This window comes from Pinus tabuliformis, chromosome 4_2 (genome assembly GCF_031772625.1).
Source record: "Pinus tabuliformis cultivar Carrire ecotype Pingquan chromosome 4_2, CPIR1, whole genome shotgun sequence".
In the NCBI taxonomy this organism is placed as follows: Eukaryota; Viridiplantae; Streptophyta; class Pinopsida; order Pinales; family Pinaceae; genus Pinus; species Pinus tabuliformis.
Genome location: NC_142304.1, coordinates 304,637,174 through 304,709,262, shown reverse-complemented (window position 1 = coordinate 304,709,262; position 72,089 = coordinate 304,637,174).

The following is a 72,089-nucleotide window of genomic DNA, read 5'->3' as shown; positions in this document are numbered from 1 at the left end:
TTAGCCTTATGACAAGTTCTCCTCTTGACTACATTTTTAACACTCTGTTTACAAATCATTATCTATTTCTCTCCTGTCTCTCTATCTCTATTTAATGCGCAAGTTCATCATGTATATATATATATATATATATATATATATATAAGGAAACATTGGATTGGATCACTGTGAAGGATCTGATCACATCCCTTCCTGAAAACTCTCAACTAATTTCATACATGGCAGACTACATTTAATTTAAGTCTTCTAGAGACTTTATTCATTCCATCATTTACTCTATTTTAAACATATTTGTCCCTTGTTCAGCTCGATGGTCCATGCCCTCTTGTTCTCCACTTTGGATTCCTTTTTTGATTAAGGGAGGTCAGATGCTCCTGCACTAGACTCTCGAGGCACAAAAAGTTTTGACCTCCTCGTCATATGCTTCTCCATATCCTTAGCAATTCTACCCAATTCTCAGTGGAACTGCCTTCATGATATTCTGTGAGCTACAACCAACCTTTGCAGTAATAGTATTCCTCTGCTACACGATACCTCACCAAGCTTTCTCCTCTGAGCTTAGTCTTTTAGCATCCCTCTTATTCTCTCCTCTGGAACCAATTTAGCACTCCTCGCTCTAGGCTTCTACAAGTCTTCTCACATTCCACTGCTGCTATCTGCATGACCATAAACTCTCCATCTTTATCAACCATACCTCCTTCTCTTTCTGCTTGCACTCTTTCTTCCTTCTTGTAGGAAAACTTTTCCCTGCTCTGATACCAAATGATGAAAGAAGATTTCGGGGGTAAACTAGTTTCCCCTTTCTGTATAAATTTCAATCCTGAGCCCTGTGGGTTATGGCCCACAAACCTATCAGAATCATTTAAATAACGCTTTGGCCTTAAATTCGGGACCATACACTTATTCGGAACCACAGGAAAACATGGAATACATGGGGAAACACACCCCAAACACAAAAGATGGATCTTGAAAACTATCTTCCTGCATCCATAATTAGTGTCGGGTCCATTCTCAGCCTGTTGAGGGCCCCGAAGTCGGGTCAACAACAAGGGGGATACCCACCCGGTCCGGAACTTGGTTGGCAGCTCCTTGCCCGTTTGGAGTAGCGGGTCCGACTGGGGGTAATGGGACCAGTTTCCCAATGTGATGGGGGTGTGTGTGTGCATAGAGTCTGATGATATTAATCTAGAGGTTTTTCTAAACTAGTCTTGATTTTAACTGCTAAACTAACTCTATGCTAATGTAATCTAATGAAGAGAAATACATCTGATCTATGCTAACCCGGGGTGTTTTTCTTTTGTTTATGCGATCTAGAAAGATTTCTAACAGCAGCTGGTAATAAAGATCATTCAACTGATATCAGAATATAAACCAATAAAGATAAATTGTTCTGCATAAGAAGTTAGGCAGAGTAGTTGTGAAAAGCATATCGCATAATCAGTTTTCTATATGTTAAGCATGATTAAATGATCCCACCGTACAGAAGTGCCAAATGGTAATGCAGACATTCATACAATAACATATAAAGAACTCAACTACATATCACTTTAGGGATACTAGCAGAATCTAGTCAAGAGATAAAAGTACCATTTATGACTAACTTCACCAATAAACTTCAAGTAATAATGATTTATTTCTACTTGTTCTAACATCTGCTAAGAGTATAGAAGTACAACATCAGTAACAGATATTAAAATGCAAACATAAATAAATCTTGATCCATCTATTCATCAAAAACCTCCTCTGAGGGTGCAGAAGTGCATGTTCTGAGGATAAGTTTTTTGACAGATTTCCGGACCCTTCTCCAAAAACCATGAGAAGGGTTAAATACTACTAGCTAATTGATATTAATTACACGAATCTAGGGAATCGACTTCAAATGACCGCCCTTTACTAAAAGAAAATTTATTTCTAAAACTTTAAATCTAATTTCTGACCGTTTCTGTATATTCTCTTTAGTGTTGTCAACAGCGCAACGTTTTCCTGGGAAGAGTCGGCTGACTGCCTTCTTCTTTTGCTCGGGAGATAAAAGTGGAAATAACAGGAGCTGGCACTTCCTTCTGACAGACCGGAAGATATTTTCGAAAACCTTTCTCTAGTTGGGTGTATTCGCCGCGTGTATACTTAGCACAACCCAGGTTCTTCTCGAACTGATTTTGCTGTTGCTGTTTTGGTTTCCGGTTGTGCGAATGACTAAGTGGGTTAGGAGTCGTGCTGTATGGACATCCCCCTATTTTAAGAATTGTTTCCGTTCTTTGTTCCAGGTTTTCCTGAAGCATCTTCCTTCTCATGCGCTTCTTTCTATGCTTTACCAAGTCTGAGCTTCAGGATCTTTTCTGAACATGCTGCTTTTGTGCGCCTTTGACTCTGAGTCCTGGATAGTCTAATTTCATCAGTGTCGGTTGTCTGATAGTCTGGAATCCGCGGTCCTGCTGCATGCGGCATTCGTTTGTGGAGGCATCTTCTCTCTGCTGTTTGATTGGCGCTTTCCCCTTTCTCTCAGATGTTTCCTGCATATAGATTTATATCAGTTGCGTGTCTTGCAGTCTACGCAAAGAAGCAGGGAAATGAAAAGATTGACATGAAAGCATTAAACTCTAATGAATGCGTAATCCTGACATGCATCATGACTTGACTCTTCGATAAATGCGATGCAATCATTCTTTGATACTCAAGCATGAGGTCATTAAATTCCTTCAAGGCACGCACTTAATCCTGGGCTTGTCGTGTGATAAGTCTTTTCAGATCGCAGATCGCGAATCGCAGATATCGCAGATCGCGAATCGCAGATCGCAAATCGCTGCCATCGCAGATCGCGAATCGCAGATATCGCAAATCGCAAATCGCAGATATCGCAAATTTTGTTTAATGGTTATGCCGTATAGCGTGATGCTTGCGATTGGCGATTTCGCATATCGGCGGTCGGCGTTTTTCGAAGGTCTTCTTTTAAAGGGGCGCGTGTGATGTATGCGACGCGATGAACTTCGCATCGCTCATTCGCGGTCTTGCTTTTCGCGCTCGAGCCAAGCTTCGGCCTTTCTTTGCGATGCGATTTAAGCCTTAGGGAGAGAAATATAAAAACTTTAGAAAAATATTTTTTTGGAATTTTTTGTTCAGGGTCCCCTCTTTGCTTGACGTTATTGCTAATGTCAAGTGAAGAAGGGGGGTTGTTGGTGACCACAACAATGGCGATTCACTGTGAAGAACCAGTTATCTCTGCTTGTTCTATTGCATTTTCACTTCCAAAACAGAAAAGTTTTCTTACGCCTAAATTTTGTTATGGACAGATAGAGTATTACCCCTTATCCTGTCAATGATGTTTCGTCACAACTTTTTATTTCATTCCGATTGTTTGCTTCCTCTGGGCTATTTCTTGTATTTACACCTAGACATTACTTAGTCTTTTCAAAGACAAAATAAGGTCTTCTCTGCATATTGGCTTTGTAAAGTATGCTCATTTGTCGTAGGTAGAGCCTCTGCTGCCCGCAAGCGTCCATAGCCTCGACAGGGTTACCATATTATCCAACAATGATCCTTTTTCCTGCTTGAGGTTATTTACAACATTCCAGAGAAAAACCCTTTTGACACTTTTTCTTTCCTTTTTAATTTTTTTCTTATTCTCTAAAGAACAATGTCTTGGTTTGGTGGCCAAATTATGACACAGTCATTCACTTGATTTACACTTTTGCTGAACAAGCTGGCTCGCGATGAGACCCCTTGTCTTTTGATTGCAACAATCTTGAGTCGTTGCCCTGTTTTGATAGACAGTAGTGGCAAAGTCAGCAAGTTATAATATCTGTGATCATGATAAGCCGGCTCGTGATGAGACCTCTTATTCTTTGAGATATAGTGTTCTCTTGGATTGTTTCTCTGGATGCTGTGATTTTCCTTAACAGGGAGGAAATCATTGTTTTTCCTTAAGAAAGCTCTGGACGACAATAATAGAGTTTAAGAACAGTAGTTTTGCAGAGAATACTTATTTTTCTATTGATGATACTTTTCATTGCGTTGGCATAGAACAATTTTTTGCCAAAAGTTACCTTCATCCCAGATTTCTTTGTAAAGTTGAAACTAACATCACATTCAGGCTAAAGTTAACTCTACCTGTCAATAATAAAAGTCAGATTTTTCGAAAAGTTTTACTATTTATACAAGTGAAATCAAAATCTGATAGAGAAATGGTATATACTTCATAAATACAATTTATGATCACTCACAACCAACCTTATTTATATTTAAAAAATAAAACTAAAATAAAACTAAAATTATCCTACAAAAATTAGAAGGATAACCTTCTATGGAAAATACATTTTGAGGATTTGTCCGTTTACAGGCAGAGAATCTCTCCTGCCTGTCAAGTCCTGCAACACAAAAGTCGATGGGCCTATGACTTCTACGATTTGAAAAGGACCAAGCCATAGCTTCTGGAATTTCGTATGTTTCCCTTCTCTTCGTGAGCCTTATCCCACTTCAAAACTAGGTCTCCCATCTGAAATTTTTTTCTGGTCATTATGTTCGAATCAAAAGAGGATTTTATCAGCGCTTGGTGGTGAGCGTGGGTTTTCTTGGCCTGTTCTCGTTGTTCTTCTAGCTTGATTATTTCCGTTTGCCTTAGTTGTAAGGGAGAAGTGGATACTTCATCAATGTATTGTACTAAGGACAAGGAGGGAATGACTAAGTGAGTAGGAAGAACTACGTCTCTCCCGTAAACTAAATTAAAGGGAGAAGTGTCGATAGAGGCTTTCTTTGTAATTCTGTCTGCCCATAGGGCGTTTACTAGCGCTTTATGCCAATTCTTTTGGCTTTGGTCGACTGTCTTTTTGATAATCCTAATTAGGTTCTTGTTCGTTGATTCAGCCAACCCATTACCTTGCGGATAGTAGTTGGCAGAATACTTTAGTTTGAACCCTCTTTTGAGTGCGAACTCAGTCATGGTATTTCCAGAAAAATATGAAGCATTATCGAATATTAAGGCCATTGGCAATCCAAACCTAGTAATGATAAACTGATCTATGAATTCAATAATATTTTCAGAATTAGCTGTCTTGAGAGGAACTGCCTCTACCCATTTAGTAAAATAGTCAGTTGCAGTGAGGATATACCTATGCTGTTTAGAGGAGTGAGGAACGATCTCACCTATTATGTCCAGGCCCCATTGGCTGAACGGCTGTTCGATGTTAACCGGCTGTAGTGGCATGGATGACTTCTTTTGTTTCCCTGCAGCCGTTTGGTAGACTTGGCATTTTCTTACGTGATTGTACGAGTCTTTGAACAGCGTGGGCCAGTAGTATCCTGCACGTAAGATTTTGTGTGCGGTGGCTTCTCCAGCATAGTGTCCACCTGCTGGTCCATCGTGGAGTTCCTGCAAAAACTTTTCGGCTTCAGTTTTCTCAAGACATCTAAGAAGCACAAAATCATAGTTTCTTTTAAATAAGACATCATCTACGAGCTGATATTGTTTGGCTTTTAACCTCAGCGCTCTCTTTTTGATGTGATCCAGGTGAAATGGAGCATATCCGTTTTTCAGGAAATAAATGATGTCAGCATAAAATGATTCTGCGTCGTTTAGGCTTACCTCATACGTGTGTACCTCTTCAGGCGATTCTTCGGGGATTTGCGATGCTCCAGCTAACATCTTGCAGAAGCCTTGGCCTCTTACGATGTGTGCCGGCTTGATTTCCAGGTCGTATTCTTGCAAGGCGGTGATCCAATTCGCTCTCTTCTCGCCCACGTCTTTCTGAATCAGGAGGTTTCTTACCGCTGGGAATGGTACTATGACCTTGGTATGGGCCTTTAGCAAGAAGGGTCTGAAATATTTGACCGCTTTGAAAACGGCATACGCCTGTTTCTCTACGTCCGAATATTTCAGCTCAGCACCTTGTAAGTTTGAGCTAAAGAATGTGATTGGGACTTCTGCCTTTTCTTGGTTTGCCTGGGTCAAGATCGCAGCATAAGAATTTTCTGAGGCAAACGTGTATAAGATGAATGGTTCTGAAAAATTTGGGGTTGCTAGGGATGGAGCGTTGATGATGGCTTGTTTGATTAAGTTAAACGCTTCGTGCTCGTCTAGACCCCATTTAAAGCTTGAATTCTTTTTTATCATTTTTTGTAAAGGAGAAATAATGCGTGAAAAATCTGGGACAAATCTTTTCACAAAATTGATCTGTCCTAGGAAAGATTGCATGGTCTTTTTGTTATGGGGCATGGATATCTCGGAAATTTCTCTGATTCTGTTAGGTTCAATGTGGATGCCCGATTTGGACACTATGAACCCTAGCAATTTTCCTTCACTCAACGCGAAAAAAGATTTCTTCGGGTTAAGCGAAATTCCATACCTTAAACATCTTTGAAAGATTTGCTTCAAATCTTTGAGATGGTTGCTTCGGTTCTTGGAGTACACAGTTATATCATCCAGGTAAATCACTACTGATTTATTGACTAACCCTTTGAACGCAATGTCCATAGCCCTTTGAAAAGTAGCGCCGGCGTTGATCAGACCGAACGGCATCTTCCGATACGCGTAGGTACCCCATTTAGTTCGGAAGGTGGTTTTTAGTTGATCGTCTGGGTGTACCAGCACTTGATTATATCCTGAAAATCCATCCAGGAAAGACATCAATTCTGAGCCCGCTACAACCTGTAGTATTTGCTCCATAGGTGGGAGGGGAAAATTGTCTTTCTGACAGGCTTTGTTGAGATTCCAGAAGTCGATGCAGATTCTAATATCTCCATTTTTCTTCCTAATAGGTACCATATTGGATACCCATTTGGAATGTCTGACAGGGAAAATTATTCTGGCTCTCAACTTATTCAGCTCAGTTTTTATCTGACTTTCCAGGTTGGGGTGGATTTTCCTGAGCTTCTGTTGGACGGGTTTCTCGTTGTCAATCATAGGGATAGTGTGCTGAATGATAGAAGTGTTATAAGTTTTCAGCTCATCGTAGTTCCAGGCAAAGACGTTTTTGTACTGTCGTAGAAGACGGATGTATGCAGACTTTTCTTCAGGAGCTAGGCCTTGGCCTAGATTAACGTTTTGGGGTTTCTCTTCGATTCCTAAGTTCACTGATTCGTAGTTCAGAGTTGAACTGTAAAGTTTGGCGTTAGCTGATCTTTTGAACCGACCTTTTAAGTCATACAAATCTTCTAATTTGACCACTGATTTGGGTATAGCATTATCCGTGCCATTTTGTTGTATTTGGTGGTCATGACAGTCCTCGTCGATTATCTGGTTTGAGTAGGATCCTTCAGAGGTAAGGAAACTTATGATGTCTGGGCCGTCGTTGAACACTCTCCAGTTGGTGATGTTGTCTGGGATAGACGGCTTAAAAATTAACTCTATGGAAAACCTATCTGGACTAAAGTCTTCGGAGGGGATGAGTCTGGAGGCTACGTTTTCTAGCAGGTCTGCGCTTGCATTGTGAAGTCTTGGGATTGATGAAATATTGAATGCTGTAAAATGCACAGTGAGATCTTGCACTAAAGACTGATAGTGCTTTAAATGACTAGACAGGCAGTGTATGGTGTTACGTACCTGTTTGACGACGATCTCGGAATCTCCAAAGACTTGAAGATATTTGACGTTGCAGCCGATTGCTTTGTATAGGCCTTGCACCAAGGCTTCGTATTCCGCTGTGTTGTTCGTGCAATCGAACTCCAGCCTGCATGTGAGCATGGTCTTATTTCCATCGGGGCTAATCAAGACGCATCCTGCTCCCGCTCCCTCATTGGACTTAGAGCCATCAAAATATAATTTCCAAAATAAAAAAGTATTTACAGGGTTATCTAAGAAACTAACACATTTTGAATCATCAGTCTGGGAAAAGTTTTCTACTTGGGACACGACTGAATTTTCTAAATATGGTGATATGTGAGCATTGAAATTTCCAAGGAAAGAGTCTACCGAGTAGTTGCCTATGATGCTGTTGTTGTATGCTATGGCTTCGTTCTCTCCCTCCAAATTCGTCACTATGTACTTTTGGTGCAGTTCTCATTCAACCTTTATTTGATTTGGCTTCCCGTTGAAGGGTAACCACATGTGTGACCAGTCAGTCGAAAAATATCCGTGGAGCTTCTCGGACCAATCCCTGCTAAGAATTAGACCATAAAATTCAGGGATGTCAGCAACTAGAATATCGATGACCTGGCATACCTTGGGGTTGGACGACAGTCTTATGTTCACTTGATTAAGTTCGCCTATCACTTCGACTTGTGATCGATCAAGTTGAACTATGCGCACTGCGGATTTTTGTGGTTGAACATTAAGTTTGGCACATATTGACTTGGGTAAAATATTGGTTGAAGCACCAGAATCAACCAAGCAGTTATGCACGTTTCTGTTAAAGATCTCATAAGTGAGGAGGAAAGGAGGAGTGTGAGATCTAGACCTCCCTCCAATCAAAGCGATGTCATTTGGATCGATTTTATAGATCGCGTTGATTGGGGGTCTTCCTATATTATGGGAAGCTATAGCTGTAGGTAGAGGCGCAGTAGGTACGGCGTGTAACTCTTTCATCATGATCTTCTGTTGGTGTTTCAATTTGCTCAACTCGTACAGGGTGATATTAGCCCTAGTCTTCTTCATGTTGTCGATGATGTTATACTCCATTTCATCCGACACTATTAGTGTCTTTGATGGAGGCGATTGCTCTGATTGGACTGGACTAGATGAGGTCGCTTTAGAGGTTGTCTTCTTTGTTGTGACCTTTTCTTTCGCTGGAGGGCTTGCGCCCTTCTGTTTTGGGGTAGTCTGGGGAGGATCAAGTTGATTTCTGCTTCGTGTGCTAATCGGAAGTGCTTCTTGATCTTCCTCTTGTGGGAGGATGAAATCCCACATTCCTTGCAGTTCCACCACTTCTTCGTCGTCGGTCTGTGTTTCGATGGTGCTCTCTTCTTCTTCTTCTTCAGATTCCACATTTGAGACCACGTTGGGTGGCTTCGTCTCCATAGGGGGATTTCTTTTGAAATTCCTAAAAGGCTTTCTTGGGGACGATTCTGCTACTTGCTTTCTTATGTCAATCATCTCATTAGACATGGCTTTCAAGACCTTTTGTAATCCTTCCATGTCGAAAGGATCCTTCGTTTGCTTCTTCTTGGTTTCTTCTTTGAAAGAGATTTTCTTAGATTTACACTCTTCAATTGTAGATCTCTTTTCTAGGGCTACTACGCGTCTTTCGACTGCCAATGCCTCAGCCAAGTTTTCGACTAAGGTTGTCTTGCTTGCCCTATCTACGAAGATGGCCAAGTTTGAAGGTAAGGTCGTGATGTACCATTCGCATCTTACTTCCTCGCTGGGCTGGGAAGCAGCGGGGATTTTATTGAGGATCTTGTTGAACCGTAAGTTAAAATCTTTAATGGGTTCCCTAGCCTCAGCTTTAATATTGGACAGATCATTGATCAGTGTCGCTGTCGATCTATCATCGCCGAATTTGGTGAGAAATTGATTTTGAAAAATATCCCAGCTGGTGATAGATCCGGAGGGTAGCGAAAAGTACCATGACCCGGCTGTCCCTTGCATCGTATAGGGGAAGAGTCGGACCACGGCATCTTCGTTGGTGACCCCGTTGAGATTAACGGAAAGCATGAAATTATTGATATGTTCTTCAACTAGAATTCCAGTTTCTGGATTGAACTTTGGTAACCACTTCTCAGGATGGGCAGGTATAGGACTCAGGGGTGGAGACATTAAAACCGCCCCAGGGTTGTTCCATGGAGATTGTGCCATCGCTGAGTTGCTGGTTAATAAAAGTGTAGAAGATGATCTTCGAGGTTGAGAAGATAGAGATGTTACGATCTTTGACGACTGTGGAGGAAGGGTTGCGGAAGATGGATGAGTGATTTGAGGTGGAGATGTGGGTGGTTGACTTCGCGGAGAGGGAGTTGAAATGGACGAGGTGGATGAAAGAGTCTCTCTGTTAGACTCTTGAAGTGCTTTCCTTGCTCTTTTCCTAGTGGGGAGAGGGATTTCAGTTGGCTGAATGCCGAACTTTTCACTCTTCAATCGAGTCAGGGGATGAGCAGGATTGTATTGCGAAGTCAAGCTGCCTTTAGATTTATCAGATTTCTGGTTAAAAATAGAGAATCCCTGGAGTTTACGGATCAAGGTTTGAACTTCAGGGGGATCGACAATAAGTTGTTCTGATATATCGGGATGTATAACAGCGGTGGATGTCCGAGCGACTTCTAGTTCCGAGTTTAGTCGTACCGGGGAAGTCGGGGAAGTTGGTGAGGGTGACTTGCTCTTAGAATGGTATTTGGATTTTGAATTATGTGCCATTCATAGCTCGGCCATCCTTCTAGCGCCAGAAATGTTGAGGGCCCCGAAGTCGGGTCAACAACAAGGGGGATACCCACCCGGTCCGGAACCTGGTTGGCGGCTCCTTGCCCGTTTGGAGTAGCGGGTCCGACTGGGGGTAATGGGACCAGTTTCCCAATGTGATGGGTGTGTGTGTGTGCGTAGAGTCTGATGATATTAATATAGAGGTTTTTCTAAACTAGTCTTGATTTTAACTGCTAAACTAACTCTATGCTAATGTAATCTAATGAAGAGAAATACGTCTGATCTATGCTAACCCGGGGTGTTTTTCTTTTGTTTATGCGATCTAGAAAGATTTCTAACAGCAGCTGGTAATAAAGATCATTCAACTGATATCAGAATATAAACCAATAAAGATAAACCGTTCTACATAAGAAGTTAGGTAGAGTAGTTGTGAAAAGCATATCGCATAATCAGTTTTCTATATGTTAAGCATGATTAAATGATCCCACCGTACAGAAGTGCCAAATGGTAATGCAGACATTCATACAATAACATATAAAGAACTCAGCTACATATCACTTTAGGGATACTAGCAGAATCTAGTCAAGAGATAAAAGTACCATTTATGACTAACTTCACCAATAAACTTCAAGTAATAATGATTTATTTCTACTTGTTCTAACATCTGCTAAGAGTACAGAAGTGCAACATCAGTAACAGATATTAAAATGCAAACATAAATAAATCTTGATCCATCTATTCATCAAAAACCTCCTCTGAGGGTGCAGAAGTGCATGTTCTGAGGATAAGTTTTTTGACAGATTTCCGGACCCTTCTCCAAAAACCATGAGAAGGGTTAAATACTACTAGCTAATTGATATTAATTACACGAATCTAGGGAATCGGCTTCAAATGACCGCCCTTTACTAAAAGCAAATTTATTTCTAAAACTTTAAATCTAATTTCTGACCGTTTCTGTATATTCTCTTTAGTGCTGTCAACAGCGCAACGTTTTCCTGGGAAGAGTCGGCTGACTGCCTTCTTCTTTTGATCGGGAGATAAAAGTGGAAATAACAGGAGCTTGCACTTCCTTCTGACAGACCGGAAGATATTTTCGAAAACCTTTCTCTAGCTGGGTGTATTCGCCGCGTGTATACTTAGCACAACCCAGGTTCTTCTCGAACTGATTTTGCTGTTGCTGTTTTGGTTTCTGGTTGTGCGAATGACTGAGTGGGTTAGGAGTCGTGCTGTATGGACATCCCCCTGTTTTAAGAATTGTTTCCGTTCTTTGTTCCAGGTTTTCCTGAAGCGTCTTCCTCCTCATGCGCTTCTTTCTCTGCATTACCAAGTCTGAGCTTCAGGATATTTTCTGAACACGCTGCTTTTGTGCGCCTTTGACTCTGAGTCCTGGATAGTCTAATTTCATCAGTGTCGGTTGTGTGATAGTCTGGAATCCGCGGTCCTGCTGCATGCGGCATTCGTTTGCGGAGGCATCTTCTCTCTGTTGTTTGATTGGCGCTTTCCCCTTTCTCTCAGATGTTTCCTGCATATAGATTTATATCAGTTGCGTGTCTTGCAGTCTACACAAAGAAGCAGGGAAATGAAAAGATTGACATGAAAGCATCAAACTCTAATGAATGCGTAATCCTGACATGCATCATGACTTGACTCTTCGATAAATGCGATGCAATCATTCTTTGATACTCAAGCATGAGGTCATTAAATTCCTTCAAGGCGCGCACTTAATCCTAGGCTTGTCGTGTGATAAGTCTTTTCAGATCGCAGATCGCGAATCGCAGATATCGCAGATATCGCAGATCACGAATCGCAGATATCGCAGATCGCAAATCGCTGCCATCGCAGATCGCGAATCGCAGATATCGCAAATCGCAGATATCGCAAATTTTGTTTAATGGTTATGCCGTATAGCGTGATGCTTGCGATTGGCGATTTAGCATATCGGCGGTCGGCGTTTTTCGAAGGTCTTCTTTTAAAGGGGCGCGTGTGATGTATGCAACGCGATGAACTTCGCATCGCTCATTCGCGGTCTTGCTTTTCGCGCTCGAGCCAAGCTTCGGCCTTTCTTTGCGATGCGATTTAAGCCTTAGGGAGAGAAATATAAAAACTTTAGAAAAATATTTTTTTGGAATTTTTTGTTCAGGGTCCCCTCTTTGCTTGACGTTATTGCTAATGTCAAGTGAAGAAGGGGGGTTGTTGGTGACCACAACACAGCCTATCACCTTTCTACTACACTTTCCTTTCTCCGATCGCCAATCAAACCGATCTCTGCTGTCCATTTCTTTCTCCAATCCAACGGTTATCAGTGCATCGCTTAATCGCCATTGGCGTATTGCAATTCCATCTCCGCTGTCCCTTGACTTCTGTCTATTGCGATTTGTGATTAAATCGCAACCGTCGATCTGGATCCCGATCTGGTAGTCGTTGATTCAATTGATCAACAAACTTGCTCGACAAATCCTCCATCATTGATCTACATTTCGTGGATCTGATGGTCCATGATGATTTCAGGTGGACAAGCAACATGAGGATTAACCGTCCGAAAAGCGGTTTCCTCTCTCCTCCTCACTGCTATGTGTCTCTTGGCTAATGGAATCGGGCGGTCATGCAATATTACCACTTACCACCTTTGCCTCACTCGATATACCTCTCTCCTATATAAATCCACCAATGCGATATCAATTCCCCTGTCTCTGTGATATGATCTTATCCATTGATCATATCGATCCAACGACTCCTGTGGTTCTCACCCATTTCCTCCTTAATTTAATCTCGCTCACCTACGATGGATTTCTATGTTAAAACACAGTTCTTTGCCATGCTCTGTTCTCATGACACACCATACATAACAATATTTCGGTATCATTAGATCGCCATCGATACAACAGTGATCGATGGTCAATCAACAGTCTCGCAACACAGGATTTAAGCCTCTATTGAATATATATACAGATAACACAAAAATACCTTATTACATAAGCACACACATGTGCACAATTCAACACTGAAAACACACTATTTCATATTACACATGATATGATTATAAATCTAAGGCATTTCAACCTTAGGACAAGTTCTCCTCTTGACTACATTTTTAACACTATATTTACAAATCGTTATCTATTTCTCTACTATCTCTCTATCTCTATTTAATGCGTAGGTTCATCAGATATATATATATATATATATATATATATATATATATATATATCTAGGGAAACATCGGATCAGATCACTGTGGAGGATCCAATCACATCCTTTCCTCAAAACTCTCAACTAATCACATACATGGTAGATTACATTTAATTTATGTCTTCTAGAGACTTTATTCATTCCATCATTTACTTTTTTTTAAACAGATTTGTCCCGTGGTCAGCTCGATGGTCCACGTCCTCTCATTCTCCACTTTGGATTCCTCTTTTAATTAAGGGAGGTCATATGCTCCTGCATCATTTAGCAATCTATCCATCAACAAATATTTATTGTTTTTACATTAATTTGACTTCGGGAAGTTGAATTTTTCTCATTCACACCATTCAGTTAGCATCCCTCTTATTTCAATGCACAAATGCCACCATTAACAAGTTCTTAATTGAATAAAATTTTCATTGTAGCTTTTGTGCATCCAAATATGATGCATCATAAAAATAATAATGACAACATTTTATCTGGAACTGAGATTCAATTTCAGTTAATAACGTCTAAATAGGGTGCATCATAAAAATAGTAATGACAACATTTTATTTGGAAGTGAGATTCAATGAACTAGTAACAACTTGTAGTTGAAAAATCTTTTCTGTACTTTCTAGCTATGCATGTTTCATTTTATGTAGTGAATATCCTTGGGATAATACATTAGATTTCAAGCATCAAGATAAAATCTACTTTATACCGAAAAAATAACTGTATATATTCTTGGGATAACACATTAGCTTTCAAGTATCAAGATAGAAATTACTTTGCACCCAACAAACAATTGTATAAGTAGCATGAATAATTAATTGTTTCAGAATGTAGTATTAGGATATTTTCTTATGCAAACAAACATGATTATTTTCTTATTTAGTATTGAAGTATTTTATGTTTTTGGCTTGAAGATATTGAACAATTTGATATTTTTTTTCTTGAAGGTGTTGGTTTTAGTAAAAGAAAAGAAATCACATATACATTGAGGATTCAATATTTAATTATATTATTTAAGAACATCATATTATTTTCTAACTAATATGTGTTTGGTCTATAAAAAAAATTGGTTGTTATTTTTCCAAGAACATTACAAAAAACCCCTTTTTATACCAGAGATACTACAAATTTGGTTTGTCACTAACATATTATTTTTCCAAAAACATTAAAGAAGACCTTTTTTAATACAAGAGATACTGCAAATAATAGTAACAATTATCTAAAGACTCTACAAACAAGTTAACATAGATTTAACTTTAAACATAATGAAATATAAACTATCGATGAATTTTTTTGCCTTTATTGTCTTTTACTTTAATTTATTTATATTTATGGTAAATTGTGATAACTTGAATGTGGCATTGCTTGAGCATATATTTATTAAAATATTTTATTTACTAACATCAAATAAACATAAAAGAACAAAGATAATAAATGATAAATGCCTTAAATGTTATTACATTCTTTTACCTAAATATGATTGCCTTAATGTTACAAGATGAAATTTAATAAAATATTGTTTAACAAAATTTAAAATTAATAAATATTTAAATGAGAAGTTTTTCCCTTCCTTGCAAAGTATAAGGTCATTAAGGAATGAAATAATACTGGGTCAAAATTGACTTTTATGTGATTTAGTAAATGGTGTAATCATCAAGATCTAATGTATTATTTGTTAGACTCCATATTTTTTCGAAAGAAATGTTATTTTTATCTTAGTTATATACAAAATCATTTGATTCACATTTGTTTTTAAATTAAGCACCAATAAATTTTGTTCAATATAATATTAAGAAATTTTTTGGTTATTGTCATATTCGAAATTAGACCAATGAAATGTTAACTAAAAACAGATTTGTTGAACAAAACATTGTTATGAAATACATTATATCATTGTGATGTTAAATTAAGTAGAAAAATTACAAATGAACTATAACTATTACAAATTTATAATTTATAATTTTATTTACTAAAAAGATAAGCTTTAAATTTTATGACTTTAAATTAAAATTATGTCAATTTTATTACAATTTTATATGTGTAAGTAAAAATAAATTTATATGCTATTTTAATATCAAAATATGTTCTATATAACCCTTAGGTGAGTTGCATATGTGTTTCATGGAGAAGGGAATAATGGGAGAGCTATGAGGAATTCTAGAAAAATATTCTTCAAACCCTAATAGCTCAACAACTTTATGCCATTGTAACATTTCATATGATGAATGCTAAAGGAGGTAGCAAAAATGCCTCTTATAACTAGATTTTGAGGGACAAGTTTTGAATCTTGATTATTTTACAAAATGAAACCCTTAGAATCCAATTACACTAATTAAATTTCAAAAAAATAAAAAGACATCAAAATAGACTCTAAACTACTTAAATACGCTCTCAAACATAAAAATTAACCAAAATTTAACTAACTGCATCATATAGGTTAAATACTTGTTGAATCTAGAAGATATTGATGCAAGTAAGAAGGATAAATACAAATAGAGTTGAAAAGAAGCTTAAAACTAGACTATATCTCTTGAAAACACAATTTAATAATGAAAATAATCACAAATACCGACACAAATAAATTCATTAAAGAGTAACAACAAAAAAATATTTTTTTAGTCGAGAGGCCCATTATACAACCCGATATGAGATAGATATGTAATTCCATCCGTATTCAACCTACATTCGAACTTGCCTTTTAAAAATATATATATTCTTTAAATAAAGATTGTCTGCTATAATAATGAAAATGAATGTACATGTTTTACTCTCATGCTCAACCATAAACAAACTAGCAATTGCACCACATGTTGTAGAGGAAACTATCTAAGGCTGAAGGATAGGAAATAATAACATAGAAGATAGTAAAAGAACAAAGATAATAAATGATAAATACATCAAAGGTTATTACATTATTTTACCTAAATGCAATTTTCTCACTGTTACAAGATGAAATTTAATAAAATGTTGTCTAATGAAATTTAAAATTAATAAATATTTAATTGAGAACTTTTTCCCTTCTTTGCAAAATACAGTGTCATTAAGGAATGAAATAATACTTGGTCACAAATTGACTTTTATGTGATTTAGTAAATTCTTTGATCATCAAGATCTAAGTTATTATTTGTGAGACTCCATTTTGTCCAAAGAAATATTATTTTTATCTTACGTTATATACAAAATTATTTAATTCACGTTTATTTATAAATTTAGCAGCAATAATTTTTTTTTTCAATATAATATTAGGATTTTTTTGGTTATGGTCATATTCAAATTTACACAATTGAAATGTTAACCAAAAAATAGATTTGTTGAACAAAACATTATTATGAAATACATTATATCATTGTGATATTAAATTTTAGCTAGAAAAATTACAAATGAACTATAAGCATTACAAATTTTTTAGCTTCATGTTACTCATAAGGAATATGGGATTGAATATGAGTGGAGAAATAATAATAATTTTGTCCAACTATCAAGATAAACCAAAATTATAATTTTATGTACTAAAATAAATAAATTCAAAGTTTTATAACTTTAAATTAAAATTATGTCAATTTTATTACAGTTTATATATTTAAGTAAAAATAAATTCATATGTTATTTTAATATCAAAATATGTTCTATATAACCTTTAGGTGAGTTGGATATGTGTTTCATGGAAAAGGGAATAGGGGAGAGCTATGAGGAACTTTCGAAAAATATTGTTCAAACCCTATTAGCTCAACAACCTTTTTCCGCCATAACTTTTTCTATGTTGAATTCTAAAGGAGGTAGTGAGAATGCCTCTTATAACTAGATTTTAAGGGACAAGTTTTGAATCTTAATTATTTTACAAAATGAAACCCTTAGAACCCAATTACACTAATTAAATTTCACAAAAATGAAAAGACATCAAAATAGATCTAAACTACTTAGATATGCTCTCAAACTTCAAATTTAACCAAAATTAAATTAACTCGGTCATATAGATTAATTGCTTGTTGAATCTAGAAGATATTGATGCAAGTAAGAAAGACAAATACAATTAGATTTGAAAAGAAGCTTAAAGCTAGACTACATCTCTTGAAAACACAATTTAATAATGAAAATAATCACAAATACCAACACAAATAAATTCATTAAAGAGTAACATCAAAAAATATTTTTTTGAGCCGAGAGGCTCATTCTACAACCTAATATGAGATAGATATGTAAGCCCATCCCTATTCAACCTACATTGGAACTTGTCCTTTTAAAAATATATATTTTCTTTAAATAAAGATTGTCTGCTCTAATAACAAAAATGAATGTAGATGTTTTACTCTCATTCTCAACCATAAATAAACTAGAAATTGTACCACATGTTGCAAAGAAAACTATGTAAGGTTGAAGCATAGGAAATAATAACATAGAAGATAGTAAAAGAACAAATATAATAAATGATAAATACATCAAAGTCTATTACATTCTTTTACCTAAATGAAATGGTCTCACTGTTACAAGATGAAATTTAATAAAATTTTGTTTAAATAAATTTAAAATTAATAAATATTTAATTGAGAACTTTTTAATATTTAGTTGGATATGTGTTTCATGGAAAAGGGAAGAGGAGAGCTATGAGGAACTCTAGAAAAATATTGTTCAAACCCTAATAGCTCAACAATTTTCTTCCACCATAACGTTTCCTATGGTGAATGGTAAAGGAGCTAGCGACAATGCCTCTTACTACTAGATTTTGAGGGAGAAGTTTTAAATCTTAATTATTTTACAAAATGAAACCCTTAGAGTCCAATTACACTAATTAAATATCACAAAATTAAAAAGACATCAAAATAGACTCTAAACTACTTAGGTATACTCTCAAACTTCATATTTAACCAAAATTAAACTAACTTGGTCATATAGGTTAAATTTTTGTTGAATCTAGAAGATATTGGTGCAAGTAAGAAAGGCAAATGCAAATAGAGTTGAAAAGAAGCTTACAACTAGACTACATCCCTTGAAAACAAAATTTAATAATGAAAATAATCACAAATAACAACACAAATAAATCATTAAAGAGTAAGAACAAAAAATATTTTTTGAGCCGAGAGGCTTATCCTACAACCCAATATGAGATAGATATGTAATTACATCCGTATTCAACCTACATTGGACTTGTCATTTTAAAAATATATATATTCTTTATATAAAGATTGTCATATATAATCATGAAAATGAATGTACATGTTTTACTCTCATTCTTAACCATAAATAAACTAGCAATTGCACCACATGTTGCAAAGAAAACTATATAAGGATAAAGAATAGGAAATAATAACATAGAATATAGTAATAGAACAAAGATAATAAATGATAAATACATCAAATATTATTACATTCTTTTACCTAAATGCAATTGTCTCAATGTTACAAGATGAAATTTAGTAAAATGTTGTTTAACGAAATTTAAAATTAATAAATATTTAATTGAGAACTTTTTCCATTCTTTGCAAAGTATAGTGTCATTAAGGAGTGAAATAATACCTGGTCAAAAATTGACCTTTATGTGGTTTAGTAAATGGTTTTATCATCAAAATATAAGTTATTATTTATGAGACTGCATTTTTGTCCAAAGAAATGTTATTTTTATCTTAAGCTATATACAAAATTATTTAATTCATGTTTGTTTTTAAATTTAGCAACAATACATTTTTTCAATATAATATTAGGATTTTTTGGTTATGGTCATATTCAAAATTAGACCAATAAAATGTTAACCAAAAAATAGATTTGCTGAACAAAACATTATTATGAAATAGCTTATATCATTGTGATGTTAAATTTCAAGTAGAAAAATTACAAATGAACTATAACTATTATAAATTTATAATTTATAAATTTATATACTAAAAAGAATAATATTAAAATTTTCTAAATTTAAATTAAAATTATGTCAATTTTACTACAATTTTATATGTTTAAGTAAAAATAATTTTATATGTTATTTTAATATCAAAATATGTTCTATATAACCTTTAAGTGCTTGTATATGTGTTTCATGTAAAAGGGAATAATGGGAGAGGTATGAGGAACTCTAGAAAAATATTGTTCAAACCCTAATAGCTCAACAACTTTATGCCACCATAACGTCTCCTATGGTGAATGCTAAAGGATGTAGAGACAATGCCCCTTACAACTAGATTTTGAGGGACACGTTTTGAATCTTAATTACTTTACAAAATGAAACCCTTAGAATCCAGTTACACAAATTAAATTTCACAAAAATAAAAAGACATCAAGATAGACTCTAAACTACTTAGATATGCTCTCAAACTTCAAATTTAACAAAAGTTAAACTAACTCAGTCATATAGGTTAAATTCTTGTTGAGTCTAGAAGATATTGATGCAAGTAAGAGAGACAAATACAAATAGAGTTGAAAAGAAGCTTAAAACTAGACTACATCTCTTGAAAACACAATTTAATAATGAAAATAATCACAAATACCAACACAAATGAATTCATTAAAGAGTAACAACGAAAAAATATTTTTTGAGTCGAGAGACGCATTCTACAACCCAATATGAGATAAATATGTAATTCCATCCATATTCAACCTACATTGGAACTTGACCTTTTAAAAATATATATATATTCTTTAAATAAAGATTGTATGCTATAATAATGGAAATGAATGTACATGTTTTACTCTCATGATCAACCATAAATAAACTAGCAATTGCACCACATGTTACAAAGGAAACTATGTAAGGCTGAAGCATAGGAAATATTAACATAGAAGATAGTAAAATAACAAAGATAATAAAAGATAAATACATCAAGGGTTATTACATTCTTTTAGCTAAATGCAATTGTCTCAGTGTTACAAGATGAAATTTAATTAAATGTTGTTTAACGAAATTTAAAATTAATAAATATTTAATTGCGAACATTTTCCCTTCTTTGCAAAGTACAATGTCATTAAGGAATGAAATAATACTTTGCTAAAAATTGACTTTCATGTGATTTAGTAAATGGTTTGATCATTAAGATCTACGTTATTATTTGTGAGACTACATTTTGTGCAAACAAATGTTACTTTTATCTTACGTTATATACAAAATTATTTAATTCATGTTTGTTTTCAAATTTAGCAACAATAATCTTTTTCAATAATATCAGGAATTTTTGGTTATGGTCATATTCAAAATTAGACCAATGAAATGTTAACCAAAAAACAGATTTGTTGAACAAAACAGTACTATGAAATACATTATATCATTGTGATCTTAAATTTCAAGTAGAAAAATTACAAATGAACTATAACTATTACAAATTTATAATTTATAATTTTATATACTAAAACAAATAAACTTTAAATTTTATAACTTTAAATTAAAATTATGTCAATTTTATTACAATTTTATATGTTTAAGTAAAAATAAATTTATATGTTATTTTAATATCAAAATATGTTCTATATAACTTTTAGGTGAGTTGGATATGTGTTTCATGGAAAACAGAATAAGGGGAGAGTTGTGAGGAACTCTAGAAAAATATTTTTCAAACCCTAATAGCTCAACAACGTTTTCCCAACGTAATGTTTCCTAGGGCGAATGGTAAAGGAGGTAGCGACAATGCCTCTTACAACTAGATTTTGAGGGACAAGTTTTGAATCTTAAGTAGTTTACAAAATGAAACCCTTAGAATCCAATTACACTAAATAAATTTCACAAAAATAAGAATACATCAAAATAGACTCTAAACTACTTAGATATGCTCTCAAACTTCAAAATTAACCAAAATTAAGCTAACTCGGTCATATAGGTTAAATGATTGTTGAATCTAGAAGATATTGATGTAGGTAAGAATGACAACTACAAATAGAGTGGAAAATAAGCTTAAAACTAGACTACATCTCTTGACAACACAATTTAATAATGAAGATAATCACGAATACCAACACAAATAAATTCATTAAAGAGTAACAACAAAATAATATTTTTTTGGTTGAGAGGCTCATTCTACAATCCAATATGAGATAGATATGTAATTCCATTTGTATTCAACCTACATGGGAACCTGTCCTTTAAAAAATATATATATTCTTTAAATAAATATTGTCTGCTATAATAATGCAAATGAATGTACATATTTTATTGTTATTCTAAGCCATATATAAACTAGCAATTGCACCACATGTTGCAAAGGAAACGCCGTAAGGTTGAAGCATAAGAAAAAATAACATAGAAGATAGAAGAAATTTTTTATGCATTTTTATTTATTTACCAATGTTTCTGTGAGAAAATATTTGCACAAAACTGTTGAAAGGCCTCCAATGCTCTTCCATCATTACTCCACTTAGTCTCATCTCTCTCTCCCAAGTACTCTTCCTCTGGTGAATGCATTGAGATAGTGTACACAACAACCTTGGTTTTGGTGGCTTGGAGCTGAGTTGGCATTGAAGATAGGAAGAAATTTTGAGGATTTGAAAGAAATATTTTATACTATGGATCTATTTCATTGGTGATGAACTTTCTCATAGCACAGGGTACATTGGGTACACACCCTCCATATGGATATTGTCCAAAATTCAAAGCAACATTCTACCGTGATGCCATCCAAATTATTGTAGTTAAGATCCATGCTAGATCCTCCTTTGTCTTTAAATTTGGCCACTTTCCACCCATATTATTGTAGTTAATATCCGTGCTAGATCTTCCTTTTTCTCCAACATTGGCCACCAGGTCGCATGTAATAATACCTAGAAAGAGTGTTCCCAGATTTCTGTAGAGAAATCCAATTATGAGTAAAGAGGACATGTGGTTCTGTTCATGCTAGAATAAATTAGGAAGGGGATAATTTCTAGAAAAGTGGAATTGAAGAGAAAGCACCAATGCAAAAGGTTCATGTCAAAAATTTTTAATCTTTTAATACATTTTTTGTGGAGTTTGCAAATATGAAAGATCGAGTATGTAATTAATTTTTATTATGATCAAGAAGTCAAAACGATAAGTGACTAAGAAGAAATTGAGTATTTCCTTAATAGTGATGACAGTAATGTTGCATTTAGTTTGTGCACAAATTCCAAGGTTATGAACATTGGGAAAGTTGCAATGTATAAAGGCATGGAACTTGTGGTTGCAAAAAAATAAAATATGTTTAAGAAATGATAGTGGTACCAAAAGAGGAAGATGAATAAGAGAGTACTTGAGCTTGAGGTAGCAATGGGTGGTTATTTATGAGGATTTTTATTCCTGGGGTATTCATGGAGAATGGAATATGAAAGTAAAGTCATGTTTTTACTGTTTCAAATTGAACCAAGTTCCTTGCAAGCAAGTATATAGGCAAGGCCTCCATGTTAGAGCACCATTTTTTGTCATATGTAGATGCACTTAACTCCATGGAGTATTTTTCCAATGTAAAAATTAACATCTGTATTAATGAAGCCATGTACAAGTTGCAATCTCACAATAATTTGTCCTAATCATCAATAGTAGGTTTAACTCATTGGTCCCTAATCACTTGGTTCTAAGAGTGTTCAAATTTATCTCATTTATTCACACTATGCTAGAGACTCTGAATTTTGAGCCAATTTTTCAAGGCCAGGGCTCAGGCCTCTACCCATAACTCAATGAAACTTCTAGAAATTAAAAATACCATAGAGACAAAGCCTCTAAACCAAAACTTGAACCAATACTTGACTTGACCTCTCCAAACCATGACTGACGTTCCATCAAACACATGGGAAAAATGAAACCTATAGGTCATGAATCCATATATGATCCTTGATCCTTGCTTTCCTCTGCTTTCCTTGTCCTTTCTTTTCATTACTTGTCCTTCCTTTTATTGCTTTCTTTCCTCTTGATCTGGTTATATTCTCCTCTCTGAGACTAGTTTTGAAACTCAATTGAAAAAGGGCTACAAATTAATGCTTTGAATCCTTTTTATCATTCATGCCTCTAATTTCTTCATTTTCCTTAGATTTTCCTTCAATTTCCTCCTCAAATGCAACTTGTGACCTGTGACCTCCCTTTTCTCCTAATTTCCTTTATTTTCATAAATAAATTCCCAATAATTCCATTTTTCCTTTTCAAAGACTTACTGCTTCCTTTTCCAATTTCCCCTTAGCTATAAACATAACAAGTGATTCCCACTAGGATATTTTGCCCAACATTCAACTTGGGATAAGTGGCCCATGAATTTGGTCTTATTTTTACTTTATTAACTTTATTACATGAATTTTAACATAGACCTATTACAGACCCCTCCCCCTTAGGGTAACACTATCCTCAGTGTTCTATGATATGTGCAACTAGAAAAAATGCTAAAAAGAAAAAGCATACTTCCTGTGGAGGTTTATAACTTAGCTCGTTGCAATATTTACATTGAAAAACCTGCTCAAAGAAAAACCATCATGACAAACATGACACATGAAAACCATATCGATTATTGGAGCTTTATAACACAACTAATTTTGGTATTTACAGTATCAAACATATACAAATACAAAAAAATTATTTGCCTCCATTGACAAACAATGAAGGACACATAGCCTGCATCTGATCAACCATCTCCCATGTAGCTTCATTGGGCCCAAAGTGCTTTCATTGCACTTTAACCTGCTTGATTTCTCTATTCTAGAGCATGATCTCTTTCCACTACAATATGCATTGAGGCTCCAGATGGAATTCTCCTTTTGGTTCCAACTACAATACAGAACAATCAGTAACATGATCAAACTACTTTACATATATTTTAAGCAACAAAACATGGAAAACATCATGGATTTTCACTATTGGAGGTAGTGCAAGTTAATAGGCCACTGGTTCAATCCTCTCAATGATATCAAAAGGTCCACAATATTGTGGTTCCAACTTGGCACATGACCTAATCCTTAAGGAGCTCCTCTTGGGCTTGATGCAAATGTACACACGCACCCCAACCTAAAACTCCTTAAGAAAACTGTGTCGGTCTACATAATTTTTCTGCCTATCCTATGCTGCCTTTTAATTCTCCTGCATTTCCTATTCCATTTCTGCTAACATGTCTAGTGCAATAAGTACCCTATTCACTAGATCACTCTAGCTGATTGGAGTATTGCGACTCCACACATATAATGCCTCAAACAGAATCATCCTTAGTGAATCTTGATAATCATTATTGTAAGAAAGCTCAACCAATGGAAGTACTCCTCACATCTGTTTTACTTGTGCGTGAAATACATCCTTAGAATATCCTCCAAAAGCTTGTTGACTCTCCCTATCTATCCATCTATCCACAAATGATAAGTTGTTTTGAAGGCTAACTTTGTACCCAATCCTACAAATAACTCCTTCCAAAACTTGGAAGTGAACTTAGCATCCTTGTTTGAAACAATATTCCTTGGAACACCATGCAATATCATGATCACCCTGATGAAGACCTATGCCACCTCACTAGCTGAGTAAGTAGTTTTCACTAGAATGAAGTGAGTTACCTTACTCAATCTGTCAACCAAAACCATGATAGAATCACGCTGCCTCGATGTCCTTGGAAGAACTGTAATGAAATCCATTGAAATGATTGCCCATTCAATTTTGGATTTGGAATAGGCAGAGGAAATCCACTTTGATTCTTACAATCTGCTTTCACCCGCTGAAGGCCCAAAAACATAGCCAGAAACTTTGCCACTTCCTTTTTCAAATTCGACCAATAATATAACTTCTTCACTATTGTCAACATATTTTGATATCCTGGGTGTTCTAAATATCGATTGACATGAAAATCCCTCAAGATAAGTTTCTTCAGTTCACTGTCATCCAACACATAGATCATGTCCCTAAATCTCACCAAGCCATTAGCTGTGAGAGGATAATGCTTACTTTGCTATTGTAACCTATGCATAAGCTCCATGTACTTGTCATCCTTTTGTCCCACTTGTAAGACCTGATACAAAAAATCTATCCCATACGAGCTCACTGCTACAACATGGTTCATTTGCACTCTCCTACTAAGAGAATCTGCATCCCTGTTCTCCTTATCCTTATTGTATTTGATCTCAAAGTCAAACTCATTGAGGGTGGCCAACCATCTAGATTTCTTGGCATTTGAATTTAGTTGGTCAAACAAATATCTCAGCCCACTGTGATCGCTCATCAATACAAACCTCCTGTCAAGAAGATAAATCCTCCACATATTAAAGGCATGAATAATAACTACTAACTTAAGATCTTGTGTGACATAATTCTACTCATGCTCATTCAATTTCCTAAAATCATAACACACAACCTATCCCTCCTACATAAGGACTCGACCAAGCCCTCTCTTGCAAGCATCTGTACACACCACTAACTCTTCATCTCGGTCCTTAATCTTAAGAACTGGAGCATTTGTCAACAAACGGTTCAACTGCTCAAAACTGGCTTCACATTCCTCTGTCTATTTAAATTTCCTACCTTTTCTTTATAATGAGGTAATAGAATATGCGATGCGGGAGAATTTTTTATGAACCTCCAATAGTAACCTTCTAGCCCCATGAATGATATGATTTCATCAACATTATTAGGAGTTTCCCACTCCATGATGGCCCTTATCATTTCTGGATCTACTGCTATGCCTTGGAGACAACATGTCCCAATTAATGTACCTTTGTCTGTAAGAGACTGCACTTGTTGAGCTTGGCATACAACTTATTCTCTCTTAGAAATATCACCATTGCTGCTAAATTCTTTGTATGCTCTTGCTTATTCTTAGAATATATCAATATGTCATCAATGAATATAATAAAAAACTTGTCCATATAAGGATGCAACACTCTATTCATTAAGCACACAGAACTAGCCAAAGCATTAGTCAAACCAAATGGAACTACAACAAAATCATAATGCCCATACCTGGTCCTGAAAGTCATCTTGTAGATATCCACTTCTTTGATGTGTACCTAATGGTATATCGTTCTTAGATCAATCTTCTATAGCACTACTACTCCCTTCAACTAATAAAAAAAATCACCAATCCTCGACAACGGGTACTTGTTCTTGATAGTCCCCTTCTTTAGCTACCTGTAATCAATGTACAACCTGAGAGTACCATCCGTCTTCTTCCAAAATAATACTGGTGCACCCCAAGGTGATACACTTGTCCTAATGTGTCCTTTGTGAAGCATTTCCTTCAACTGCAACTTTAACTCTACTAACTCTAGTGTGCTCATTCTATATGGTTCCTTTGATGATGATGCTGCCCCTGGTACTAAATCAATAGAAAAATATTCTTCCCTATGAGGGGGAATCTATTGAACCTATGTTAGAAACACATCCTAAAATTGTTGCAATATAGGGTACCTATTGAAGATTTCTGCATCCTCAACATCCTTACCCTTGTCACTAGAAATATGAATTGCAAACATCACAAACCCTTTTCTGCAACTGCACTTAGCCTGTATAGTTGTGACCATCTTCAGTGATGTAGGTTTCTTATTTCCCCATTATCATTCAGGCACTCAATGGAATTGTCATAGAAATCTACTTTAGCCCTATGAAGATAAAACCAATCCATACCTAAAAGCATACTATACGATCCCAATGGAAGTACATTTATATGTGCTGCTATAGGCATAACATTCAAGTCGAATTCACAAGCTCTCACCTAGTGATGAATTCTCTTCTTAGTACCTATAGCCAACTACACCAACCAATATTCTGCATGTACTTCTTTTCTCAAGCCACACTTATCCACCAGCTTAGGATTAACATAATTATAATTAGATCAAGGGTTAATCAAAATATAAAAAAATTGACCACAAAGCTTACCTTCCATCTCAATAATGGATGCCTAGTTATCTACCTGCTTGTTGTCCACAACTACATAAATCCAAGGGATACTTGTTGTACTACAAAACAACCCCCGCATTTATTACAAACAATAGCTAGGGTTAGAGTTGTAAATGGGGACCCTTTTAAATTTTTTGTATTAGGATAATAAAATCCTAACCCTAAGAATATATCGAGAAAAACCTTGCAAAACTAACTAAGTATGAAATCCATATCGCAAATCACATATCACGCTTTTCCACTTGACCATGTTAAAAAACCTTTACAAAATTGCAATTTGCGATTAAGTGTCTCACTACGATAACATCACCTTGTCATTTTTCAATTGCATTTCAAACTTCCCATTGTTCGTGAGAAACATAACCATGCCATTAGAACAGCCACAAACGATTTGTGAAGTGTGATATTGTGATCTTTGCAATCGCATTTTTCTTAATACCTCTGGTAGCGCTATACTGTATTCCTTTTAAGACTGCGATAAGCGATTAAGAGTGGTAAAACATGTGGAATAATTATGTTTTAAATACCAAAACAAATGAGTTGACAGGTTATTAAATATTTAGCACCCGAGGAAGGATAATCATTTTCCATGTTATGGGTAGTTATAATCAAGTATCTCATTAAAAACTTTCTCACGATCCAAAGTCATTTCATAGAAGCTTTCAATCTTAACTACTAGATATTGTCTATGTTGATATATCTTGTCTATTCCATGCAAGTGACAAAAGACATGTCACTAAGAAAGGTGATGCAGAAACAGAGCAAACAGACCATTTTTGAAGCTAAGTTTATAGAGGTGATTCCTATCTTTGCTGATATAGTTTGTGATGTTGTCAGAGGTGCAACAGCTTGGAAAGTAATTTACAATAGGCTAGAGGAAGAGCATCCTAAAATCACTATTATGAGAGCAACAATTGACTCAAAAAGGCCTTCAGAACTTCAATGTAGAGATGCTTCTGATTCATTCCTTCATAGGATAGGAGCAAGGACTAAAATCCTCCCCTATATACACATGATCAGGTGGGTGATCAAAAACCTTATCATTGAATATAGGCAGTTCAATAATTCAAGTATACGACAACACATTTGTGTCTAGCTTTGCAAAGAAGAACCGAGACCCTTCAAGCTAATTCATGTTGTAGGGTGTTGGACAACAAATTCAAGTATGACAAATCGGGTATGTATGATATAGCCTCTTTGGCAAACTGCTACAATTATGCAACAACCATGTTATGTAGATTGTATGGGATACCCAATAATACTAAGTTTTCAATAGAATGGATTCCTTTGATTGATGCCTGTGTTAATTCCCATATCATGAATTGGCATTCCATCCTATCTAACAACCTAGCCACCACCATTACCGAATATCGCAAAAGAAAGCCTCCTTTTCAATAACCTCCCTCCCTTCTATTTTAGTGCCTACATTATGGATGTTATCTGTTTTTTCACAACATTTCCAACCATGGGTTGGAAATGGACCTTACAAGATCCTTACCCAATCCATCTCAGTCATAAACAAATATGGGAATCAAATTACATACCTCACTTCTATAAGATATTCCATGTTGTTGTGTTGCCCCTACATTAAATGATTTTCAATAATAAAGCCCCTAGGTTCTCCCAAGAAGATGCAACAGACCTGCTTACTGTCGGCAAGTATTTTATTGAAGAGTGGTTCACTTATATTAGGGTTTTTGGTAGCACAGTTGATCCACATGTCCTTCCTTTATATGTTTCTGGTAAGTTATTAGCAAGAGAAATTGCCTACTAGAATCTGGGAAAGGGTCTGAATAAAGTTCTCAAAGATGGCAAGAAGTCATTATGGCCCATTTTCCCTGTCAAATGTGGTTCTTTTACTTTAGCCAATTTTGTTCATGCCATTAAGGAATTAGCACATATGGAAGCCCTTAGGCTTCATACATTGCCTAAGAGGCAACTTTATAGAAACAAAGTCGCATATAATGTCACTACTGGAGTAAAGCTCAAGCCATACAATCATGACCATAATTATTTTGAGGATTTGTTATAGTAAGCCATATCCTTCGAACAAACATTTGAATGGGAAAAAGCAAATCTGAAACATGAAGATTTTCAAAGATTTCAAGAATTCAGAGATGAGAGCCTTCAGGTGATCCTAATGCATCTATTAAAACCCAAGGATAAGTCTACTCCAAGCGTCACTATTGATAGTGGAGGTCCTATCTCTCAAATAGACTCTTAGGTAAACTCTGAGAAGACACTAGACACAGGGAAGCCCCAAGACGCTGACAACATAGCTGAGTCTAGCAGGAAGTCAGCTAAGAAGGAAGTGATGAGCACCTCGACTACAAAAATCGATTTAGAGACCAAAGGCGGTAGTTTGGAACAGGAGTGGGATCAATTTAATCAGAAATTGCAAGGCACTCCCAAAGACATAAATGCCCATCAAACAAAGGAATGTTGATCGAGGTGGATATTGGTGGCCACCTGCCAAGTCCACCTGGACCCCCACCATTGTCTTTCTCAGCATTTTCAGTTTCCTTAATTGTAGCACAACTTACTATTTTTAGCAGTTTTTCGGGTCCTGAACTTCCGGAGCCGTTTTGAGGCCCTAAACGACGTTTTTTGGGGAATCCGGGGGCAACATGGGTCCATGAAATGGACCGATGTTGCTCGTTCCAACAATGATAGTACTCGGATAGATCTTTCTAATGAGCTATTTTACGCGTCAAACAGAGATCATATGCCAAAGTTACAACCCCGGGAAGTTGTTGTACCAACTTACCCCCAAACGGGGCCCACAGTTTGGCGTTTCATCTCCTAGGGTTAGGTTTTGGAATGTTAAGGGTTTTCCATTGTTTCTCAACAATAAATAGGCCTTCGAGCCTCATTTTAACATAGTTCAGAGGCATGTAGCCATCACATCTCTTCTCAGAGATAAGCTACCATCGCCCTAGCTAGTTTATTTCCATTTCTGGTTGTAAGCATATTTCAGTATTTTCCATTAATGAAATGAAGTATTATTTCCGCTGCATCTTTGTGTATATGGTTATCTCTGTAATTTGTTGTGTTCCTGTTTAAATCCGGATCAGTGGTATCAGAGCGGTCTGCTTTTTCTTTGTTTTTCTTTGCATGTCCCCAACAAGGTCGGGATATAAGGAGTTAGGGCTTGAACTGGTTGAACCTTTGCAAGACCAGCCTCACAAATCCCGACGGCCTCCCATGGCGGACGAGAAGAAAGACGAGGGGGCAGGAGATCCCATCAAAATCTTGCTCGAAGAAGCCCTCGAGCGACAACGGAACGCGATGATGGACAGCTTTGCCCAGATCCTTCAGCGGCTACCCAGAAGCAACGCATCGGCTTCCAGCAGCTACTCTGGAAACGCCACACCCTTTAAGGTACAAGTTAATTTTGAAATCCCCATATTCGAGGGTCAGATAGACGCAGATGCCGTAGATAAATGGTTAAATCTGCTAGAGGGTTATTTTTCTGTTCATGAATTTTCGAGTCGGGAAAAGATTGTTTTTGCTCTCCTCAAAGCAGCCCCCCACGTCAAGGACTGGTGGGAAACCTACTGCGAGCAGAAGGATGAAAGTACTGGCTCACTATTTTCAGCCGCACCCACCTGGGATTCGTTCCGGGATGCCATCAAGGAGCAGTACTACCCTGTCGGGAGCTATGAGGATGAATACATAAAGTGGACCACTCTGCGGCAGGGAAGGGACCAAGACGTGCTAGAGTTCACCAATCTTTTCCATACCCTTCGCACAAAGTTGGGTATCAAGGATTCGGAGCAACATTTGATACTCAAATACCGTGGTTGCCTGCACAAGTACATCCAAGAGGAAATACAATTCCTAAACATCCCCTCGCTCGGCGCAGCATACCGGTATGCCGTCAAGGTCGAGCAGAAGTTTAAACAAAAGAAGCGAGACTTTGGATATGCAAATCCAAAGCAGGGGAAAGGTGCCCCGAAACCACAGAACAAAGGACAAAGCCAAGGTGGGACAGCCCAAGACAACCAGCCGAAGCTGCAAGCAAAGAACAGCGCCGCGAAACCGAGAAAGGACACTGGAAAATGGTGCGAGTTCCATAAGAGCTCCACTCACAACACAAGTGAGTGTCAGGCCAAGCAGTCACTGGTGGCTAAGCTAAAGGTTTCAGAATCAGATGCATGTTCCGACTCTGAGTCAGAACCCGATAAGGGGTATGAAAAAGGGAAGCAGATCATTGATGCGGACCCCAGTGCGACTGTTGCTACCGCAAAGATCCAGAAAAATGAACCCGAAGATCCAGAGGAGGAGGAGCGTCTCTTCCACTCCTAGATGTGGGTAAAGGGCTCCCCGATACAGTTCATTGTTGATAGCGGGAGTCAAAAGAACCTGATTTTGGGAGAGGTCATGAAGCGGTTGGGCTTACCGACCACAGCACATCCACAACCATACACCATTGGGTGGCTTCACCAAGGACGAGATCTTCGCGTGAGCCAGCAGTGTCGCCTTCCATACAACATCAAGCCCTTCACGGATGAGGTATTGTGTGACATTGCTCCCCTTGAAGTTTGTGATGTATTACTAGGACAACCATACTTGTGGAAGTGACATGCTGTGTATGAATCAAGGCCCCGTGCTGTTATTATTACATTGGGAAATAAGTTGTTCAGGATACCAGAGGTAGCACCACTTGCCGCCCTCTCTTTGATTACTGCAAAACAATGCAGTAAGATCATTTCCAAAACTAGGAAATTCGTTTTCCTGATGATACGCCCTCAAGGAAAGAAGAAGACAGTGGTCGTGGCCTCCAAATGGGGCCCCTCTGCACGACAACTACAGATGGACAAGATTGTGGAGGAGTACGAGGACATCTTCACCTCCCCGGCAGGGGTTCCTCTGCGCTGTCAAGTCAAGCACTCCATCGATCTGACCCCAGGTGCGGCGCTACCCAATGGACCAATTTATCGGCGCTCCGTTCTAGAGAACGATGAAATCAAGAGGCAAATTCAGGAGCTCCTGTAGAAAGGTCACATCCGTCCGAGTTCATCGCCCTGTGGGAGTCCGATCGTGTTGGTACAGAAGAAGGATGGGACGTGGAGACTCTGTATTGACTATCGGGCGCTGAACAAGATCACTGTCCGTAATAGGTACCCGATCCCGTGAATTGATGACCTCCTAGACCAACTAAAGGGGGAGAAATATTTCAGCAAGATCGACCTGAAGTCGGGATATCACCAGGTACCAATCGAACCCTCCGATGTGTGGAAGACTGCCTTCAAATCCAAGGAGGGCCTCTTTGAATGGTTGGTCATGCCTTTCGGATTGACGAATGCTCCTGCAACCTTTATGAGGCTGATGGATGACATCTTGCGGCCATTCACCAACTCCTTTGTAGTAGTATACTTGGATGACATTCTGATCTTCAGCCAAAGTTGGGAAGAGCACCTCCACCACATCCGACAGGTTCTCCAAACACTGCGGCAACACAAGCTATGTGCCAATTTGGAGAAATGCACTTTTGGCATGACCCAGGTTCAATATCTGGGATACATCATTGATGAACAGGGGGTGCATGTTGATCTAGCCAAGATCCAAGTCATTCGGGATTGGCCCTCTCCAACCACTCTAACAGAGCTCCGCAGCTTTCTAGGTCTTGCCAACTTCTACCGCAGGTTTGTGTTGGGGTTTTCTCATATTTCTTGGCCCTTGAGTCAAGTCACCAAGGGCGGGGCGAAAGCAAAATTCTTTTGGTATGAATCTCAATAGAAGGCATTCAGGGAGTTGAAGGATCGCCTTTGCACGGCACCAGTGCTCGCGTTACCAGATTTACAACAACCATTTGAGGTCGAGACAGATGCCTCTGACTATGCTATTGGGGCAGTCCTTACTCAACATGGACATCCAGTGGCATATCACAGTGAAACACTTTCAGACACAGTCCGGAAGTACCCCACTTATGATAAAGAGATGTATTCCATTGTACAGGCCTGCCGACAATGGAAGCATTACATTTTGGGGAAGGAAACGATCATCCACACAGACCACCGACCTCTGCAGTTCATACAGACCCAAGGGAAATTGCAGAATGATCGCCATCAGAAATGGTCTACATACCTGCAACAGTTTCACTTGAATATCAAGTATAAAAAGGGCAGCACCAATAATGTTGCAGATTGTCTCAGTCAACCGCCGATCATGGCGCTAACCACTGTGCTCAACTCTTGTGGGCACGAGACTTCTGATTGGCCACTTCTCTACAAAAGCGACCCAGAATTCGGCCACACATACCAGACACTCTTGGAGGGTCGGCAGGTTGCAAATTTTCACCTCCAGGATGCCCTATTATGCCACCTCGGTCACCTTTGTGTTCCTTCAAGCGAGCGTGCCAAAATGATTTTGGAAGCACACTACAGTCGGGCTGCTGGGCATTTCGGGGTCGAGAAAACAGTGGCAGTACTGCAAAATTATTTCTATTGGCCGAATGTTCGACAGGATGTTGGGAAGTACATCCGATCATGTACTGCCTGTGCCATTGCCAAACCGACCATTAAGAAGCATGGCCTCTATACCCCGTTGCCTACCCCTAGTCGACCTTGGGAATCCATCTCCATGGATTACATGTCAGGCCTTCCTTCCACTAAGCATGGAAATGACTGTGTTTTTGTGGTCGTCGACAGGTTCTCGAAGATGGCCATTATGGTGGCCTGCAAGAAGAATATCACAGCAGAAGCCACTGCTAAACTCTTCTTTGAACGAGTGTGGGTGCACTTTGGGATCCCACAGTCTATCATCTCAGATCGGGACAGTCGGTTTCTCCGCACATTTTGGTCCAGTCTCTGGTCAATGCTGGACACCAAACTCACGAAGTCCACAGCCTTCCATCCTCAAACTGATGGCCAGACGGAGGTTGTCAATAGGATGATTGTGCACATTCTGCGCATGTATAACTCAAAGCATCCACGAACATGGGATGAGAGCCTCCCCTATGTTCAGCACAGCTACAACCGAGCTCTTCACAGCTCCACTGGCCATAGCCCTTTTCAGGTGGGTTTGGGATTCCAGCCACTATGCCCCATTGATGTGGCCATGCCACTTGCAGCTACTCACATAAATTCAGCTCATGTCCAGTCCGAAACAGATAAGGCCACCAGCTTCATTGAGCGCATCCAACATATTCGCCAGCAGGTCCATGACATTCTTGAGAAATCAAATGCCAAGTACAAGCAGCGACATGATCAACATCGAGTGCCACACAAGTTTCAGGTGGGCGACAAAGTCTCGTTGCATTTGCAAAAGGAACGCCTTACTGGAGCCTATCGGAAATTGAGACCACTCTGATATGGTCCTTACACCATTACTAAGGCTATAGGAGACAATGCATTTGAGCTCAGCATTCCCCCATTCCTTGGCCTACACCCAGTGTTCAATGTGGACCGCCTGCGGCCATACTTTCCACCATTGCTAGACACATCCGACATTGCAGAACAGCTCAAACCCACAGAATTTAATCCAGATTGCATGGAACAAGCTGCAACTGATCGGATCATGGACACACAGATCAAGAACACTCACCAACAGAATATCCAACTGTATCGAGTTGTCAAAGCAGGCCAACTCCTTCAGCAGGGCAAGTGGCTCACGAGGGAACAAGTTCAGCAGAAGTTTCCTCATCTCATGGAGGAGCTCAACGCAATGGGGACCATTGCTTCCTAAGGGGGGAGGAATGATCCAGGTGGATATTGGTGGCCACCTACCAAGTCCACCTGGACCCCCACAATTGTCTTTCTCAGTATTTTCAGTTTCCTTAATTGTAGCACAACTTACTATTTTTAGCAGTTTTTCGGGTCCTGAACTTCCGGAGCCGTTTTGAGGCCCTAAACGACGTTTTTTGGGGAATCCGGGGTCAACATGGGTCCATGGAATGGACGGATGTTGCCCGTTCCAACAATGATAGTACTCGGATAGATATTTCTAATGAGCTATTGTACGCGTCAAACGGAGATCATATGCCAAAGTTACGACCCCAGGAAGTTGATGTACCAACTTACCCCCAAACGGGGCCCACAGTTTGGCGTTTCATCTCCTAGGGTTAGGTTTTGGAATGTTAAGGGTTTTCCATTGTTTCTCAACAATAAATAGGCCTTCGAGCCTCATTGTAACACAGTTCAGAGGCATTTAGCCATCACATCTCTTCTCAGAGATAAGCTACCATCGCCCTAGCTAGTTTATTTCCATTTCTGGTTGTAAGCATATTTCAATATTTTCCATTAATGAAATGAAGTATTATTTCCGTTGCATCTTTGTGTATATGGTTATCTCTGTAATTTGTTGCGTTCCTGTTTAAATCCGGATCAAATGCAAAGCTCCTCCACATGTTCATAAAGATACAGAACCCAAGTCCGTCGATGAACAATCTACACCTATGGAGGAACAAGCAACAACGTCCCAGCATATTGAAATTATCCCTTCTCTTCCCACATTAGAGATTGTTTTGAAATTAAATGAAATACCTCCAATTGATGTGTTCTATAACCCTCTCCACAATACTGTAGTTAGAAGGAAGATAAAAAGGAAAAGGGTAGATGCACCTAAATTCCCACCTAGAAACGTGCCCATGGACATTGTCTAGAAGGGCATTCCTTTCAATCTGGCTGAGAACTTGACTAGACTATCACAGTTCACGCGTGCATACACATAGGCCACTATGGACAAGGCTACGGAGGTCTCTACTTTACTAAGGGAGAGAGAAGAGAATTGTGCAGCTGGAACAAGAGCTCGAGGCATAGAAAGCAAGCACAAATAGATAGGTGGTGGAGCAACTGAAGCAATTGCAACAAGACATGGAGGTCCTGAAAGTAAGCCATGAGATTGTAGAGGGTTGGGTTGTAATATGACGAATTTCTTCATCCCAAGAAATCATGCCTCTGTATCTTATGAATTCTTCATGTCTCCATCGAATGTAGACGTTTGGCTTTCTTGAACTCCTTAGGCAAGTACTCACTCCTATGTAACACCCTCCTCCCACATCTACCCAAATAACCATCCAACCAGGTTAAACATATGACAAGAGGCTACTATGATATGATTCAGCCTCCTAGGTGACCTTAAGGAAGTGGAACCGAAGGAAACACACCATACAAACCTTCAACATAAGTAATATGACTCCTAATTACCATCCCAACCTTTCTGCTAACTAGCCCCTGAGTCCTGTTGAGATTTTAGATCATTGGACCCTAGGATGCTCCCATGATATGGGCATGACAATGTCCATAATGCTCTATATGATCTCATGACAAGGCATGCCAACATCCAAGGACTAAATTGCACAGTGTTGTGCCAATGCCCGTAGGATTTGAGCCACTTTTTTAGGCCCAGAGCCCAATTCACTACCCATAATTGAATGAAACTCTCAGAACAACAAGATAACCAGGAGATGAAAATAAAAATGAAACTACTTGAATAATACCTTTAATGGATCCCTACTAGCCATGACAGGCATTTGGTCAAACATATCACGGATATGTAATCTACAAGTGTAAATAACTGATCTAAGTATAGGGATATCATACTCATCTGAAAATCACTAAGAAGAATTGATGCCTCAACACATTGGATTCCAATTCATCCATTAGGTCATAGATACACTCTTCATTCATTGACAAGTAAAAACATGATCAAGGCCATACATAGCTATTATCATAAAACATATACATAACAACATAATAGAAACATAAATACCAAGCAACTCACAACCAAATAATCTACATATAAACCTGTATAATACTCATAAAAACAAAAGGAGAAATAATCTCATATTTATGATGAAAAATCAAAACTTGTGATGAAAAATCAAAACCTGGGAAATAACCATTCGATCTGGGCTACAAATGGCCTCCAATTGCGTGGATGACCGTGCCTCATCGAAAATTCCCCTTGTAGCTAATCATCCAATAGTGCAGACTGAGGCCACTGACCTTAAGCTATTGTTCGGATCGGAATGGGGCTTTTCTATTGCCATTTTCATTATGGAGGGTTCTACTAGCTTTCTAGCTGAGGAGGGTTTGGCTCCATACACCGGCAAAGGGTTTCCTAGTGAGTTTTGCTTAGCCCCTTTTTTTCTGTTGAGTTTTTCTGAGTGTTTGATATAGTTGGTTTGGTTGTTGTTGTACCTCACTATCTCTATTTGATTCTAGAATCTGTCATGGTAGAACTGGGCATGCCATGGAGGCTCCTCGACAAGCCGGAAGAACTCGATGTCTGCCTGGGTAAGTGATGACATTTCAGTTCTTGTATCCCTTAGTTATTTTTCTTCTCATTTTATAGATATGTAGATCTGAACGTCACAATGCTCTATTAGGGTTTGTAGGCTTTGAACTTGGTGGATTGCTTTCGATTGTCACTCCTCCAGGTCTATCCTTCAACTTGAATCGGGTATGAGATGCAGTATACATTGTTTCTGCGATTTGAGGCTTGTATTTGACATGGGTCATGGACAAGTCTTTTAGTTATTTGGTTATGCTATATACTTGGAGTCGCTCGTTCTAGATTTTGTTTGAATTATTGTAAACCCTTTGGACGAGACCTCGGGTCTCTTAGTCTATTCGAAGACTGTGCCAAACTGGGAAGGGTTTTGCCTTGGAAAAATTCTTCATCTAGACTTAGTCGTCTTTTTATTTTCGTTTAAAAATAGGTCATAGGGTCTATTGTGTTGGTTTGTCCATGTCAAATCTTGGGGACTGTTGGCCGGGGTATCGACGATAACGTCATCTCATATATGCAGCCAGACAGGTGGACAACTATTGGTTTTTACAGTTACTGTTTCATTTCTTTTAGTGAAGGTGAGGAACCTTCGCGTAATCCGGTTGTACATACTAATAACTACAATACTTTGAACAAGAAATTCTCCTTATATATTGTGGGAATTTCCTACTATTTTTTGCGCAAATGTTTTTCCATGGTTTATTGTTGTAATATTAAAGTGGATTTTTCGTGAGATCTTATGCATTATCCAATAGACGTATATGTGATAATTTTAGGAGGATAGTCTTTCAATTTCCTAAGAATGATAGAGAGCCTTTGGTTTACCATATATTTGAGTTATACTGTTTTTATTAAAGACAGGTGTTGATAGGGTCAAATACTTCTTTAAGGCTTAAATTCATCTGTTATGATCTTTGCATTCTAGTAATGTGTCACGTAGTTTTTACTTGCTAAGTGGTTACAAACACATATTCAACTTTTAAGGCTTGTATATAATTATTAAGTTTTCTATGATTACTCCTTAAAATTCCATTATTGTATCTTGTAGTTTTCCTTCTATTTCAATCTCCTATGATGATGATTTTACTTGTTATCTAAAGAAAGAATGACTAGTCTTAGGTTTTTTAGCTGCTATGTTCAGAATCCGAACTGAGTATTTCTTTCTTTTAGTTATTTCCACTCAGTAATGGTTATTTCTACACTCTTTACAAATGTACAGAGTTATTCTTAGTTTTCCTTTTGCTAGAATTTTCATGTACAACTACTCAAAGCTTCTCTAGTTATAAGCATATACCTAGCAGTCATAGAATAAATAATATGATTATGTCTTTAGAACTAAAATAACTCTAACATATGCTAAAAAAGATATTCTCTTATATAATCCTAATATCCACTAAACAAGATATTCTTTTTAGATTAGTACTTATTTGGTTATCTAAACAATTAAAATTGTTAACTCGTCTTCCCTCCCAACCTTGAGACTTGTGCCACAGTGCCTGTGTCTCCCCCCAAGCTGCTTGTTTTCGGGTCTCCTTTCCAAGAATCGATCTGTAGTAGTTATCTGGTCCCAACTAGAATTAACTATAGTAATTCATGCCTGTCCCTAAAACACAGTTCTTTTCCTCCTTCATAAGTTTATCTCCCTCCCTGATCTCAGACCCCCATCCTCTTTATCTTTTTGGGATAAAAACCTTTCTTAGGAGTAGTTAGGGTTGGTAAATTCCCAACCTAACTATCTCTTGAGAATTACATCCATCACCTTTTGACAGATGTCTTCTCATGAAATTATATTAAATCACTTTCTTGTCAAAATTCTAGCACTGCATTTCTTTTAATAATTTCAAAATAGAAATTCTATTCATTAACGAAAACTTAAATCAGTTTTCCAGTTTGTATCAATATGTAGTAAATAAAATAATATTCATATTTACAGGGGATATCACATATCACCCCCCCCCCCCAAAGATTGAACATCGTCCCAATGTTCCTCTATGAAAATAACTGAGGGTAAGCTTCCCTCATGGTCCGCTCATCTTCCCATGTGGCTTCTTCAGGCCCAAAATGCTGCCACTGAATTTTAACTTGGGTGATAACTCATCTTCGCAACGTTACTTCTCTTTGATTGATTATACCCACTTGTTCTACTAGGAACTCTCCTTACATTTCGACCTAAAATAAAAGATAATAGAACTTTGGCAATGTCTGAGATGAACAAAAAAAAAAAATTCATTCCACTATAACTACTCCTCCTACAAACACATGTATATATATATATATATATATATATATATATATATATATATATATATATATATATATATATATATATATATATATATATAGATATATATATATATATATATATAGATATATATATATATATATGGCAACTTCTCTTTCGGAGTTCGACTGAACCAGCTAACCTGAATTTCCTACTAGTTTATTATATGTTTAGCACCGTAAATGTATTTCTTAAGTAAAGAAACATGGAATATGTTGTGTACATGTATATCACTAGGTAAAGCGAGCTGGTATGCCACTGGACCAATTCAAGCTAAAATTTGAAAAGGCTCGCAAAATTGGGGTGCTAACTTAGCATGTCCAGTCCACTGCAAGGTACTTTTCTTAGCTCATACTCGTATGTACAAATGTTCTCCCACGTGGAATTCACGGAAGCTCCTTTTCCAATAAACAAAATTATTTTGCCAGTCCTGAGCAACTTTTAAGTTATTTCATACACTTTTCACCATACTCTCCATTTCTTCTAACATATCTAGTCCCAACATTAGCTTGTCCTCTGGGCCACTCCAACACAAGGGTGTTCTACACTTACGCTCATATAATACTTCAAATGGATTCATCCGTAGTGATGTATGATACCCATTATTGTATGCAAATTCTACTAGGTGTATTAAATCCTCCCACTTAGAGGGTTGTTGCATCACATAAGCTCGCAACATGTCTTCGACTACTTGATTCACTCTTTCCATCTGTCCATCCATTTGAAGGTGATATGTAGTACTGAAATGTAATTGAGTACCCAATCCCTCAAATAGGACCTTCCAAAACGTTGATGTCAATTTCACATCTTGCGTAGGCCATGCAATTTGAAAATATTTTGCATGAAAATATTAACAATTTTTACCGCTTTATAAGTAGATTGAACATGTATAAAAGGGGAATATTTTCTCAACTTATCAACAACCACCATAATAGTCATTTAATTTTTTTTATCTAGGTAAACAAGTGATAAAATCCATAGATATAGTCTCCCACTTCCATTCATGAATAGGCAGTGGGTGAAGCAACCCTGCCTGGTGTTGGTGCTCCACTTTAATTTTCTGGCACTCCAAACAACTCCCTAAATACTCCGCTACTTATTTCTTCATTTCGGGGCAAAAGAATTCCTTTCTAAGGACAAAAATCATTTTCTGATACCCTGGGTGCCCAACATAAGGACTTTTATGATATTCATCTAAAATTAGATCTTTAAGCAATTTTTGGTTAGGTACATATAGCCTTTTCCTATAAGTTAGTAGTTCACATGGAGTAACCTCGTATCCCATTTGCTGCTCATGGCTGTTTACCAATTTTGCTTGCTGCCACAAATGTTTATACACTAAGTCTTGCATAGCTTTCATGAATCTTATCATAGAAAGTAGTACATGACTCACTAAAACAAATTTCATATAAGGAGTTTACTTTTCGACTTAGGGCATCCACAAAATGATTTTCCTTTCCCTTCAAATGTCTGATTTCAAAATCAAATTCGCTTAGGAAATTAGCGCATTGAGCTTTCCTAACGTTTAAGGTGGGCTGCTTGAAATAGCTTGTGATGATGTGATGATCTGTTAATAGCAGAAATCTCTTGCCCAATAAGTAGTGTCGCCACATTTTCAAGGTGTGAATCACTGCAGTTAACTCCAAGTCATATGCAGAGTACTTTTTCTCGTATTCTTTGAGATTTCTTGACTCATAGTCTATAACCCTGCCTTCTTGGGTTAGTACGCTTCCTACCCCTTCCTTGCTAGCATTTGTACATACCACATAATCCTTGTTAGGATCAACAATACTCATAATTGGGGTGGTGGTGAGTAAATGTTTGGACTAGTGAAAACTCTTTTGGTAGTGAGGGGTCCATTTAAAGGCCCTTCCTTTCTTTTGCAGAGAGGTGATAGGGTATGCCACCCTTGAGAAGCCTTCCCCAAATTGCCTATAATATCCCGCTAGACCCATGAATGATCTTATGTCTGCCACATCCTTTGGTATTGACCATTCCATGATGGTTTTTATTTTTTCTGGGTCCATTGCGATTCCCTCCTTGGTGATAATATGTCCCAAGAATTGGATTTGTTCCTTGAAGAAATCAAACTTGCCGTATTTGGTGTACAACTAATGTTCTCTTAGAACTTGAAGAACAATGCGCATATGCTCCTTATGTTCTTCAATGCTCTGGGAGTAACTCTATATGTCATCAATAAAGATTAACACAAACTTGTCCAGGTATTGATGGAATATGTTATTCATGAGACACATGAAAGTTGCGGGTGCGTTAGTTAACCCAAAAGGTAGCACTACGAACTCATAATGCCCATAACAAGTTCTGAAGGTAGTTTTCGCTATATCCTCCTCCTTCATCCAGATCTGATGATAGCCTGACCGGAGGTCAATCTTGGAGAAGATGGTTGCCCCCTTAACTTGGTCAAATAGTTCGTCTATGCGAGGTAAGGGATATTTATTTTTAATGGTTAGTTTGTTTAAATGATGGTAGTCCATACACATTCGCAACGTTCCATCTTTCTTCTTAACAAACAATACCGGGGCTCCCCAAGGAGACACACTAGGTTGAATATACTTCTTATCTAGTAGCTCATGTAATTGCATTTTTATTTTTGTTAATTCAGGTACACTCATGCGTTAAGGGGCTCGGGAGATTGTGGCAACACCCAAAATCAATTCAATTGTAAAATCTATCTCTTTTTGGAGGTAAACCCAAGATTTCTTCGGGTAAGAAATCTAGAAAGTTTTGTATCACCGGTATATTCTCTAGAGTAGAAGATTTCTCCTTAGAATTAGCATAACCCACCTGTATGGCAAAAATATGACAACCTTTTATGATTCATTTGGCTAGTTGAGAGACTGTTATCGGTCTCACTTGTAGAGGCTTTCATATGCCTTGCATCTCTTGTCTTTCTCCCTTGTCATCCTGAAAATTAATGGTCTTAGTTTTGCAGTTTATAAGGGAGCAATGTTTTTCTAACTAGTCCATACCAATAAGGACATCGTAAGACCCTAATGGTAATACATTCATATCTACCCTGATGGAATGATTAGCTAATACTAGTGGAAAATTACCAAATTTAGCCAAAACTCTTCTTTTGGCTCAAGTGGCTAGTTGTACCAACCATGCGTTTTTAAACTTTTCTATTTGTAATTTACATTGCTCTACAGTCTTAGGGCTAACGTAACTCAAAATAGCCCCGGGGTGAATCAAAATAGACACATCTTGGTCTAGAATTTTACCTTCAAATTCAATCATTGTTGGCTGAAATTCTGCTTGATGATCTTCCAAGGGCACATTAATTTTTGGGAGACTCCTTGCTACTTCTCACACTATAGAGGCTTCTTGTAACTGAGAAATCTGATCAGCTCCTTTGTGTTGTGAGTTGTTCTTGATATAATTTGGGCCTCTGCATCCTCAACACTGCATAAGGGGGCTGTTAGCCAATTCCACTCCAGTTTTTATCAGTTGCTCCTGAGTTCCAGCTTTGCCTCGTACTTTAAATCTATGCTGATTTTTATTAAAATTTCTGTTACTTTGTCCTTTATACACCCCTTTGCTACCAGAACCTTTATTCCCTTTCTTATTGGGAACAAATTTATTTCCATTATTATCATTCCATGTCTTGCTCATGTATCCTTTTTACCTATTCCGCTGATAGAAAATTCGTGCCTTACGGATCACCTAGTCCATGGGCTTTGGGTTGTCAAATTCTAGTTGTTCCTTAATGAATAGAGGGCTACTGATGAATCATTGTACCTTTGCCTTTTCTTCACATATGTATGAAAAGTATCGTAGTAATGAAATGAAATTTGTTATGAATTCATCCATGGACATTTGTCTTGGTTGGAGATCATGAAATTCCTTAGGTTTTTCATCATAAAATCTTTCTGTTAGATATTTTTCTTTAAAATGTCTTTGGAATTTTTCCCAAGTGATACTTTGTTCATCCACCCCTCATACAGTCTTTACTTCCTCCCACCATAGCATGGCCTTTCCTTGTAGTTGAAAAATAGGCAAGCGGGCCTTCAGATTCTAGTCATATTCGTATAACTGGAAGTATTTATTAATATTTATGAGCCATGCTTTAGCCACTTCTTCCTGTTCTCCATCGAAGAGAGGCAGTTTTATCTTTTCAAACTCACCTTGTAGTTCCATTTCCTGCCTCTTCTGTGTTCTTTGATTGGACACATTATCTGACTCCTCTTCATGATTCTCTTCTCCACCACTAGTTTCCACGTCTTGAATCCAGAATTCTTGTTCCCCTAATGCATTTCTATGTGTGGGGCTGGGAACTAGTGGCCGATTATTTTGTCTATTAGATAGAATCTTCATAATTTTTCTTGTTCCTGCATTAACCTTTCGTTATCTGCCCATAGCCGGGCCATTTCATCCTTTAACTCTTGTACTGTCACCCTAATATATGTGATGGTGTTTTGTGGCTCCTCGCCCAGCTATACCAACACTTCAAGATTTCCCTCCTGGAATGGTCTGAGTGGTGGATTACCTGTCCTCATCATACTAGTTATTCCTACTTCCTACATGCATATCACAAAATTTGTTATCTCCTGGATCCCAAAGGTATCAGTTTAGCAACCTGAACCGCTCTTATACCACATGTCACATATCTATAAGTAATAAATTAAATTCATATACATAAAAAAAAAATATGTACTAAAGCCTAACGATTACTTTGAAAAGACTATTATTTACTATTGAATTTACCTATGGATTAGTGTTAAACTCAAATCACATGTGATTATGTATTTGGGTACTTCCCTTATGCTTCTATGAGTCAGTGCTTACATAATAATTGATGGTCGCATTACATAATGGTTGCCTTTTCAAACGTTTAAACTATACCCTAAACCATTAAGTCTCACTTGATTATAATGGTTATGTATTGCGAACTACAAACTGGTACTACTTTTCCATGAGGTGGACATTAAATGGGTTTGGCCCCTGCCTAGGGATATGAGGCCACTCCTTCGCGAGTCTTTGATATGGGCTACAACTAGCCTCCAACTGCGTGGATGATCGTTCCTCATCAATTGTTCCCCTTGCAGCTAATCATTCGACGGTGCAGACTGAGGCATGTGACCTTAAGCTGGTGTTTGAATCAGAATGGGGCTTTTCTATTGTCATTTTTGCTGTTGAGGGTTCTATTAGATTTCTCGCTGAGGAGGGTTCGACTCCATCCATCGGCAAAGGGTTTCCTTGTGAGCTTTGCTCAACCCCTTTGGTTCTGTTGAGTTTTTCTGAGTTTCCAATATAGCTGGGTTGGTTGTTGCTATACCTCACTGTCTCTGTTTGCTTCCAGACTCTGTCATGGCAAAGTTGGGTATGCCAGGGAAGCTCCTCGACAAGCCAGAAGAACTTGACATCTACATGAGTAATTGATGACTTAGTCGTCTTTTTCTTTGTGTTTAAAAATAGGTCCTATGGTCTATTGTGTCCGTTTGGCCATGTCCAGTATTAGGGACTGTTGGCCAGGGTATCGACAATACCGACATCTCATATATGCAGCCAGATAGGTGGACAACTACTGGTTTTTATAGTTACTATTTTATTTCTTTTGGTGTAGGTGAGGAACCTTTGCGTAATTCGGTTGTATATATTAATAACTGAAATACTTTGAACAAGAAATTCTCTGTATATTTATTATGGGAATTTCCTACTGTTTTTTCGCAAATGTTTTTCCATGGTTTTATTACTGTAATATTAAAGTGGATTTTCTGTGATATCTTATGCATTATCCAATAGATGTATATGTAATACTTTCAGGAGGATAGTCTTTCAATCTCCTAAGAATGATAGATAGACTTTGGTTTACTGTATATTCGAGCTGTACTGTTTTTATTAAAGATAGGTGTTGACATGGCCGAATACTTCTTTAAGGCTTAAATTCATATGTTATGATCTCTGCATTCTAGTAATGTATCATGTAGTTTTTATTTGATAGGTGGTTACAGAGTCGTATTCAAATTTTAAGGCTTGTATATAACTATTAATTTTTCTGTGATTACTCCTTAAAATTTCATTATTGTATCTTGTAGTTTTCCTTTTGTTTCAATCTCCTAGCATGATGATTTTACTTGTTATCTAAAGAAAGAATGACTAGTCTTAGGTTTTTACCTGCTATGTTCAGAATCCAAACTGTGTATTTCTTTCTTTTATTTATTTCCACTTAGTAATGGTTATTTCTACATTGTTTACAAATGTACAAAGTTATTCTTAGTTTTCCTTCCGCTAGAATTTGCATGTATAGGTACTCAAAGCTTCTATAATTATAACCATATACTTAGCAGTCATAGAATAAATAATCTGATTCTATCTTTAGAACAAAAATAACTCTAACATCTGCTAAATAAAATATTCTCTTACATAATCCTAATATTGGCTAAACAGGATATTCTTTCCAGATTAGTACTTATCTGGTTATTTGAACAATTAAAATTTTCAACTGATCTTGCCTCCCAACCTTGAGACTTGCACCACAGTGCCTCTATCTCCCCCCGAGCTACTCGTTTCTCGATCTCCTTTTCAACAATCGATCTATAGTAGTTATCTGGTCCCAATTAGACTTAACTACAGTAGTTCCTGCCTATCCCTACAACGCAGTTCTTTTCTTCCTTCATAATTTTATTTCCCTCCTTGACCCCATCCTCTCAATGTTTTCAGGATAAAAACCTTTCTTTGGAGTAGTTAGGGTTGGTAACTACCCAACCTAACTATCTCTTGAGAATTATACCCATCACCTTTTGACAAATGTCTTCTCATGAAATTATATTAAATCACTTTCTTGTCAAAATTCCAACACTTCATTTCTTTTAATAATTTTAAAACAAAAATCTATTCATTAACAAAGACTTAAATCAGTTTTCAGTTTGTTTTAATATGCAGTAAATAAAAGAATATTCACATTTACGGGGATATCACAATTTATATTGAGCACATAACCAATACAAAAATATTTCTCATTATCATGTCGTTCCTAATAAATTGAAAGTCAATAAGTAAAATAATCATTTTAACCAATGCAATCCCATTGATCAAAATTTTATTAATCAATTAGTAATAATAAACATAATATTAAAAGTTGAAAAATACAAAATAGATTTTCTAAAAACTAAATATAAATTAGTAATAATTAAATAAAATGAGCTAGTTTTAATAATAATAAAATGTTTATATTAAAAATACTTAAAACTTAATATTATAAAATAAATTATTATTTATTTAAATAAATAAAATATTTTTTTATTATTTATTTAAATAAATAAAATATTTTTTTATAAATAAATAAATTAATTAAATAGTTTAATGTTTCTCTTAATATTTTATTATAAAAAGAGTTTTAACATAGATGAAAACATTTATACGAACGTGTTATTGAGGATTTTATATGTTGAATTTTTCTAATTTTTCTACATGGATAGGGTTTCTCAATGTGAAAAGTGAAATATAAAATTATATTAAGAGTGAAATTTTATCTCTATGTTGAATTTTTCTAATATTTCTACATGGATAAGGTTTCACAATTTGGTTAAAAGCGAAATATAAAATTATATTAAAAGTGAAATTTTATCTATATGAAGTATAGATTGATAGCGATAAAATGTATATACAACAAAACGTTGCAGATGGCATACCTGCCTAAATTTATTTAAATGATTTTTGCCAACATTATTTTTAAATGATTTTTATTACTCATAATACAATATTTAATTTTTTATTTTTTAAATTTATTTAAATGATTTTTCTATTTTTTTTTAAATGATTTGTATTGTTCATAATATAATACTTAATTTTTTGTTTTTTTTTTTTAATTTATTTAAATGATTTTGCCAATTTTTTTTAAATGATTTGTATTACTCATAGTACAATACTTAATGGAGTCGTCTAAGGAGGTGGAGGAATTACTAGACGGTTAAAAGTGTTTGGAATCAGGGAAAAAAATTTCAAAAAATCTTGTAGAGGCAGTGTTTGAATCGTGTTTTTTATGGTGGAAATGGATTCAGCACCATCAAAAATGTCTAGGATACCTAAAATTTTGAAGTTTAACAACTATAACTTGGATTTACAAAAATCCTTACCGGATTTTCTCTAATTATGACCGGAATTTCCATAATTTTCTAGGAAACTCCTCCACCTCATTAGACTACACAACACTGAATGGAGTCGTCTAAGGAGGAGGAGGAATTTCCTAGATGGTTAAAAGTGGCCGGAATTCGGGAATTATTTTTTCAAAAAATCTTGTAGATGCAGTTTTTGAATCGTGTTTTTGATGGTGGAAATGGATTCAGCACCATCAAAAATGTCTAGGATACCTAAAATTTTGAAGTTTAACAACTATAACTTGGATTTACAAAAATCCTCACCAGATTTTCTCTAATTATGACCAGAATTTCCATAATTTTCTGGGAAACTCCTCCGCCTTGTTAGACTACGCGATATTGAATGGAGTCATCTAAGGAGGTGGAGGAATTGCCCGGATAGTGAAAAGTAGTTGGAATGCAGGCAAAATTTTTTCAAAAAAGCTTATAGAGGTAGTGTATGAATCGTGTTTTTGATGGTGGAAATGGATTCATCACCATCAAAAATGTCTAAGACATCTAAAATTTTGAAGTTTAACAACTATAACTTGGATTTACAGAAAACTTCGCTAGATTTTCTCTAATTATGACTAGAATTTCCATAATTTTCCGGGCAACTCCTCCACCTCGTCAGACTACGTGATACTGAATGGAGTCATCTAAGGAGGCGGAGGAATTGCCCAAATGGTTAAAAGTGGCTGGTATCAGGGCAAAAAAAATTTAAAAAATCTTGTAGAGGCATTGTTTGAATTGTGTTTTTTTATGGTAGAAATGGATTCAGCACCATCAAAAATGTCTTGGATACCTAAAATTTTGAAATTTAACAACTATAACTTGGATTTACAAAAATCCTCGCTGGATTTTCTCTAATTATGACTGGAATTTCCATAATTTTCCGGGCAACTCCTCTGCCTCGTTAGACTACGTGATACTGAATGGACTCGTCTAAGGAGGTGGAGGAATTGCCTGCACAGTTAAAAGTGGTCGGAATCTAGGCAAAAAAATTTCAAAAAATCTTGCAGAGGCAGTGTTTGAATCGTGTTTTTGATGGTGGAAATGAATTCAACACCATCAAAAATGTCTAGGATACCTAAAATTTTGAATTTTATCAACTATAACTTGGATTTACAAAAAACCTCGTCGAATTTTCTCTAATTATGACTGGAATTTCCATAATTTTCCGGGCAACTCCTCTGCCTCGTTAGACTATGTGATACTAAATGGAGTCATCTAAGGAGGGGAGGAATTGCCGGACGGTTAAAGGCGGCCGAAATGCGGGCAAAATTTTTTCAAAAAATCTTGTAGAGGCAGTGTTTAAATCGTTTTTTTGATGGTGGAAATGGATTCAGCACCATCAAAAATGTCTAGGATACCTAAAATTTTGAGGTTTAACAACTATAACTTGGATTTACAAAAATCCTCGCCGGATTTTCTCTAATTATGACCAAAATTTCCACAATTTTCCAGGCAACATCTCTGCCTCGTTAGACTATGTGATACTGAACGGAGTCATCTAAGGAGGTGGAGGAATTGCTTGAATGGTGAAAAGTGGCTAGAATGTGGCCAAAAGAATTTCAAAAAATCTTGTAGTGGCAATGTTTGAATCGTGTTTTTGATGGTGGAAGTGGACTCAGCACCATCAAAAATGTCTAAGATACCTAAAATTTTGAAGTTTAACAACTATAACTTGGATTTTAAAAAATCCTCGCAAGAGTTTCTCTAATTATGACCAGAATTCCCATAATTTTCCAGGAAACTCCTCCGCCTCATTAGACAACGTGATACTGAATGGAGTCATGTAAGGAGGCAGAGGAATTGCCAAAACGGTTAAAAGTGGCCGAAATCTGGGCAAAAAAGTTTCAAAAAATCTTGTAGAGGTAGTGTTTGAATCGTGTTTTTGATGGTGTAAATGGATTCATACCATCAAAAATGTCTAGTATACCCAAAATTTTGAAGTTTAACAACTATAACTTGGATTTACAAAAATCCTCGCCGGATTTTCTCTAATTATGACCGGTATTTCCATAACTCTCCAGGAAACTCCTCCACCTCGTTAGACTACGCGATACTGAATGGAGTCATCTAAGGAGGCGGAGGAATTGCCTTGACAGTTAAAGGTGGCCGGAATGCGGGCAAAAATTTTTCAGAAAATCTTGTAGAGGCAGTGTTTGAATCGTGTTTTTGATGGTGGAAATGGATTCAACAACATCAAAAATGTCTAGGATACCTAAAATTTTGAACTTTAACAACTCTAACTTGGGTTTACAAAAAAAATTGCCGTATTTTCTCTAATTATGACTAGAATTTCCATAATTTTCTCGATTTCCAGACGGTTAAAAGTGGCCAAAACCCGGGCAGAAAAAATTCAAAAAATCTTGTAGAGGCAGTGTTTGAATCGTGTTTTTGATGGTGGAAATGGATTCAGCACCATCAAAAATGTCTTGGATACTTAAAATTTTGAATTTTAACAACTATAACTTGGATTTACAAAAATCCTCACCGAATTTTCTCTAAATTGTTTTTAAATTATTTTTGCAATTTTTTTTTTAAATGAATTGTATCAATCATAGTATGAAAGTTGAATTTGTAAGGGAAGTAATTTTTTATTTTTTAATAAAAAGATGTCTCTCTATTGTTGGGAGAGGAGTGGTGGTATAACCATGAATCGGAAAACATTGATTTCTTTTGAAATACTGAAATCCAAGGTAGGTAAACACTGACTTTTCTCATTTTAGTTTATGTCCATATTAATAAGTAAATTTGTTATTCATTCTCAAATACAAGATATAGTTATTGAATTAGTTGTTTATTATAAAATATTGATATAAGACGTTGAACTTGTTGGCCATTATGAAATACACGATATAATTATTGAATTAATTTTTCATTGTGAAATACATGACATAAGACACTGAATTTGTTATTTATAACTTGTTCATTGTGAAATATATGATGTAAGACACTGAAATTGTTATTCGTCATTTTTTCATTCTGAAATACATGATATAATAAGATGTTGAACTTGTTATTCATTAAATTGTTTATTCTGAAATACATGATATAAAATATTTTTACGGATTTCTACAAAAGATTGACATTATGATGTATCCATTGTATTAAACGATTGCCATAAAGGATTGACACATTAGCATCCTGGTAGAGCACCACCGTTGATCGATATCCATGGAAAGCATTGTTGAGATAGGTGGACGCCTATGCAGACCACCGTTGATCGACATCCATGCAAAACATTTTTGAGATAGGTGGCCATCTATCCAAACCACTGTTGGCTCGAATAAGGAGTCATTTTTTTATGTACTATAGCCATTGCTACGTCATCAGCCATAGCCTCTACATGATCAACCAACTGCTCTATTCAATATGCCTCCTTTACATTACAGTAAGCATAGATTGGTCAAACCTCTGCGGCTGAGGCAAGGTAGCGCAACACCACCTAAGTAGGATGAAACATATTTCTTTGGGCCAGACCTATAAGACATTATCAAATTGTATCGAAGCCTAATATGGAAATGGCTCTCAGTCTTGTACAATTTCTGGCCAATTATTATATTTAGTCTTTAAAAAAGAAGCAGTTGTGCCCATTTCAGTTGACCCATCAACAAATGCATAGTCATAGGTGGGAGCATAAAAGGCAAAGAAAAGACTTATATATCCCACCCATTATAGAATGCCCTATTTCCGACTCCTTAACCACCACTTATTATTAGTCCTTGCCATCTGGAAATGGCATGACTATAATAATTAGAAATTAGGTGGATACCATTTGTTTGGTTGTTTATTAGGGCTGGTTAATTTTTGTATATTCAAAGTTTTCAAGCATATAGTGATTTATGGTCTTATTTGGCCTCTTCCCTAGGTATGGACGCAAAAACAATATGTTATAATTATTTATTTGTTTCTCATCAAGTTTAGAAAAGTGCGACCAACACAATGTTAGCTTAATGCCAATTTTAATTCCCAAACATTTAATGTTTGGGATAATGTTCTGCATGAAATTTGGGATAATGTTCTACATGAAAAAGTGCATGGCGAGACTACATGAAAACGTTGGCAAGACTACATGCATGAAAATGCTGGTGAGCCATGGTGAGAGTAGCGAGAAAAAGCACATGGCATGAATGCATAAACACTGGCGAGAGTGGAAAGCATGCAACAGTTGTTCCTCCTTCATGCAACTAAAACTCTACCATGGCTTGTTGTTATGTTGAAGAACTTTTACATTGTCAAACGACATAGGATCAACTGGCTTTTGGAGGAGCTCTGCGTCTAGAAACGATGCAAGTGGTGGCGAGCCGGGTTATAATTTGAGCTTTGATAAATCATTTTTGGTTCCTAGTTGCTAGCCGCTCCCTTGCTCCTGACTTCATATCCACTTTCCTATTCTTGCAATGCCAGTTCATGCTCCCTTACTCCTGCCTTTGTATCTGATTTCCTGTTCTTCTTATACGCTTTCCTGTTCTTGCACCTGTTCATGCACTCTACTCTGCCCTGATTCTCTAGAGGTATTTATTTTTGCTTTGGTCAACTTCTACCTGTGAAATCAACAACTCTTATTTTCCTGCAGAATTATCAATTATAATTTCAGAACAATAAATTAAATTTACACATTTTAACTTTTTTTTGGTTATCGATACTTACTGAACTTCAAGGATGAACTTCTTTAGGGCTGCATCAAATTAGGTGTACTGAAAGGTTGGAAATCAAGATTGAAGGCAGTATTGGCTCCAGCTCCCACCACTTGAGTTACTATATGCTCTAGCTCCCACCTTTGGCTCCTGTCGCCCTTGCTCCTAGTAGTTATTAATCTAGCTCCTGGTAGTTATGAAACTATGAATTTGCGCCTCCACACGTCAACATCATGAATTGTTGTTGACACCCTTGCTCTTGGTGGTTATGAATCTGGGCCTCCTCTCCTAAGGAGTGGAGTAAAGTATCCCGCTTGCATCTCTCGACCAACCCTCTCTCGACGCACCCTCCCTCGAATATATTGATTGGAAATTCCATAGCTATCTTGCCTTTACTAAACTGTTACCACCAACCCACCTTTCTTTACCAAACTCTATTTACCCCCGAGCTACCCTACTTAATGGAGCCATAATGTATTAGAACGCATAGGTAAACTGATTTTTGCAAGATGAAACTGCATTTTTCTCCTTCATTTCGTTGACCAAATACTCCTTCATCCCCCAATTATAGATGGAATGGCAGAATAGAGTTGGGTAGACAAATCTAGGCTGCCTCAAACTGTCTTGAGATGTCTACTGCATTTAATGAAAAACTACTCCTCAAAGAGAAACTGAGAGGTGAGATAAAGCCTGGCACTTTCAACTCCCAAACATATACCCGATCCAAATGCCTCCACTTACCTCAATTGCATCTTTCACAACCACATGTCTATCCCATCTGATGGTACATGTACATCTGCCTATTATTGTATCGATGGCACTCCATGCCTATGCCTTTCACCTGCCTGCCTAGAGCGATACTCCCTACCCTCTTGAACGCAGGAAGTAGCAACTCAGTTCATGCCATGCCAGTTGTTCTGGTCAATTTGTAAAACATTCTCAAATGCAACTGAACCATGGGGAGCTACTAAGGCTTTTTCCTCCACCCCAACGGTTCATCTGAAGGCAACATGGCATTAAGAAATTTATGTAACCAACATTGAAAGTATATCTTAGAATGCGGGTAAGGGAAAGAAAATCCACAAGTGGCGACCATGCAATGCAACCATTATCATTTCTATCTTAATTTTCTCAATCGCAAGGAAAAAACGTGTCAATCGATGTGGAAATTTAATAAACTGTATTAACTTTTATGAACTAAACATTTCTAGTTTATTAAATTTCGGGTGCTTTGTTGTAGTCAGCTCATAATTGTTCCACGTTAACTATTGGAGACTTTTGTTTAAGATAATGACATTTGTTTAACTATACCTTCTTTCTCTGCTGCCGCTTTGTTGGTTTTTCTATATTCCAGCCGACTATGCACTTTCGAGTGGTTATATCTCGGGATTTCCGCATATTCTACTACTCCTACTAGCTCATCAACTATTCTAGAACCATATGAAATCGAGTTCGCCATCTCATGTCATGTATTCTCAGCTAGTAAAAGGGAAGGAAGTCGTAGTGGAAAAAAGGTTTTGCGCTATAAGGTGTAATCATATCTTCTTAATCATGATCAGTAATGCAGAAGGGTTGGAAGACGCATGCCGAGGCATTGATGCGTTGTAAGGCACTCTGTATATTTTTGGAGTGTGAAAAAAGAAGGGAGAATGGTAAGCTGGGAGTGCTTTGATGAGGGATACCACTCACTACTACATTGATTGTGGGTGGTGAAAGGGGCCAGAGCAGGTAGGTATATTTGGCTTCTCTGCACACTTTCTCTCTTCTAAGATTTTACATTAGTTTTGATGCCGGGGAGACTTATTCTATAGCTCTGATTGCTTAGACGCTTTGGATTATCTCACTGCTTGTGTTGTTTACAAGAATTTAATTGTATTTTCTCACCCTCAGTCTATATTGCTTTGGGCAGGTAGATAGTAGTTAGGGAGGAAGGCAGGGATTTGACAAGGTAGACAACCTAGAGGTGGGTAGGACAGATGGATGCATTAAGCCAATGAGGAAAGATAAGCAATGGTGGTTGTTTATGCTATGGCCTGTTTACTAAGCTGCAATCTAAAATCTCCACTAAAATCTCTACGTGCATGTCTATTGTTTCTATTTCCTACTCAAAGCAGGGACTAGTTAATATGTAGCCTCTCTTGTTAAGTAAAGAAGCCAAAACATTTGCAATTATTATATTGAGTATTTGTAAAATCATTAGTAGCAATGGATCAAGATGGAGATCAAGTTCAAACAACAATCCCATCAAATAGAAATTCAGTTAATCTAGAAATTTAGTTAATTGAGATCAAGAACCATATCCAATTGACATTTTTCTAATGCCTCAGTCCCAGTAAATTGCTACTACTGAAATTGGTGTTTCTGTGCATATAAAGGTGGAATTATGCTGAAATTGGTGCTTTAATTGGTGCTTCTTTTGCATATAAAGGTGAAATTACTGCATATAAACATATACATAATTTATAATGCTTCATTATTCTCAAAAATTAAGAGCAAACATAAGATTTTAGACCCAACATACACAAAATTTTATAATGCTTCAGTATTTTTGAAAATTGAAGAGCTAGAAAACAAACAGATATGAAAAATGCTAAATGCTTTGTACATACATACCAAAATTGAAATTTTGTATAAACTAAAGTTTTTTTGAGGTTAGCCATATGAAGAAGTTGTTGTTTCTTATTCAATGTAATACTAAGCTAGGATGCTCCAATGTAAATGGATTACATGATGAACACTATAATTTACATTACATGATGAACATTATAATTTACATTACATGATGAACAATGTAAATGCACAAGGTGAAAGGGAAAGCTTCAATGTACAGGGTGAAAGGGGTGAAAGGGCACAAGGGATATTGTGCTAGCAATGTTGCTTCAGTTATTGTACTAGCAATGTTGCTTCACTGTATCCGACGATGCTGATGCACGATGTTGTTCACTATATGTGATGACGAGGATATGGTACCTAGAAATGTTGTATCCTATGATCTTGATTCACTATATCCGATGATGGGTATATGGTACTTGGAAATGTTGTATCTACAATGTTGCTTCACTGTATCTGAAAATGGGGATATGGAACCTTGTTGCTTCACTGTATCTAACGATGGGGATATGCTACCTAGAAATGCCTGTGGAAGAAGCCTCTACCTTTATCACCAACAAAAGCCTCTACCTCTATCACCAACAAAGAAAAAGGCTCTACTTCTACTTCTATCACCAACAAAGAAATAAAGAAAGGGGGTTCACCAACAAAGAAATAATGGAAGGAAGTGCACTTGCAGATCAAGTACCAAGAAAAAAAATGCACTTGCAGATTAAGTACCAAAGCCCGTTGATCAAGTACGAGAGCCTGTTGATTTGAGACCAAAAAAGACAGGAAAAAATAATTGGGTCTTGTTTTAGTAGTTGTGGGAAGCGTAGGTTGAATTTGGTTGAATCCATGGCTAACATGCCAAGAGTGGGTTACACACAAATAGTGGGTTGAATTAGGTTGAATCGTGATAGATGGCTAGCATGCCAAGAGTGGGTTACACAACACTATTCAACTGGCATGAATATAGAACTTAGGATAGGATAGGATACATAAAGTCTATAATCAGTTTTAAAGTTATCAAACTTAGGATAATGTTGTAAAGCTCCCCTTAATGTTATCTAGAACTTAGGATAACATTGTAAAATCAATACATTGCTCATGGTAATTAAAGTGAAAACGTAAAATAATATTGTAAAAACAATACATTGCTCAATCTAATTAAAGTGAAACTGCAATAACAAATTCATTTGCTTGCCAAATCAAACACTAAGGAAACTTTGATTAAACTTTACAACCCCTCTGCGTGCTCAGTTGCATAGAAAACTTTGATTAAATCACTATTATGAAAAACAAATCAACCCAATTAATATGAAGTCAACGGCATAGTCATCCCTATTTACCTACCTCGATAAGTATAATAATAAGAAGTATATACAATTCATCCATGCGAGTGGACTTAGTATGAGGTGCCTATTGGTTGTCCCAGATTGATGTAATATAATGAGATTAAATTTACATAATCAATTTCGAAAGTTTTTTGAAAATGGAAGAAATACCAGTTTTATAGAATCAAAAGTCCATGCCCCCGATAGTCTTATATAATAATAAAATTGAGAATAGGATTAAGAAAGGATACCAAATGGAGTAGCCTCTAATGAAATTGATGTACTAAATGTCTTTATATAATAATAAAATTGAGAATAGGATTAAGAAAGGATACCAAATGGAGTAGCCTCTAATGAAATTGATGTACTAAATGTCTTGAGAATATAGTAACATTTTTTAAGGCTGGCTCACGATCTCACATGGAAATGTCTATTTTTAGCGTATAGAATGTGAAACTTATCTATACCAAAAAATTTAAATCAATAGTTTATAGAAGTAAAATTTAAATCAATGATTTATAAAGTGGAGAAATTTAAAGGAATAAGTTTATTGAGGGTTGAAGAATTTAAACCGCCATATTTTTTATTATTAATATTTTATAGACGAAGTTTAGAAAGTGAGATTTGTAATTGAATCAGGAGGCTTATTTTACAACACAGTTTAGAAAGTAAGACTTGTAATTGAATCAAGATGCTTATTTTACAACATATTGTGAAGACTTTGTGAATAAGTCATTAAAATAATAGTAAAATATTCTTTAAATAGAAAAACAATATTGGAAAATAATATTGGTTATAATAAAAAACCAAAAAAAATATATTCTACATATTTATTTGGTTGTGCACATAAACTAATATAATTTCAATATTGGAAAACAATATTGGTTATAATAAAAAACAAAAAAAAATATATATTCTACATATTTATTTGGTTGTGCACATGAACTAATATAATTTCATTTAAAGTAATTAGAAGTAAAAGAAAATAAAAAACATGTGAATAATATTTTTAAATGTCATATCAACTTCATATATATCTATATATAGAAAAAAAATTAAAAGAAAATATTTTAATATTTTATAGAATAAAATATCTAATGTCGATTATGAATAAAATATTTTAATTTGAATTAATATTGACATATACTTAAAAAAATATTAATAAAAAAAAAACAATTTAATGCAGCCTAATGCTTCTTTGTCTATGTTATCAGTTGTTCAGATGGATCTATGTTAATATTCCTAAAAATATATTACAATAAAGTAAAACTAAAATAATGTAATAATAATTGTTGGTAGATTATTATTGTATCTTTACTATTTATTGAATCCTCTAAAATCTTATGAACCATGCTCTGATGGATTGAGATGTGACGCCCTCTTATACTAAAAGTTCCTACATTCTTGCTTCAAATCATTTTGGACTTGAGTTCCTCCCTTAAGTGCTACTTTGAAAGAGATTGTTAGTCTTGGGGTTTTTGATAGTTTTTACAATGTCCATAGGCATAGAAAGTAATGCACTTAATGGAATTAGTTGGATGGTGGTTGTATCCATTTAGAAGAGTTGTAAATATTTTTGGGATTCTTTGTCCAAATTAATCTTCATACACATTTTAGCACAATTCTAATATAAATTCCCTTTAGGTTTTGCATGATCAATGGAATGACCAACTTTGTTTCCTATCTCTTTAAGAGAGCAATTATTTGAAAAATTCAATATAACTCTTTATTTTAAACTAAAGTCAAACACCAATAGAGATAGAGGAATTCCCTTAAATGCCATAGAGTATGGCCCAAATTTAGACATCATATTACACTCTTTCTTATTAAAAAAAAAAACATAATAATAGCAATCATAAACTAATAAAGTTACATATCAATTAATTTTGGAAATCCATTGTTTTATTACAGATATTTCCACAACATTTTAAGATATGCCAATGAATAATTAAATCTCCTACTAGACTTCACATACTCAAATGAAGGTTTTCCTTCTTAGCTCTAGAGATGGCAGATCTTATTATGGGATGGGGTGGCATATCTTATTATGGGATGGGTTTTTATTTTACAAGATGTTATGTATTAATGCGTATGATGTTGTTTACTTGGAGTTAGAGACTGAACAATGTAGGAACCTCCCATAACTTACGGCCTGATCCCTGAAAGTGATTATGGTGACCCTTCATGGTCAGGTAGGCACCAGATAACTCTAGCTATCGAGATTCTCGTGTTTGTTGGATCTCCAGTAGGCCAATGAGGCCTACTCCATGGAGACATATACCACAAGTAAACAAAACCCCTTTCAAGGAATTTTTGTCGAAACAAAACCCCTTTCAAGGAATTTTTGTCGGTTTTCTCTAGTGTAGGTTCTGCGGCCAGGTTGAGGTTTCTCAAAACAATGGGGATGGTGCCTAAACTAAACCCTTATCACTATGGAAGACTTGGTCGGAGATTTGTTATATATAAAATATTCAGAGTAACCCTATTTCTGTTCTCATTTCTTCTGTGGGAAACCTCTTTCGAGATAATAAGCTTCTTGACTGGTCAACTTCTCCACTCAACTCTCTTATAATAAATACAGTGTCGATTTACTCACTGCCCTCCTACATACAACTGCATATTTGTTTATAATATTTTCTTCACATTACAACCATTTATTTACTCAACGCCTATCCTTTGACTTATAATGGGACTTCTTGAAAACTCCACCCATATTGTTTAAGCACTTTACTTCATTTTCTTGAACGAAGCTTCTTTTCTTTTCCAGAATGATGAAGCTCGTGATCTTATCGTCATGTCAAACAGATTATGATGCAAGGAAAACAACAATAACCGAGCTTCCATTCATTTATAATTCACTTAATAGTTTGAATAAGATTAGTCAATAATTTAACCAGTGAATCCACCTAATATTTAAACCAGTCTCCGACACAGGTGGGAAAGTTCTCATGATATGCCAGCCTATCAACCACTGCAGCTGACCATGATATGTCAGGCTATCAACCACTGCAGCTTACCGGTTTCCAGAAAGCTTCCATGATATGATACAATATTAACCACTTGTCCATATATTCCCTTGTATTAAAATATAACTTGTATTTTAATTGTTTTGGAGTTTTTTGGTATATTTTATTGGGAAATTTGTTTGAAAGATGGTGTAAACTTCTTTTTTTTTTGGGGTAATATTGTGAAAATTTGTTGGAATCACATCACTAAAATGGTAGAGTTACATTTTAAATAAAGAAAAAATAAAAATAATATAATAAAAAATTATTTCACAAAATTTTAGCTAAAAACTCTAAAACCTACCCTACTTATACCACTAATTAAAATAACAATAAATTAAAAATTACCCTGTCATTATTAAAAAGATATAAATAACAAAATAATTTTACAACTATAAATTTACCACTAATTAAAATAACAATAAATTAAAAGTTACCCTGTCATTATTAAAAATATATAAATAACAAAATAATTTTACAACTATAAATTTTCTATTATAAATAAAGTGTTAGATAGAATAGATGCCACACCATTGAACACAAACGGTTACAAATTTGATATGAAACCGGCGAGCGGTGTCCATTGGCTGGGACTACATCGTTATGGCCAAAACAAACATATATATATATATAAGAGTTAACCGACACGGTACATACACATTATTGTTGTAATTCGAAATGCGTACATTTCCAATTCTTGTACATTCTATTCTATTATATTTTCTTTAAATATAATAATAATATTTTACAAATGTGTTAATCGAAGATCTTGAATATTTCTTTCCCTTCTTTATTGAATTTTTCTTATGAATTTTATCTTTAATATAAATAACAACATTTTATAAATGTGTTGATTGAAGATTTTGAATATTTTAAACCTTTCTATTGAATTTTTTATATGAGTTTTATTGAAGGTTTGATAGAAAATAAATATAAAAATAAAGTATAATTATTTAAGAAAAATTAAAAAGTTGTGTAATATTTCAATTAAAGTCTTTTGAGTTATTTAGTTTCTATTGATTTTTTTTCTTATAGAAAGAAAAGGAGGAATTTGGAGTCCGAGGGATTTTTCTAGGCTGCCCCATTGAAAAAGCCCCAGGGAATTGATTTGTCAATAATCACCTCATTGATGTTTCTGACTAAAGTAGCTTCTTTGGTTTGTGGAAAGTGCTTGAGAATAAGTACACTCTTGGTTGATATTTTCCTTGGAATTGAGGATAGCCTACAAAATATCTCCTTATTCCTATCTATCCATTATTACCCTCTTGATTATTAGAGGGAGGGCTTGGATAAGACGATTCTCTTGGTTTTCCACCCAAGATAACCAAGAAGCTGCAAAATCTGTTTCTCCCCATTTTCTTTGAAAACCCAACATCTCTTTATAATCCTTCTAGATATGTTGTGAGAAGGGACACAAAAAAATAGGTGGTCAATATTTTCATTTGGTCCCTTGCATAAAGCACACAAGCCAAGTTCCACGACATACCTTCTTTGCAAGATTTCCCAAGTTGGGACAATGTTTGCCATTATACAACAAGTTAAAATTTTTTACTTTGGACGGAACGTTTCTTTCAAAACAACCCTCCATCACCACTCTGGCACCTCCATCAGTGTCTATGACAATAGATTTATGTATCCCATTTTTGGTGTGTATATGCCATGTGGGGTTAAGGCCGAAACCAATTCGTCATCTTGATTGGTCAACCTGATGTGTGCCCCCCTAGATAACACCTGAAGGTAGATCCTCCAAGCATCTCAGAACCAAAAGGGAAGATCCAAATACTTAATTGTTTGCTATCCCTATGACAATATGGTTGTGGATATTGGATTTGCAATTTGGTGTAAATTGGTGAGGCCTTCATCTTGCAAACGTATAACTATATTTTAAGGAAGTAAGTGATCATCTCCACTTACTAGCCATGGATCACATCCTAGCCTCACTTTCTGACCATTTCCTATTCTCCAGGCCAGTCTAGATGCAATCAAATCAAAATAATTTAGTATTGACCGCCACACAACTGAAATGTTTCCCCTTGGGTTATTGGGAAATTTGATCCAACTGTCCAACAAGAGAGGTATGATATAGTTATGGTAAAATACCTGTGTCCATAAAATGGAAGTGGTTATCAACCTCTAACCCAATTTTCTATAAGAGCCTTATAGAAAAGAAAGATATTTTTTAGCCCCATCCTCCCAACATTTTTGGGTTTGCTATTCTTGACCATTTGACCCAAGGCAACACATTTTTCTTGGTTCCCTTCCCAAATAAATTTGAAATACATCCTCCTTACCTTTTCCAATATACCTCTAGGAATCTAGGCTAGTGCCATCCAATGCACTAGAATTTCTTCAATAACCGATTTTTCCAGAACCAAGCACCTCGCTCGTGAAAACCATATATGGCTCGAGACTGCGAGTCTCTTTTGTAAATTAGCCAACATCTAGAACCAATCTTTGATCTTGTAGCTATTAGGTTTTAGGTGAAAAACTAATTATTTTAACCATGCATTAATGGTCCTCACCTCATATGGAAAGAGCATTCTCATATTTGCTATCTACTGCACTGTCAATTTATGAGCAATAATGGTTGATTTTGATATATTTACCACCATAATAGTTATGCTCTAAAGAGTTCCAACATTTCATGAAGTCACTAAATGTCTCTTAAAGCACCATTACAAAATATTAAAGTTTCATCGATAAATAAGAGATGAGAAATAGACAGATATTGAGTTGCACTTACTCCTTGGAATCCCTCTCCACTTTGTTGCAACCAACATTCTACTTAGGCCTTGTACTATGAGTAGGAATATGAGGGGTAACAAATGGTAGCCCTACCTGAGACCCGTATCTGCTTTGAATAAGGGGAGGAGGGGGGTGGGGGGTGTTGGGGGGTGCTACTCCATTTATAAGGACTACAAAGGACACAAAAATCATGCATCTCATAACCAAATTTATGAATGGTACCTCAAATCCTACGTGACTGAGGATGAGACAAATAAAAATCCAGTTGAAACGATCATACACCTTTGAAAAAACAAGCTTAATGATAGCCCCTTTGAGGATTTTTTTTGTGGAGTCCTTCTTGAGATACGCCGATCACCTCATGGATTTTCCTCCCATCTAGGAATCTAAATTGCTCATTGGAAATAGGTTTTAATAGAATGGGCTTCATTATATGAGATATCACCTTTGAATTGATTTTGTAGATACAATTGCACAACGAGATGGGTCTGAAGTCTTCAAATGAGGAGGGTTCGTCTACTTTGGGAATTAGAGCAATGAAATTTGAATTGAATGCCAGGAGAATATGCCCTTCCTCTCTAGATTCATTGATCACTTGCAACATATCTTCCCCAAGAAGATCATAGAAGTCTGTAAAGAATTCAATATTCCAACCATCCAGCCCTAAGGTTTTGCCTTTTTGGAAGTTGAAAAGAATTGATTTAAGTTATTCCTATGTGACTTCCTCCATAAGAGTTCTACTTTCCTCCTCCACAAAACGTGGAAAGAAGTTTTCAACCCTAATAATTTCTACAATTGACACCCTAGCCAGAGTTTTGAAGAGGTTTTTGAAGTGATCTCTTCCCATCGATGTGAATACTTCAAAATCTATGACCTCACTTCCCTATTGGTATTTAATTTTCCAAATGGTGTTAATCATTCTATGACTCTTGGCGTAGGCCTAGAAAAATTACGTATTTTCGTCTCCTTTTTCCAGTCATATGAACCTACTTTTCAGTCTCCATTCCGCCTCCCTATTAGCTAGAATATCCTTCCTCGTGGAGATCAATATTCGCAGTTCCTCCCTTTACTCCTGATCTTTGAAACCTTCTTCATGTGAGTCAACTACTAGGCCCAGTTATATTTCAATGGTGAAGAGCTCCTCCTCCTCCTCCTTGGATCGTTTATGAGTAGTCTAATCCTTTGTATGTACATTTATTTGTTTTAAATTGTTGTGCCACTGAGCTGCTACAATCCCAATCATAATGCCTCCAATTCTTGCAGACCAAGTTCTTGAACTCTTCATCTTGAAGCCATCCAACATTCATTTTGAAACGGATTTATAGCTTGTGGGACCTTCCCTTTTTCTCTAATATAATGGGTGAATGATAAGATTCACCTCCCCCTTTGATCCACTGCTGAAGAAGACTGTTTACTAACTGGCGCCTCTGCCAAAAGAAATCTGTTTATACATTTGGCTACCATATCCTCCCCAAGCTGTTGGTTCTTCTAGGCATGTTTGAGCTTAAGAGGGTGTATATCAATGAGTTTTTATGAGGTAAGAAGATGTGAGAAAATTTCGAGGAGAATATCTGTTCTGACATGTTCCACCCAGGACTCTACAACTCCAATTGAGAAATTCAAATCTCCCCCCATAATTAAGTTGTATCACTCTACAAATAGCTTCTCTAATAGGTCAGACCAAAATTTCACTCAGTCATTATGCGACCCATAGATATTTAGGAAAGTGAACCTCGACCCCAAGTCCACAAATAAGCCATCCATTCCAAGCCTTGAAGGAATACTCCAAGTGCCCTCCATCTAAATCTTTCTTGAATCCCACCCTAGGGCCAAACCCCCATAGTGCCCCCTAACATCCATGCCAATGAAACTCCAATAAGGTAATATTATCTCAAGCAGGGAAGTAAGTCTATCCCCCTCCCCCAAAGTTTCTTTTAGGATACCACCTGAAGTCCTAAGATCTGAATATGTATCTTGAAAGAAAGTTTTTGGGGTTGCTAAATATCTACAGTTGAAAGATAGGAATATCATTTTGGCACCACACAATGGGACTTAAAAGCTCTAAGGGACCTATCTAAAGAAGATTGTTTTCTAGAAGATAGCTCTTCTCTAGCCTTGACATGTTCTAGGGAAATATTACCTTTTTACCTATGCCCTTTATAGGCCTATGGGGAGTCAAATTTTGTCCTAAACTACCCCCAGGGGACCCCTTTTTTAGTCCAATTTGTCTGGATATGAGGTTGTGTCTATATGTGTTAAAGCTCCTTCCCTCTGAGGATACAGAGTCAAAAGATACAGTCAGGCAGGAACAACCTTCAGAGGGTCTATGGAGGTCACATGACGCATGTTGTAACGATAGAGAAGTGACAAGGTTTTGTAAAACTCCAATATTTTGTTCAAAAATATTTTAATCCCACTCCATTCCTAAATAAGAAACATGCCTCGATATAAAGGCAATAGAGGGGAAAGGAAGATAAGCAACCAGCAGAGAACCTTTAGTCATTTGTTGAGTGCTTTCATCCATCTTGATGTCTGGTTGACGGTCCATGACTATCTCTCTATCTATTTGAGAGTCCATGGCCACCTCTACCCTTACATCCATAGAGGTTGGTTGTTCTGTCAAAAGCAGAGTCTATTGCAATTCTTTTATACTTGCCGATGTGAGCCCTTATTCCTATGTGTCTAGACTCTCCCCTTCCACATCATGAGCCTAAATAGAAGCCCTTGAAGAATCACCAACGGGTTCTCCTCCTCACTGATTTCTAACCCCTGAGGTCCCCTCTTCCACTAATTCTCTTTGTTTATTTATCAAACCAGAATGGTTGTGTTTTGGATTGAAAGGAAGAGTGGAATTTCTTGAAATATGTCCATACCTACGGCACCTATTGCACCGAAAGTGAATCCCTTCATAGTCTAGGTCTACTAACCATTCCTTATCCTTCCAAATATTCATCGATTGGTATGATTTTTCTCTTAGGTTCATCCTATCCAAACTTCTAGCCATTGTCCAATCCTTTTATTCCTTAAATAACTAGTCTGTGCTGAGAAATTTACCCAGGGTATTACCAATATTTGTGAAACTTTGAGTGTTCCACATATGTGCCAAAAGGCTTGAACATTAGACCCAAATAGGAATGACATCCATCCTCTCCCTTCACACATCAAATGAAGGAGTCTAGGCCTCTAAAAACCATAGGGGTGGAGTTTAAAAAGCCTACCTCTTTTACGACCTTGGACAAATCTTCCTGAGATTGCAATATTAGGTGGAACCATCCTTTTGATAGTCATCGAACCTCTGGAACTATTGACACTTTTTCAGAGATATTTTGATCCCTCCAGGTCTCCATGGTTTCCACACTGAAAACCCTACTACGTGCCCTCCCAACAATATATTTCTCCACAAGGGCTTCTACTTGAGACATCTCCATATCGTCTCCCAAACAAAGGTTGTATTGTATTTCCCCACTCTCACTCTTCAAAACCATGTGCTTATTATTATTTTTCATGCCTTTACTTCCCCCACACCGTTGTGCCTATTTTTCCATTCCTTCCTCTTCTATGCAAGTCGTTTACTCTCCCCCTCTCAGAATTCCCTGTGTAGGAGTGGACTCCACAATTGGCTTTGTTAAATTTCCTACCTGAATCTTTAGTCTCCAACTCGGAGTTGGTTCAAAGAGAGGGGAAAGGTCCGCATTTGAAGTCTCGAGGGTGAAAATGATATTAGTTCCCTCCTCTTCATTCCCCCCATGCTTACCACTAATCATCTCTTCAATTCCTAGATTCTTTGAGCCAAAAGTGTCAATTAGGTCTTGCCCCCATGGTGCTTCAAAAAACCTTAAAGGAAAGAAGGGTTTAGGACTTGAATCTCGTACATTCCTGGTCTCTTTTAAACCCATCTTCGGCCCCTATAACTAGTGGAGTGGAGCAGGTGTCGAGAAAGACCTATTGTGAAGGATTTTTCAGAGTATTCATAGCACTGGATAACCCCTCCCTTTATTCTCTCCCACTTGCTTCCATAGGGGCTCTATCATATGCATGCAAAATCCAATAAAAGGCTCCAACTATGACCATATATTCCAGTTCAGAGCTTGAATGACTGCCTTATCATCTATTGTAAAGAAAAAGTACATTGGTGAGGTGAAAATAGACCCCTGATTAGGGCTTTCCAACTCAAAATCGACTAGCTCCTCTAAATCCATAGCCTTCCACCTCAAATCCTTCCTGCCACCTCATCTTATAGAAGGTTTTTGTACTTAGATAATTCTATTTAAAATTCAGGAAGATGATAGTAAAATAGAGAAAAACCACACCATAAATAGTAACCCTAGGAAAAAACACCCTTTCCTCGAAAAGGTTGAAACAACTTCCCACAATGCTATCTCTTGTAGCCTGTTACAGCCCTGAAGCTTCCATCCATATCTTTTAGTAGCCTGAATGATTTGCAAACCCTAGCCTCTTTCCCATCTCCATCCTGCCAACTGTATACTAACTTCCCATCTTGACAATGTGAGATTTGTCATGAATTAAGTGTTTTCATGCTTATCATGGATTGATTCCTATTGCAGTTTAGCAACAATTTAATTTATATGGATATGCTAGTAATAAGTAAAACAAAAAATCACATAATAATAATAGTAGGTATATCATTATCAATAAATAATAATTATAGTCATGCCCTTTCCAAAGTCATGAGGACCATCACTTCTTTATCTATCAACATCTCATTGTAACTCAATACCATATGAAAAAAATAATAAAACATGTACTTGCATACATACATATAATTATCATGGTATCTTGTAATTGGCATAAGAGAATTCCATTTCCTTGGCCTATCACGTTCCAATATTCCTTGGCATCCACCATTATTAGTAACCCTTTGTCACATCCTCATCCATGCCTTTGCTCACCACCAAGTTATCATTCTTTCCAATCATCGTTGCAACCCTTATTGTGTCCATCCATTTTTCAAGTTTTTCCACTCCCTTGCTGCATCCATCTATCCATTTAATTTCATTCTCCCCCCACCCCCAATAAAATCCATTTCTTTCCAAATTATCAACCTTAACCTACCACATACCATTCTCCCATAAATGTGTCCACCATTCTACAAGATACCCTCACTCTCATCCCTTGACATCAACATCTCTAGCATTCTCTAGTTATCTATGCATCCACCATTCTACATGTTACCCTCACCCTCTTCCCTCTACCTTTACATTCCCTTTCACCATACATCCATACATTTGTATGCTCCCTGAGCCATACACCATACATATGATATACACAATTTTCCCCATAAATTCATATGTCATACATGATAATCCCCATAAATTCATATGCCCCATATAGAATTCCTTGTAGTTATTGATGATGTAAACAAATAATTTCAAAAAATACTCGAGGGTTATGATAAATATAAGCACTGAGTCACTAACCAAAGAATTTAGTAATGAGATAAAAGAATTAAAAGATTAAACAATGGATATGCAAGCATTAGGATGTAGATATAAAATAATTAAAGGTTTTGTTGGATGAGATTTGTAATAATTTGAGTGGCCTTGATACAAGTTTCATTAACACAATGGCTCAAAAAGTTAGTAAAATGGATGAATTTTACAAAAGTCTTGAAGTTGTGCAAAGCAACGCCAATAGAAATGAAAAAAGGGATTGAGTAGCCCAAATTCACACTGCCCTTTTCCACTTCTAAAGCATTCATCTAACTTTTTTTCCTATAATGGATTTACTCACAAATTAAAAGTAAATGTACCTATATTTGACAGAGGGGATGATAGGGAGACCACAAGATGAATAAATATAATCAAGCATTATTTTGAGTTGCACCAAATGTATAAAAATAAACAAAGAATAAATTTTACTTACTTGCACCAAGAAATATCAACTTGCAATTGGCTCTTGTGGTGGCACTCATTTAGACAACATTTTTTCATAGGTTGAAAAGATCAAGGAAAAATATTTTTTCTTCAAAGTCACTATATTACAATAGTTTAGTTTGGAGGATGACTTTTTTAATGATTTACATGTGTTAAGCTACTCACAAGCCTATATTACAAAATGAGTATCTCTTACAAATTCCCATATTTAGATTGAAAGAAAACATGAGGAATGAATTCAAAATTATAGATATAAGCATCATATGCAAGCATAAGTAAAGGCCCCAATTACATAAGAAGAATTGATGTCCATGCCAATAAGACACTTGGTCCCCCTTCAAGGAACCAAGCCCAAGGTACATTTCCCCTAATAAAAATATTCCACCACTTAGTAAAAGGGAATTGAATACTTTTCTTCTTAGATGTCATGCTCCCAATTGGAGGCTAGCCCACAAATGCAAGGAAAATAAATTCTATCTATCTTAATTATAGACTAATAGTGACAAGGAGATACACAATTTATTTCCATTTGACACATATTCAGAAATTTTAAATAAAAATTACAAAAATCCTACAAGATGTAACCATCAAAATTTCCTTTGAACACTCTTGTTTGTAATGTTGATTGACATTTCTCAACCCAATCTCTATTCAAGTTTTAAACTACATCAAAAATACAAGAGTAGAAATGATAATAGAAAGTGAGAGTTCTCATAATTTTATTGAAACTAAAATAGAAATAAAAATAAATACTTTTCTCTATCCTTCTTATGACCTTGAAGCGAAATTATGTGGAATAAAACTATATTGCACATGAAGCAATGTCATAAGCTTAGATTTTCAATTAATGGTTATTGATTATGATCCCCCACTTATACCATGGAAATTAGGCGAGTGGATATAGTATTAGGCTCCTAGTGGTTGTCCATGATTGGTACAATGTGATTAAGCTTAAATAATCAATTCCAAAAGTTCTTTGAAAATGGGAAGAAGTACAAGTTTTATAGAATCAAAAGCCCATGCCCCCAAATAATATTGTCTAATAAAATGGAGAATATGAATAGGAAAGGAGCCCAAGCTTAACATTTCCATTGCTATTTAATGAAGGAAACCTTTATTGAAAATGATTTTCCTAAATATCTTGATAAGATTCTCAAAAATTTTATAACCATTTTTCAAGACTTACTCAAGATCTCTCTCTGGTATGTTCCAAAGCTCATATCATGGAAAAATCGAGTTTTATATTCAATTATATTGATGTATAGAATGTGACACTTGTCAACACCAAAAGCTTAAATCAATGGCTTCTAGAACTGTTAACTAGTACCTTATATAGTGGAGGAACTCACAAGATGAAGTCTACATGTGGAATGAAGAATTTAGATCCAAATATCCTTCATTATCAATTCTTTGTAGTTTAAGAATATTAGAGAAGTAGACTTGTAATATACCTAAAAGTATATTAAAATAAAGTAAACTAAAAATGATGTAATAATTATTGTAGGTGTATTATTACTGTATATTTAGGATTTATTGAGTCCTCTAAAATCGGAAGAAATACAATTTTTTTGTTGTTTGACATGGGTGAAACCTCTTTTGATGGATTGAGATGTGATGCTCCCTTATACTAAAATTTCCTATACGCTTGCTTAAAATAATATTGAACTCAAGTTCATCCCTTAAATACTACTTTGAAGGAGGTTGTTCACCTTGGTATTTTGGATAATTTTTACTAGAATTTCCATAAGCATGGAAAGAAATGCACTTAAGGAATTTTTCAATCTAGATTAATTTTTAATATTTTGGGAGACCCTTCTCCAAATCAATCTCCATGCACATTCTTGCACAAGTCTAATACAAATTCCATTTTGGTTTTGCATGATCAATGGAATGACCAAGTTTTTTTCCAATCTATTTAAGGGAAAAATCAGTCAAAAAATTTAATAGAAGGTGAGGTAAGAGGACTCATATTGGGGTTGATATAACCGCCTATTTTAGACTAAATTCAAGAACCCATGGGGATAGATAAATTCCCTTGAATCCCAAGAAGTATGGCCCAAATATGAATATCATATTTCACTCTTTCTTATTTAAAAGAGAAAAGAATAATAACCACAATCATAGGGAAATGATGTTAAATATCAAGTAATCTTGGGGAACCATTATTCTATTACAAATATTTCCACAAATTTTAGGAAATACTAATGAATTTTAAAATTTCCAACTAGAGTCCATAGAGAAAAAATGAGGGCTTTCCTTCTTCACTCTAGAGATGAGAGATCTTGTCGAGTGATGGGTTTTAGTCATTTTACAAGACATTGTTGTTGAGTATGATTTTGTTTTCTTGGAATTAGGGACCGAACTAATGTGTTGAAGGTTTATTTCTCCTTGTAGGAGTCTCCCATAGATTACGACCTAATCCATACAAGTGATGATGGTGACCCTTCTTTAGAAATGGCTAGTACCCATGTAAACACTAGATAACTCTAACTATAAAGCTTTCTTGTGTTTGTTGGATCTTCAACTAGTGAGCCAATGATTTAAACCTACTCCATGGAGACATGTACTCCAAGTAGTAAACAAAACTCTTTTCAAGCAATTTTGGCTTTCTCTAGTGTAGGTCGTACAATAAAGTTTATCAAAAGAATGGGAATGATGGCTTAAGTAAACCCTAATAACTATGGAAGACTTGCTCAATGACCTCATTTATTGAAACTTGTTACAAGTAAATGATATAAATAATAGTAATTTAAATTTTTTATTAAATATAAAAATATAACGCTGAAAAACAATTTTAATTTATAAATTAAATTTATTATTTTATTATATCAAATGTTGACACCTAATCCGAAACGGATGGGTGAACTGGACAGTCATCTAGAAGATGAACTGATCCATTTTTATTTTTGTATATAAACATGAGTTACCTAATGAATAATATCAATCAGTTTTGTCTCTCGTTCAATGTGGAGTTACCCTGGCCTGACATGGTATCAGAGCACAAGTCCCAAAATAGTGTAACTCCTGCCTCTGCGCCCTCTGTCCTGACACTGCGCTCTCTGCCCTTCTAAATGTGCGTTTTTGGTGCCTCCGCCCAGGAATACCTGCTACTGTCCCTCTCTGCGCATGAATATTTGAATTATCACTGCGCATGAAGCTCCTTGGGGACGTTTTTGCCAGAACATTTTTGTTTTGCCAGTCCATCGCTCAAATCTCTACACCATTTGAGTCGCTGCTGCAATACGCTCCAGGAACAGCCAGCGCATGGAGGCATGTGGCCCAGCTGGAGATGCGTTGAAGCGTTGATGCGTTGAAGCTCCTTTCTTTGGACAGCAAATCGTAAATGAAGACAGCATTGAAGGGACTTCCTACACATCCATTCAATCGAAATAACAACTCTTCTACCTGCCATCGTATTGTTTCACACTTGCAGTGCATTTGATGATATGGTGAGTGCGTTTATTATAGTTTCACACTTGCAGTGCGGTATGGTGACTGCGTTTATTATGGTGACTGCGTTTTATGAAAAGTATGCTGACTAAGTTTTATTGTAAGAATGGTGACTGCGTTTATTGTGAGAATGGTGTAAGAATGCGTTTTATTGTAAGAAAGAACTACTCCAAGAAAGAGTTACGGTGCTTTCACCAGTTTGAAATTACTGTTTGGGAATTCGGCCGCTGCTATTGGGGTTTGGCCGCGTGATAGCCACTCTCATTTGGCCGTTAAAATTCAATCTCTTCTCCGTCATATTGTGCTTCACCAGAGCCAAAGGTGTAAGCTTGCATTCGTTTGCTTCTTTCAGTACACTACTTACAGTTGATTATATCGGACATGGGAAAGAAGAAAGGAGGTGATGAGCTATTCTTATAGGCGTAAATTTCCAGTTTTGACTCGAAACGATGAAGTGATGTGTTTATGTAGCAACATATATTCATTTAAGTACTGCTATCTCTCCCGAGAAGTTGGAACTAACGGAGTTTTTTTTTTTTGTTGCCTTCTGGAGAAGTGAAGTACCAGGTTTACTCGC